This window comes from Amborella trichopoda, chromosome 12 (assembly GCF_054954075.1).
Source record: "Amborella trichopoda isolate Santa Cruz 75 chromosome 12, AtrichopodaSantaCruz75HAP2 v2.0, whole genome shotgun sequence".
Classification (NCBI taxonomy): Eukaryota; Viridiplantae; Streptophyta; class Magnoliopsida; order Amborellales; family Amborellaceae; genus Amborella; species Amborella trichopoda.
This window is the reverse complement of record NC_142347.1, coordinates 28,211,715-28,283,803: the sequence shown is the minus strand read 5'-3', so window position 1 is coordinate 28,283,803 and position 72,089 is coordinate 28,211,715. Positions and strand designations below refer to the sequence as shown.

The 72,089-nt window shown below is 35.8% G+C and overlaps 1 protein-coding gene and 1 long non-coding RNA gene across 14 annotated transcripts; both read left to right on the top strand.

The window, feature by feature from the left end:
- Positions 1 to 14,604: 14,604 nt before the first annotated feature.
- Positions 14,605 to 55,060, top strand: LOC110007661 (uncharacterized). Of its 12 annotated transcripts, XM_088854500.1 has the most exons (10): positions 14,605 to 14,911; positions 15,012 to 15,123; positions 20,405 to 20,474; positions 21,148 to 21,211; positions 23,166 to 23,198; positions 23,839 to 23,905; positions 32,962 to 33,136; positions 50,826 to 50,975; positions 53,985 to 54,138; positions 54,644 to 54,992. In XM_088854500.1, the coding sequence occupies exons 8-10, from the start codon at positions 50,852 to 50,854 to the stop codon at positions 54,855 to 54,857; spliced, it is 492 nt and encodes a 163-aa protein (XP_088710626.1). In that variant the 5' UTR covers positions 14,605 to 14,911; positions 15,012 to 15,123; positions 20,405 to 20,474; positions 21,148 to 21,211; positions 23,166 to 23,198; positions 23,839 to 23,905; positions 32,962 to 33,136; positions 50,826 to 50,851; the 3' UTR covers positions 54,858 to 54,992. The 12 variants fall into 12 exon arrangements, 8 of the variants coding, with proteins under 8 accessions (XP_088710626.1, XP_088710625.1, XP_088710621.1 ...); XR_016046468.1 differs by lacking the exons at positions 20,405 to 20,474; positions 32,962 to 33,136 and adding an exon at positions 17,719 to 17,880 and having other exon boundaries at positions 53,985 to 54,073; positions 54,644 to 54,776; XM_088854499.1 differs by lacking the exon at positions 20,405 to 20,474 and having other exon boundaries at positions 23,839 to 23,979; positions 54,644 to 55,060.
- Positions 55,061 to 64,216: 9,156 nt separating this feature from the next.
- LOC148779511 (uncharacterized) lies at positions 64,217 to 66,361 on the top strand. Of its 2 annotated transcripts, none has more exons than XR_016045140.1 (4): positions 64,217 to 64,305; positions 65,078 to 65,138; positions 65,674 to 65,746; positions 65,849 to 66,361. It is a non-coding gene; the product is annotated as an uncharacterized LOC148779511 (long non-coding RNA). The 2 variants fall into 2 exon arrangements; XR_016045141.1 differs by having other exon boundaries at positions 64,248 to 64,286.
- Positions 66,362 to 72,089: the final 5,728 nt, after the last annotated feature.

Below are 72,089 nucleotides of genomic sequence, written 5' to 3'. Positions count from 1 at the left end.
TCATTACTCAATGCTCAGTCACTCATTTAAGCCCCTTTTTATTCATTTATATTCATACACCTCATTCTATCATTTTGCTCTTCAAATCAACTTAAATTTAAATCCTATGAAGTGAATCGATGCACGGCACTAAACCTACTTACCTGGTGTTCACAATGTTTTCAAATCTCCCACTTGCGGGCCACCTTGAGCTCTAAGCAATGGCTTCTCCAAGGCAGCAGTTAACTCCCACCGGTTCTAGAGAGAGAAAGTGCAAGGGAAAAGTGAGGAGAACCGTAGTTAAAAGGGGAGGGGAGAGGGCTTAAGTACCCAGGGTAAGTGAAGGTCACTGTAGCTGACATATATGGCTCTGACAAGTATGGCACTGACAAGTGCGGTGCTGGCAGTGGTCATATCTTCCCTCTTCACTTACGGCATTAACTCTTCTCTGCCTTCACGCGCGACGATGCTCCAAACAGCACTACACTCGCGGTGATGCCTTCCGTACACGGTGTTGCTCTTCCTTCTCTTTCTTCACAGCCGGCGTTAGGCCCCTTCCACAGATGGCGATGCTCATCCCTACCTTCACGTGTGGCGTTGAGTCTACACGTATGGCGCTGACTCTTCATGCGCTGTGTTGACTCTTCACGCACGGTGCTGACTTTTCATGCACGGTGCTGATTCTTCATGCGCGGTGCTGACTTTTCAAACACATCGCTGATTCTTTCTCTCCTCTTCACTTCACAGACGACGCTAGGCCACAGCCCGTGCTAAGCTCTTATACACGCGCGGTGATGCTCCAAGCGGCGCTAGGCCTCTGTTTCACCCTCCATCGCCATGCACATCTCTGGACTGGGAGAAAATTGTGGTCTTTATAAGAACTAAATGAAACTTACTCAGCAAGGGCATCAACTACCATAATGGCTTTACTAAAATGGAGGTCACAATCATTCCCACTCATTAGATGTCAAATTGGATGGCTAGGTTAAGTCATGAAGTCTGAGAATTTTTTCTTTGGAACTTTGTGTCATCCAATGACACTCTTATAACCACCCCATTTTGAAATTTAAGAGACAATAATGATTATGACTTATATGTACACAAGTTAAATAGTCCCATTTTTTTGGTGTGGTTTGCATAAGGTTGCCACCTGAAACAATCCAATTATGACACACCTCGAACTTTTATCATAAATATAATTTTGATATAAAAATTATTAGGATTGCTTGAGAATCTATTTTTATCTCTAATTATAAAATTTTGAACCCTAAAATTGGTTCAGATCAAGTAGATCTATAAACACATGAAAATCTTGAATAGTCCAGATAATGTGTCGCAAGATATACTATTTTGTGGACTCGAAATCTTTGTTTTTCTTTTCATATTCATACATCTCGATATCGAGGTAATCAATTAGAGGGTTTTTCAACATCCAAACAATATTTTATGATGGATTTTCGAGGTGCACCTTTAATTCTACATTTTAAGGTTGCAACGTTATATAAACTTTTTCCTATAGATAATCCTTTTGTATATTTGTATGTGTATATGTATGTGGAGAGAGAGGAAGATGTCCAATGTGCTTTTTGTGTCTATAAGAGGGAGAGGTCCAATGTGTGAAAGAGAAAAAGCGTACACAAAGATGACTATTAATATCACCAAAGTAGTATAAAAAATCAGAAAAATCAGTGCTCCCTCATTTTTCACGGTAATGTTTTTTGTAAAAATATTGTATCAAAATTAATATAAAAAATAATATCAAAGTTAATATCAATAGACACTTAGAAAAGAAACAACATATCAATTTTCAATATTTTTGTAAAATATTGAAATATATAATGTAATACCCTTATTTTCTTAGAAACTAAACATAATAATATTTTTTAAAATATTTTCTAAGTTTTTAGGCTTAGATTACACAGTCGATTCTCTGAACTAGACCACCGATCAACTTATCATTTTTTAAAGCCTTCCCTTGAATAATACCCACCAAAAACTCTCACTTGCCAGAGCTGTTTCAGAGAGAGTTGTTTTAGAGAAGGATGGGTTTTTATGACTCAACCTACTTATACGTATATATGCGGCCCCACTAAAATTCATTTTAGATATTTTTTAAAATTTTTTTATAGATTCATCAACTAGGCCACGACGAACATAATTCATAAATATGAAAAGAAAAATACATTTTTAAAATTAAAAATATAAATTTGTAATATTTTTTTATGAACTTTAGATGATATTTTATCCCCGTCTTATTTATGGACAATGCACTTTAGATGATATTTATGGACAATGCACTTTTAGATGACATCCATAATTACGATGGACGTTTGTTTGTCAGGGGTCTCTTGCTGACTCGTCAAACAATTTTCCTAGACCATACACTTTCGAAAGAGTCGTTGAGAAAGACCGCGCAAGACTAGAGATCCGTTGCAAAGAGAGCAGTGCCCAGAAAATCTCAGGGCATGAGAGCTCCTCCTTCCTCAAAAACTCTATTCTTCATCTCTCTCAATCACAATCTAGGTCACCCAAAATTGACAGACCTTGGAATCCACCGAGCTATGTTTGAAGAAGATGGTGATTTCCAAAACGGTAGCCACTCTTTTAGCCTCACCCAAAAGTTCATCCTCAGTTCCTGCAAAAACTCATCAATTAAATATACTAAAAGACCGTGTTTAAGTCTATTGAGTCAAGGTTATAATGGTTGGGAGACAATAAGAAAGTGGGTTCGGATTATGGGTTTGAATTCAGATCTATAAATGATTTGGAGTGTTTTGGAGATGGTTGGATTGGGGACTTCAAGCACAATTCTCAGTTGGATGCTTTGATCAATTTTTGTGCTGATTCAAAGACGATTGGAACTGGTTGTTCTTCCGGATTAGCTAAAAAGAAGTTAATTTGGGCATGGAAGGAGAGAATACCAAGGTTTTAGTAAGAGAAAGGGGCTTGCTTCGAAATGATGGTTGCTCCGAATTAACTGAAAAAGAAGTTCATTTGGGTGACAAAGAAGAGATGATTGAATTTTTAGGGAAAGGAAGGGGCTTGCTTGATTTCTTCTGGATTGGCTGATAAAGAAGTTAACTTTGGGCGATAAAGGAGAAACTAGTGAGTCTTTACCGAGAGATGCAAGTAAAAATGGTGGTCGTTCTGAATTTTTGGAGAGAAAAAAAGCTGGGCAATGTGTTGACACGTACGACTATGAAGCCTTATATGTCTTAGCCAACATTGTAGAATCCAATATATCCAACGTCCATATGAACATTGGATATCCCTGAGATCAAAATGAGTGGTTCCCTGATCTCAGGGATATCCAACGTTAATATGGACGTTGGACCATATGACTGTTTCATATATTGGATTCTCACAATGTAGGTTAAGACACATAAGACCTCATAGCCATACGTGTCAACATCTCCCACTTGGCTATGATAGCCGAGTATAATAAGTCACATGCATACTGTCACTTTTGAGAATTAACCTTTAAAAAATATTTTATCATGAGGTTTTTCTCACGCTTTCGCGGATATGCCTCTCATAACAAATGCCCGTCATGAGGATTTTCATGCTAATACAGATTTATCACTCATGAAAACTGACTGACTTAAATATTTTTAAGTCCAATTAAGCTAGTGTTCGTAGACAATAGTTCAACATTTAAACCCTTTGTTAATGGATCAACGATCATATCTGATGAGGGCAAGCAACTAACAATTACTTCACCTTTCTTAACTACATCCTGAATGCAATGATATTGGACATCTATATGTCTTTCTTTGGAGCTATTTGCTCCACTTTGAATTAATTCACTTGCGGCTTGATTATCACAAAATATTTGGGTTGGTCCGTTGATTATTTGTAGCTTCAAGTTATTTATGAAGCGGTTTATCCAGACGGTAAAAGTACAAACAGTGCTACATACAATATATTCTATTTTGCTTCTTGTGTGTACCTAGCTACACACCCTTATTTCTTGTTAGACCAAGAAATAGTTGCCCCTCCAAATAGGAAAATATGTCCTGAGGTGGACCTACTATCATCCTTATCCCTAGCAAAATCTGCATATGAATATCCTATAACTTCAAGCTTATCTGCTTAAAAACACAATTTTAGATGCTTTGTTCCCTTACTGTACCTTAGATCTCATTTACTGCTTTCCAATGAGCTATGCTTGGATTACTTTGATATTTACTAACAAGTCCTATGACATAACTCAAGTCCAGTCTTGTACATCTTACTGCATATACCAAGCTACCAATAGCTTGTGCATAGGGAATGTTAGGTTTTTCTTGTCATTCTACTGGAAAATTCTTCCTAAACAACTTTACTTCCTTTTCAACAGGAGTAGACAAGGTTTTATAATTTCCCATTTGAAATCTTTTGAGAACAGAGTCAAGATATCTCTCTTGGCTCAAGCACAACATTTTTAATTTTCTATCTCTAGTTACTTTTATGCCTAGGACATGAGATGCTTCTCTCATATCTTTCATCTCAAAGAGAAAGCCATGACTTAGTCTTATCAATCATTTCTAAGTCATTTCCAGCTATTAGGATATCATTTACTAATGATGAAAGTATTATAAATTTACTCCCACTCTTCAAGACATATACACAATGGTCCAATCTATTTACTTCATATCCCATCTATAGGATGGCATCATGAAATGTTAAGTACCATTGCCTTGAAGATTGTTTTAAACCATATAAAGGCTTATTTAATTTGTATACTTTATTTTATAGGTCTTTAATTGTGAAGCCCTCAAGTTGTTTCATATAGATGGTTTCCTTTAGTTCGCCATTTAGGAATGCAGTCTTTACATCCATTTGATACAGTCGACCCCCACTTCTTTAAGTTAGATAGATCAAGTTTTCTACTTGTCTACAGTTCATAAGGGGTAGAATCTACTGCATTAGTTGGAACCCTATTAAGAATATACATGGATGTGCTTATTGCTTCTCCCCAAAAAGTATTAGGTAGATTAGTATGAATCATCATGGATCTAGTCATTTCTAAGAGGGTTATACTACGTCTTTTAGCTATTCCATTTTGTTGTGGCGTATAAGGCATAGTAGTGTGTCTTTTAATACCATATTCTTGACAATAAGTATTGAAACCTTTGGATGTGAATTCACCTCTCCTATCAATTCTAAGAACTTTGATGTTCCTACTCAATTGGTTTTCTACTTGCCTTTTATATATTTTAAATTTTTCTAAAGCTTCTGATTTATGGTGGATTAGATAAACATATCCAAATCTGAAAAAATAATCAATAAAGATGATAAAGTATGACATCCTTCTATGAGTTTTAACATTAAGGGGCCCACAAATATTTGAGTGGACCACATTCAATAACTCATTAGCTCTCTCTCCTTTATTGAATGATTTCACTGTCATTTTTTCAGACAAGCTATGCTGACAGGTTGGAAAGTCGACATTATTTAGCTTTAGAATAAGACATTTATTTATTAATATATTTATTTTGCCTTTTCCTATGTGGTCAAGCCTAAGATGCCAAGTATAGGCATTAACAACCATTACACAATCAACATAACCATAATAAGTTGAAATTTTATTATCAGCTTTCCCATTTACATGAAGAGGGAACAAGTTGTAGTCATCAACCAAGTGTCCCCAAGCATAAATTTGCCCATGCTTTCCGATTGATACTTTCAATGATCGGAAGCAGATTTCGAAACCCTTTCTAATGAGCAAGGGGACAGATTAAGTATTTTGTCTCATACAAGGGACAAAATATACATTAGTTAATACATGGTCGATTGTCCCTACATACAACCTCCAAGTTCTTACATCAATACATCAGAATAGGTGTTGTTTCCTATGTAAATGTGTTTCTCCTTAGATTTTTTCTATTTGAAGTCCTCGAAGAGGCCTTTTGAGCTTGTGATATGCCAATTAACACCTGAGTCTCTCCATCATCCTTTGATGTCATGATATGCCATCAGGCACTCAGAAATCACACAAATGACTTCACGTCTCTTGCTTTTATTTCTGTTATTATTTGGATTTTGCTAGTTTCTATTATGTTGGCAGTGGTTCTTGAAGTGACTTGGTTGACCACATAAGAAGCATTTTGGCAGTCCTAGTTTCGATATTTGTTGTAGGGTTTAGTTCCTCTATTTTTTAACATATTGTTCATCTTATTAAACCTCTCTTGAAATTTTAAGCTTGGGTTGGCTAGTTTTGTAAGATTCTTGAGCAAGCATAAGCTCACTTATTTTATCTTTGTTCATATGTTCTTGTTATAAGGCTAGTTGCATAGATAGGTCCCCTAATGTAAGAGATTTGACATTCAACCTAAAGGCAATTGTTACCATCCTCCATGAAGGTGGAATACTACTTAAGATTGTGGAAACTTGCATGCGCTCAGGGACTTCATTCCCAACAATGACTAAGTCCTTAGCCATAACAAGCATTTTGTTTACATGTTCCACTACATTATTACCTTCATTCATCTTGAATGAGTTATATTGCTCTAATAGAAATTGAAGGTTTGTTTCAAAGGTTGAATCATATTTAGTTTTTATTGCTTTCAGCATGCTCTTTGATGTTTTATGATGCTCGAAAACCTTAATAAGGTCATTTTGAATAAAAGTTAATATACAAGTTTTTGCTATGAGGTCATCTTCTAAAAAAATTTCTAAATTTTTCTTTTCTTCTTCAGTTGGTTTATCACCAAAGAGAGGAGTGTCGTGAGGTTGGTGATTGCAGAACTCGAATTTTTTATCCCTTCACCTTTTAGAGAGAAAGAGAGAAGAAGAATTGTATGCCTTTTCTTTATTATATACATCCTCTCTCTGGCTTCTCATTTTATAGAGAGAAGAAGGGATAACCGTTGTATTTCTCCAACAGGTCTCTGAGAAAAACGAGGGGTTTCCTGATCTCAGGGATATCCAACATTCATATTGAGGTTGGACCATATAACTGTTGGATATATTGGATTCTCACAATGTATGTTAAGACACGAAATACCTCATAGCCATACGTGTCAACATTTCCCACTTGGCTATGACGGTCGAGCAGAATAAGTCATATGCATACTCCCACTTTTGAGTATGACCTTTAAGGAAATATCTTGTCATGAGATTTTTCTCACGCTTTCGTGGATATGCCTCATAACAAATGCCCATCATAACGATTTTAACGTTAATGCGGATTTGTCACTCATGAAAACTAACTAACTTAAATATTTTTAAGTCTCATTAAGCTAGTGTGCTTAGACAGTAATACAACACTTAGACCCTTGTTAATGGATCAGCGATCATATCTGATGAGGGCAAGTAGCTAATAGTTACTTCACCTTTCTCAACTACATCCTAAATGCAGTGATATTGACATCTATATGTCTTCTTTTGGAGCTATTTGCTTCACTTTGATTTAATTTTAATGTGGTTTGATTATCACAAAATATTTGGATCTATCTGTCGACTATTTGCAGCTTCAAGTCATCTTTGAAGCGCTTTATCCAGATGGCAAAAGTACAAGATGTGTTACATGCAATGTATTCTTCTTCCTGTATGTATCTAGCGACAGGCCCTTGTTTCTTGCTAGACCAAGAAACAATTGCCCTCCAAATAGCAAAATATGTCCTGAGGTGGATTTACTATCATCGTTATCCGCAGCAAACTTTTCATGTGAATACCATATAACTTCAAGCTTATCTGCTTGAAAACATAACTTTAAATGCTTTGTTTCGTTAATGTACCTTAGAATTCTTTTTACTACTTTCCAATGAGCTATGCCTGAATTATTTTGATACGGCATAACTCAAGTCTGGTCTTGTACATCTTACTACATGTATCAAGCTATTAATAGCTTGTGCATAGGGAACGTTAGGCTTTTCTTGTCCTTCTACTGGACAATCCTCCATAGACTACTTTACTCCCTTTTCAACAGGAGTTGATAATGATTTACAATTTTCCATTTGAAATCTTTTGAGAATAGAGTCAAGATATCTCTCTTGGCTCAAGCACAACATTTTTTATTTTCTATCTCTAATTATTTTTATGCCTAAGACATAAGATGTTTCTCTCATATCTTTCATCATAAACCAAGAAGAAAGCTATGACTTAGTCCTATCAATCATTTTTAAGTCATTTCCAACTATTAGGATATCATTTACAAATAATGAGAGTATTGTGAATTGACTCCCACTCTTCAAGACATACACACAATGGTCTAATCTATTTACTTAATATCACATATGTAAGATAGCATCATAAAATGTTAAGTATCATTATCTTGAAGATTGTTTTAAACCGTATAAAGACTTATTTAATATGTAGACTTTATTTTCTAGGCCGTTAATTATGAAGCCCTCCAGTTGTTTCATGTAGATGGTTTCCTTTAGTTCACCATTTAAGAATGCAGTCTTTACATCCATTTGATAAATTTCTAGGACATAATATGAAACGATTATCAAAATTATCCTAATGAAAATAAACGTTGCAACTAGGGAATAAGTGTCGACATAGTCGACTCCTTTTCTTTGGATAAAACTCTTTGCTACTAACCTAGCTTTAAATTTATCAAGTGATCCATCATATTTTAACTTCCTTTTAAGTACCCATTAGAACCTATAGGTTTCCTATCTGATGGAAAATCACATAGATCCCAAACTTTATTTTTCTCAATAGAATCTAATTCTTCTCTCATGGCATTAAGCCATTTTTGAGATTATTGTGACTTCATAGCATCATTGAAGTCAAAAGGGTCATGGATTTCATCTAGGTAAATACGGTTATTTGTCTCCTCACTCATATAGACGTAGTAATCATCATGATATGATGGAGGAGCTCTAGACCTCTTTTGACAACTTAACATTGGGTGTGTGAGTACTTCAACATCATCATGTTGATAAAGGCTATCCATATCCACTGTAGATAGTGGTTCTAGGTCATCTATGATATTAAGTGGATTATCATTATCCATTATAGGTATGTTTTCTTCAATAAAATCTAGGAACACAACATCTCTACTTTTCATGAGTCCCTTATCTTTATGATCAAATCGATATCCCTTTAAACCTTTAGGGTATCCTATAAAATTACAAATTAGAGTTTTGTTTTCTAACTTATTTCTATATTGATATGGGATTAAGACATGGGCAGTTGACCCCCACTTCTTTAAATTAGATAGATCAGGTTTTTAACCTGTCCATTGTTCTTGAGGGGTAGAATCTATTGCCTTAGATGGAACCCTATTAAGAATATACATGGATATGCTTATTGTTTCTCCCCAAAAGGTCTTGGGTAGATTAGCATGAACCATCATGGATCTAGTCATTTCCAAGATGGTTCTATTACGCCTTTCAGCTAATCAATTTATTTTGGCGTATAAAGCATAATGGCATATCTTTTAATACCATATTCTTGACAATAAATATTGGAAGCTTCGAATGTGTATTTACCTCTCCTATCAGTTCTAAGAACTTTGATGTTCCTACTCAATTGGTTTTCTACTTCTTTTTTATATTTTTTAATTTTTTCTAAAGCTTCTGATTTATGGTGGATTAGATAAACATATCCAAATCTAGAAAAATCATCAATAAAGGTGATGAAGAATGATATCCATCTATGAGTTTTAACATTGAGGGGCCCACAAATTTATGAGTGGACCACATTCAATAACTCATTAGCTATCTACTCTTTATTGAATGATTTTCTAGTCATTTTTCCAGACAAGAAGTGCTGACAAGTTAGAAATTCGACATTATTTAGATTTGGAATAAGACATTTATTTATTAATCTATTTATTTTGCCTTTTCCTATGTAATCAAAGATAATATAAAATTTCCGCTTTATATTTGTTTATATTATTTGTCTGAACCCTTATAATAAAAGAGCAAATATCAAGTGTGTGATTCACTTTAGAAGACAAATTAATTTCTAAATCACACCAATGTAGTAATGCATTCAAATATCAGCAATACTAAAAATGACCAAAATATGTCTTCTAATTTTTTTTTTCGTTTTTAAATAAAAATATTAGCAATATATAAGGCAACAAAATAGCAATATATATATTTATATATATATATATATATATATATATATATATATATATATATATATATATATATATATATATATATATATTCAACACCCTTTCCCCTTTTTATTTTATTTTTTCAAAGAGAGCCCAAGGGTTTGTGGGTTTCATGTATTGAAGAGAGAGACAGCGTTTTGGGTAAACTCTAAAAGTGACATATGGCGGTTGCCCACCTGGTTTCTTGGTGATAGAAAGCGGTTGGCAATCAATCTCCACCGACCAAGAGCCAGATCAAGAGTCCGAATCCTTGGCAAGTGCAGATAACGAGATGGCTTGCCGGTTAGCCGGATTTCAAGAGAACATCTGTTACGTTCCTAATCTTTGTTTATTTTTTTTAATAAAGTCTTATGCTTAGTACGAGCAGCTGTTGTTTAGGTATTGTTCACTTGAATTTAGCAGTATGTTGCTTAATGTTAGGAGTTGTGGTCGACAGTTTCTAATGGGTCTCCATGATACATGTGGGTAGTTGTTGTAATGGGTCACATTCCTATTATATAGGGATTGCGGGTAGAATAATCAGGGAGGTGGTAGAGGGTTAGTAGGGGGCTATAAATATCTCATTGTAATGGAGAGAAAGGGGATAATTATCAATATCTTGTGCCCAGCACTTCATGAGGTTTAGTTTCCCTCGAAGAAATTGCTAATTGTCTCTCTCATAAATCTCTTATTATACTATATCTTGGGCAAACGTTCCTCCCAACATAGGTAAAAGTAAGAACAAAGGGGTGTCTCACGAGTTGAGATATCTAGCCCAGGATTTTGACGTAAACACTTTGAACGAACAACAACGTCAAACTCACTCAGCAAGTCGAGCCCATAACAATTCGCTATGTTTTCCTTCCCTTTTTGTACTCAATGACGAAATCAAAGCCCATGAGCTTCATCAACCACCTTTGCTACGCTAGTGTGGTGATTCTTTGTTCCCATAGGTATTTTAGGCTTTGGTGATCGGTCCTTACGATGAACTGTTGCTCAAATATTACTGCCACTTCTGTACTGCAAGAACCAAAGCCAACATTTCTACCATGTAAAGCCTGGCTATAGAACGCTATGGGTCGCTTCTCTTGCATCTACACCCCTCCGATCCCAGCTCCGGAAGCGTCACATTCAACGATAATTTTTTTTGAAAAATCAGGCAGGGCGAGCACTGGGGCTAGCGTCATTGTCGTTCTCAACTGCTCGAGCGATACCTCGGATTGCGTTCCCACTTAAAACTATCTTTTTTCAACATATTGGTTTATGGGGCAGCAATTTTACCGAAATTTTGAATGAATTTTCGGTAATATCCTGTTAATCCCAGAAATCCACAGAGAGCTTTTAACGTTGTGGGCTTGGGCCAGTTGGTCATGGCTACAATTTTTTCTGGATCCACAGCCACACCATCTTGACTGATGAGGTGCCCCAAATACTTCACTTCCTGTTGCCCAAAAGCACACGTTTCTTTTTCTACAAATAACTGGTTAGCCCGTAAAACAGATAGTGCAAGACCAATATCCTTCAAATGGTCTTCCTAATTCTTGCTATAAATGAAAATGTCGTCAAAAAACACCAACATGAATTTTCATAGGTAATTTTTGAAACATTGTTCATCAAAGATTGAAAAGTAGAATGGGCATTCATTAACTCGAAAGGCATTACCAGAAATTCGTAATGGCCATGGTGGGTGCGAAAAGCGGTCTTCTCAACATCTTTTGGTTGCATGCGAATTTGGTGGTACCCTGATTGAAGATCAAGCTTTGTGAAAAGAGAGGCCCCATGCAATTCATCCAAAAGTTCGTCAATATTGGGTATGGGAAATTTATCCTTCACTGTTTGTTGATTTAGAGCCCTATAGTCGACGCACATCCTCCACCAGTTGTCATGTTTTTTTACTAACAACACCAGTGAAGAATAGGGGTGAAAACTTTGCATTATCTGCGCCGGTCCCACATTGGCTCGAGCCAATTAAAAAAGAGGTGAAGGAAAATCCCAAAATGCAGGAATTAATGACACGAGTGGAACAAGGAGAGGCGTTGGGTACATGGAGCTACAAAGAAGGAGTTTTATTCTTTAAAAGTAGAATTTTCTTATTGGTCGGATCTCCTTTAATTCCTACCATTATGGAAGAGTTCCATTCCAACACACACGAGGGGTTCCACAAAACTTTCCATCGAATAAAGTCCGTGTTGTACTGGAGCGGAATGAGAAGGGAAATCCGTGATTATATTCGACAATGTGATACATGCCAGCGTCAGAAATGGGAAAACACGTCACCGACGGGGCTCCTCCAACCACTCCCAATTCCCCAATAGGTATGGACTGATTTGTCTATGGACTTCATTGATGGCCTTCCGAACTCACATGGTAAAACTACTATTTTCGTGGTTGTGGACCGCCTATCCAAAGCCACCCATTTCATTCCAATCTCCCATCCCTATACAGCAACATCGGTGGCTCAGATATTTTTTAATCATATTTTTAAATTATATGGAATGCCTAAGTCCATTGTTTGTGATAGAGATCTAGTGTTTACAAGTGTTTCTTGGAAAGAACTCTTTAACTTGCAGGGCACGGCTTTCAACTACTCATCAGCCTATCACCCCCAAACCGATGGTTAGATGGAAGTGGTGAATCGCACAATTGAAATATACCTCAAGTGATTTTCAAGTGACAAACCCAAGGAGTGGGCCCGTTGGATTGCGTGGGCTGAGTACTGCTACAATACTAGTCCACACACCGCCACAAAGAAGACTCCCTACGAGGTGGTCTATGGGCGTGCTCCACCCACGTTATTCTTGGTACAACTCGAGTGGAGTCAGTTGATCAGGAACTCTAAGATCGGGACCAAGTTCTCAAGCAACTACGTGAACAGTTGCAACTGTCATAGAACCGAATGAAGAAAGCCTACAATATTCATCGAACTAAGAAGAACTTCAATGTGGGGGATTTAGTGTATCTACGCCTTCAGCCATATCGCTAAGTTTCGGTCGCCCTTCAGAGAAATCTCAAGCTCTCACCACAATACTATGGACCGCTTGAAGTGATCCAAAAGATAGGACAGGTGGCCTACAAACTCTTGTTGCCCAATGGTTCAAAAAGGCATCCTGTGTTTTATGTGTCTTGCCTAAAAGCAAAGGTTGGAACAACAATGGTGGTTCAAAAAGATTTGCCAATTGTTCAGGAAGGAGGAAACGACATGGTACCTTAGCCGTAAGCCATTCTTGACCATCGCATTCGGAAGCATCAAGAGGAAGTCCTGGTGCACTGGAAGGGTCTCGCACCTTCTGAAGCCACGTGGAAGAATCTGAAGACGCTTAAGTTAAGGTTTCCTAAAAATACCCTTGAGGACAAGGGGGATTTTTAGAGGGAGGGAATGTTATGTTCCTAGGCTTCATTTATTTTTCAATAAAGTCTTGTGCTTAGCACGAGCAGCTGTTGTTTAGGTATTGTTCACTTGAATTTAAGAGTCTGTTGCTTAATGTTAGGAGTTGTGGTAGACAGTTTCTAATGGATCGCCATGATACATGTGGGTAGTTATTGTAATGGGTCACATTCCTATTATATAGGGATTGTGGGTAGAATAATCAAGGAGGTGGTAGAGGGTTAGTAGGGGGCTATAAATATCTCATTGTAATGGGGAGAAAGGGGATAATTATCAATATATTGTGCCCAGCACTTCAGGAGGTTTAGTTTCCCTCGAAGAAACTACTAATTGTCTCTCTCGTAAATCTCTTCCTATACTCTATCTTGGGTAAAACGTTCCTCCCAAAATAGGTAAAAGTAAGAACAAAGGGTTGTCTCACGAGTTGAGATATCTAGCCCAAGATTTTGACGTAAACACTTTGAATGGACAATATCATCAAACTCGCCTCAACAAGTCGAGCCCATAACAACATCAAGATCAAGAACTAATTTTCCGGTGAGAGGAGCGTGGGAAGGTTTCATGGATTTGTGAAGGATTTAGATAAAAAAGGGAGAGAGAGCAATGGTACTGTAACTTTTTTGGTATTACTTTTTCTGTACTATTGTTTCTCTCTACCTTATGGCTCCCATGAATGGAGAACCTGATTACTATTGAAATCGAAGAAATTTTTTTTTATAGAACTAGCATCCAAAATAAGCCCTTTGCGTAGCCTATCCAAGAGGAGAGAGCAACGCCTGGCAGAGGGAGATGGGGAGTAGATCTAGTGGCAAGTTGAGATTACTCAGAGAGAGAGAGAGGGGGCTGGGGGTGCGACATAAAGAGCACAGTAAGCAGCAAACCACTATCTTTGTGAAAGTTGCGAGTAAATCAAAGTGATCAACTAAAACTAGGCAGTCAATACCATATCACTGTAACATATATCCGCATCATAATTTATCAGATAAAGTAAATAATTGAACTGTAACCCGAGCAAAAACACCCTCACAATTCAAACATTAAATCAAACAAAAAAAAACTAACATAGATGTGATTTGGAATTGATACAAAAAGAGCATATGATACTTATTTTTTAATTAATACTGTGAACCAAGATAAAGTAAAAACCGGTGATTTATTGGAGCACGATTTATACACAAAATTAAGCATAAATCGTAACAATCAAACCATAAAAAAAAAATCAAAGTTAAAAAAAAAAAATGATCTCTTTGATACCAATATTAGTAACTAAGGTATCCAACGTTGATATGGACGTCAGACGATACCTGTGGCGTCCTAGCCATACGTGAAGAAATATCGAGTTTTTAGAAAGAGAAAAGGCGTTGCAGAAAATGGGTGAGGTAATTGAAACAGATGGAGTTGGTTTCATCAGTTTGCCCAAGTGGTGGAGGGTCCTTTATGTGGAATGGATATCTCATACTCGAGTGATGAAGAGAGGTTAGTTCGTAGTAATGGAGATTCTCAAGGTAATGTCTTGGCCTGAAACTTTATATTCATTCCTTTTTTGGGGTTTTATTTCTCTTGGAAGTTCCTTTGTATATAGTGTTGTTTTTCTACTTTGTGCAGAAGGAATGGGGTTGAGGTCGTTGTGACAGCACCACTGAGCGTCAACCTCAGCTATCGGCCTAGGTTTCCATTCTTACTTACGCAACCACTAACTATTTCTGAAAAACAATGGGTAGGGGCCTGTATTCTCTACTGATATATCAAAAACAAAAAAAAAATGAATCAAAATCTTTTGATTTGCTAGCAGGTCTTTATGTAAATAAGAATCCTTGTTAATTTGGAGTTTACACTTGTTTCTTTCATGAACAATGATACTTTTAAGTGCCACTATTTTTTCATGAATGGTTCAGGAAGTATATCCAAAAAACTTTTCACCAGTAGAAAAATAATCTGTAATTGGGTATGAGAAGGACTCACTGGTGCCTTTTACGGGGAGACTACAAGAGATTTTTTCCATTTTTTCATTTAGTAGAAGGTTGGAATACCCAACAAACGTGAACATATGCTTCCTCTCAGGCTGGAGAGTAAACAGCTTGAAATGATGCCTAACGTGAAATATTTTCATGACCTTGACAAAGACTTGATGAGCATGTCAATGAGCTATTGCGTTTTAATTATAATTTACTGAACTTCATTGATTATGGAGGTATAAAACATTAGCCTTTGAAAAATGGGCCTCTACACAATGTAACTGGAAATAACAATAGAAACATAAACTGAGATAGAGGTATTTATTGTTAATGGTTCATGATTCGGCTTCATCTTCATTGAAATGGTGCATTGGACTTCATCTTCACACTGCACAAGTAATTTTTTGTGCTTTGGTTTGTTCACACTGCACAATTACCGTTCCAATCATGAGAATGCAATTGTATGGAATTACAATGCAATCAACTTGGTACCTTGATAAGTTTGTCAACAAGGTATAATTTTCATCGAATGATATTGCTATGCACAAATTCAGACTTTGTTTTTTTGTGCTTTGTTTTGTTGACACTACACAATTAGTGTTATGAGCAGGACAACACAATTGTATGGAGTTATAATGCAATCAACCGGGTACCTCAATAAGTTTGTTAACAAAACATGATTTCCAAGGGTTTATGGGATGGTTTGTACTAGCCAATTTCTATAAAAGAAGCATTCGAAGTCCAAGAACAAAGAAAAAAAAAAAAACATGAAGCCAGCTTATGCCTTTGGAAAAGAAGATTTACCATATTGTCAACACTTAAATCTCATTCGTAATGAGAAATAGAATATTGCAGTGAAGCCCACTTTACTAACGACTTAGAGCAGGATTTGACCTAGGGCAACGTGTACTTTTACTTGCCCTTTTGTGCTGTCCTATAGATACCTAGCTTCCAAAGAGCGGAACTGAATTTTGTGTGTATCTTTAAGAGTGCATGATTTTAAGTATCTGCATAGGCATGATTTAAAGTTTTAAAAATCCAGATACATGTGAGCATATTTGAAAAGCTTAAGGATGTTTTCTACTGAATCTTCTTGAAACCATTGAGAATTTTTTTAGCATAGGTGCTTGGCCTAAGTTCTTTTAACTCTTAAAACCTTAAAAAGGGACTAAAAGTGGTTTTTGTCTTTTGAACATCATTTTCAAAGCTTAAGTTTATGCCTCTCTATTATTGACATCTTTGAAGATGGTTTTCATGCCAAAATCTTTACTGACTGAATTTAACTCTTACTGGGTTGTGAACTAAAATTTGTAGTATCCGTCAATATGCTTCAAACCTCATATGATCGTCTTATTTAAACTTAAAAGATGCCGAATACTAGAGCTTGCTGGATTCCAAATACTTTATTGAGGATTTTCTTTCACATCATTTATAGGGACTAAAGACTTGATTGTCCTGGTAACAATGGTTTTGCATGAGTATTTTAGTATTTTAGGAGGTGGTCGGGTCAAACTTGAGGTGTTGGGTTCACTTGATGCTCTTTTAGTGCCACTATTAAATTTGGTTTTATGAGTGGCCTCCTGCATATTAATTACTTTGCCGAGGTGTGTTTTTGTGTTTGTGCTTCATTCTACTTATCCAGATCCTGAGGGTTCTCGGGTTCATTATCAAGTTTTTGCGCACATCTCCTTTTTAATATTCTTCTTCCATGTTGCTTTTAGGTGATAATCATATGTAGTCAAATCGAAACATATTTCTGAGACCCTATCTGTTTCTAGACTTGAAGTGCTCATGGTAAGTCTATTTGAGTTGCTTCAGACTACTATGCTGGGACAAGGCTTTCATTCAATCCTAGGTGCTAAGGTTATCCGGGTGACTAAAGAACTACTTTGGCAGAACCATTTTAAGTTCTGCCTAATTCAATGAATTAATATCAAAGTGTTTACAAATGTCAACATGATCTTGGGCATTGAAGCTCAATTTTCTGAAAACACGTTATGATTCCATGCAACATCTAGTGATCCTATGCAACTTTGCATAGGATACATACACATACACATGTATATTAGGAGCCTGTGCCATTTGTTTTATTCTTCTCCCTCTGTTTTTCGTACTCCCAAGGTACATTTTTCGGATCCTAATCTAAGTTTCTTCATCCACACAAAATAAAAATGATGAGTTATCCTATCCTATTTGGTTCTTTAGAGTTTGTTGAATAGTTGCTTATTTCTTTTGCTTTCAAAGAACATGTTATGTTGGTATGTTTCCCATTTTTTTGATGTTTAAACTATTTGGATAAAAATAAGAATGTGTTTGATTTCTTGTGATTCTTTTATTGATACTGGTGCCTTCTTTAGGCGAACCATCTTAAAGATGAAATGATGGTGGATCATCTTCATGGTGTTGCTAATGTCACTCCTGTGCTAGACTAGCTTCGAACCTTGAATATGTCTAGATATGCAGAGGCTTTCGTTAAGCAACAGATTGATTGGGATACTCTACAATGACTAAAGGAAGTGGTGTGCCTTGACAAACTGAATAGATGCCATCCCAAATGTTTATGTGCATATAAGAACATCTACATTCATATTGGCTGATTAAATATCAGTCCGTTTTAGATACAACGTATTGTTCTTATGAAGTTGTTTTGTATTCCTCTATATAATCAATTATCATATTTGATGATTGTAGTTGTTGTGAATCATGATTCATCCACATGAATGTTACATGATCTAATTAATTTGGGTATTCATGCTCTTGGAGTTTGGGTCCTAGAAGAAAGATTTTGCTTGCTTTTAATGATTTGTAGAAGCAAAATATGCAACCAAGTGAGGTACATACAGACTATTCATCTATTGCTATCAATGAGAATGGAAGGCATGTTATTCCTGGGAATAAATTGCTAACAGAGTTTTCCCAAGATTCCTCCTAGCAGCACTGCTGCTGGGTTCCAAGGTTCTCAGGCATCTGGATCACGGCCAAGGACGAAACATATTTGGGCAGTAAAAGCTCTAGGATAAGAAATCCAGTCCTTGCTACCCATGTCAGAGACACTCCTCCAATGTCTTTCATACCTGGAATGCCTTTTGGTGTCTTATTTTGCCTCTTAATGTTCATGTAAACCATTGCACTGATTTATACTTAATGCTTACTGCATTTTTTTGCTTTGAAATTGATGAATGTAATTTGAAAGCCTGTCGAATTTGAGGCACTAGCTGGTTCTCATATGAACAAAATAATTAAGAAATGCATTTAATGTGCAATGAATGGGCAATAAATTTATTCACTGGGAACATTATTTTCTTAGAAGTTATATTGAATGGAAACTGAGGATTAAGTGATTATGAGAAGTCATTAGGCAATCATTTCCAAACTAGTTCTCTTTGTTATCCCCAAAATTTACAGAACTTGATATCTGTCATACCGACCTTCGGCAGGTCATGTTTCTCTCGTTCTCCACTTAATTCTTGTCTAAGGATTAGCTTACCTATAATGTCCATGAACTTTAGGTGATGCTGTGATTTAGCTGTTTGATCTAGGTGCCAAAGCTTTTCTAATTATTTCTATCAATCAAGAGGTGACTGGTAGGATTTTTTTCCTTAACTAGATTAAGTATTTACAACGTTTGAAAATTTCGGTCGCCTAGCCTAGGCAAGGTCACCCATGCGGTCTAGGCAAGCTGCTGAATCGAAGGGGCCTTGGCAGGAGACCTAGACTGCATGTGCATAGGTGGGCTCAAGGCAGGTGACTAAGTAGACAAAGGCACCCACCACCCCCTTTTAGAAAAATAGTGGAAGACGTAAGCTCCCTTTTAAAAAATAAAGCACATGCTAAGGCCTGAAAAAAAATCATACGAGCCCCCTACAAGAAAGTAAACAGAAAACCTAAGGTCTAAAAGAAGGCCTGAAAATGAGTAAAAGAAGGCCTGAAAATGAGTAGAGAAAGTAAGAAGCAGACCACATGGCCCTTGAAGAAGAAGAAGAAAAAGAGGAAGGGGAGGAAGGCGGTTTGAAGAAGAAGAAGAAGAAGATAAGAAGAAGAAGAAGAAGAAGAAGGCAGCATAGTTACCGGGACCCCCTACTTTGGTAGGCAATCCCTTCTAGGATCTCGATTCTGTCGCTCTCAGAAAGGATCTCTCAGGGATCTTGATGTTAAAATTTCGGGATCTCTATCTCTCTGCTAGGGATCTCAATTCCCCTGTTGTTAGGGATGGAGGTCCCAACTTTAAAGACCAAGGCAACAACCAAACTGATGTTTTTTTTTGTTTATACCTAGATTGTAGTACGACCATATTTTTAATATAGTTGCATTGCTTTCTTGCTATAAATAATGAGATCCCTACTTTAAAGAGTGTACGTAATCCTAAATTATCATGAACTTTAACGTTGATAGCAAGATCCCCAAAAGTCGAGATCAAGATCCCCAAAAGGTTGGAATTCGACACAAACATTTGGGTATCTGGATCCCTAACATATGCATTGTACGGATAGCGTTTCCAACCATAAGGATCTTCTAACATTCCACGATCCCACGCTCCCGATCCCGATCCCGATCCCGATCCCGATCCCGATCCCAATCCCAGTACCATTCCCGTTACTGATCCCAACATCTATGGGCAGTAAGGTTCAAGAGTGAGAAACTGTCTCGAGAAGAAAAACCTTAACTACCCTTAATGTTGAAGAAACCCTCTCTCTCTCTCTCCCTCCTTTTTCCAAGATGAAGAAGAAGTAGGGTTCAAGAGAGTGAAACAATCGAGGAAAATAAAATAAAATTAACTGGCACTAAGATTGAAGAAACTCTCTCTTCTTTCTCCCTTGCTCAAACAAGACTGTTGTTGCAAAAACAATAGGGACCTAGAGAGAGAAATAGTAAAAAAACAATATATGTTCTCTTCTTTTATCTCTCTTGCTTTACACATTGAGATGATGATATAATATACCATAAAGTATTTGAATGAAAATTGGCCCTTTTCGTTAGTGAAAGTTCTAATAGCACTCTTCCATATTCACACTTTTCTAATAGTATCCCCTCCCCTTCTAATAGGGCCGCCTAGGAGCACGCCTCCGACTTTTTGAGCTTTGAGTTTCGGGATTTTATTCATGCTGCTTGTTTGGTAAATTCTCTTTCTCTCTCTCTCTCCTCTTTTTCATGCCACAGTGTAATACTTCTACAATTTTATGAAGCTTAATGCAAATACTTTCCAACTTAGATAGCACATGCTGAGCAATTTCAGTCTTTTTCGCATGAGCTTTGCACCTACCTCTCCTGCATTGTATAGCCATATGACCTCATAGGCCACTTTGTAATAACTTGTTTGGGCATGAGGCTCTCCATTACCTATACAATCTGGTTTTCTGGATTAGTAGAGGCTTATTCCATTGGCATATATTAGCAATCATGCTCTCAGGCTCTCGGTCTAGTTGGTGACCCTTCACAAATTGTCACTGGTAATAAAGAAATAAAGAACATCCATATTGCATATATTTGTCTTACTAAAATATTAGGTGATAAGTAAAACTTAATTCCAGTATCACCTTTTTTTTTTGATTCATGACGTTTTAGGACCCTAATAGCGAGAGGGTGAGGGAAGGAGGGAGGTAGCGAAAGAGTTAGTTCTTCGCTCTTGTTCTTTTGGCTTTGTTGTGTGGCCTTTGATGAGTTACATTGTTATCTTCATCTTTATTTATATATATATATATATATATATATAAACTCTTTTTTTTTTGTGAAGGTTGTATAACCACTTCTGTTTCCCCATGTGATTTATTTCTAATTTATGCTTGCAGGATATGTTTCGTTATCTAAGAGGGGATTGCTCCCACTGGTTTCTCTCTCACTTTCACTTAGATTGTAAGTCCATTTTGTCCATGAGCATGAAGATTAACCTCTATAAGTCCAATTTAGATGGTAATGTAGTTGTAAATACATGTAATACTCATTTTTGGTTGTCTTTATTAATTTTACATGAGTTGGTTATGGAGACTTTATTTACATTTTCTACTCCAATTGGCAAAAAGGGTTCCAATTGGATATCTCAGGCACTCCCCCACCATAAGGGAGGGTTTAATAGACAAATTTAAGAAAATCATAATAGCAATGAAAAGTGTTGCAGCCTATGTTACCTAGACACCAATGCAAGCATCTAAAATTTCACACAAGTATCAAGACAGGGCCTAAGACATCTCTACAAGTATTTCCAGACATACACACATACACCCACACATAGTACTAGCAAATGTGATGTGCGTTGTACAATGCTCTTATGGAGAAATTAGACAAAAATGATTTGTAAGTATTTAATAAAAATAATATTTTTAGATTTATTTCTTTTTTCATTCAATAATATTTTCAGTGCTGTTTAATTTTCTATTATACCTTTTCTAATTCAATTTGTTGGAGTATTCGTGTTTTGGTAAGCTATATATTATAATATGAATTCCTATTTTAGATTAGCATAGAAATTCCGTTTCAGAGTTTTCTAATTAAATTTTCTTTTTTAGTTTGTACCTTTTTATTCTCCATATAGATATTTTGCCTTTTTTTTTTTTTTTGGCAATTTTATCAATGAATTTACATACCTAATCAAATAGAGTTTTAAGCAAAGATATTTTAAGAATGTGAGTTTAGACAAAGAGAGATATTTTAGGAAATTCACTGGGAAAAAAAGTCAGAGCAGTTAGAAATTTAAAAGTCTTACTTGTATTTATTCTCTCTTATATATAGCTCATTAAAGTTTAAAAATTATAAAAATCTGATATTTCTGAGAAATGCAGACTAAAAATGTATATAAAATTACTCAATGTAAGTGAAAGTATGAATATTTCTTAACTCATCCTTAAGATATAATTTGGCGAATTACCTACCAAAGAAATTAATTAAAAGCCATTGTTTGCCTTTTCTATTTATTGTTTGACTTGTCTGTTGCCATCTTTTTGTCAAAAAAGATGCTTGTTCGATGATCTTGCTAATTTTTCTATTTATAAGTCGATTTTCTTTATTTATTAGTTAATTTTGATTTTTGTGGTTGCTGCATAATCTGCCACCTAGAAACCTACCTTAAGCATATAAAAAATAGCAGAAAAAGAACAGGAAAGTCACTGTTCAACATTCTATCTATGTTTTTACCCTTACTTTGAGCATATAGATGGTACTACTCAAGCTTAATTTGAGCATGCATAAGATTTCCTACATCTAAAATCTTTGATAGCGGAGTTGTTTTGCCACTTTTTTTCGTTTGTGATGATTGCTCCCAGCAGAAATGGTTTAATCACGTTTCATAAAAAATAAAGTTATAATTTCTTTTAAAGTCCATTTCATGCAATGCTTATAACCCACACCCCAGTTTGCGAAACCAAGCTCTTTTTGAAAAATTGATAGTATACTTTCTAATATACATGGCACAACTCTATATAGTACTAGTTGACTCATTAAGTGATCATCTCTTGTCAATTTTTTTTCTGCTATTACTTTGGTTAATTTTGCAATCCATGTCATGCTAGTAAGTAATCATGGCAGTCGAAAGTGAAGGGCATATCCTTGCGAAGCCCGTTCGATAACAGTCTAGGTGCCCGATAAGGCTTTTTTGTGAATTTTTTTTCATGATAGTTTATGTTCCCTTGAAGCCTAGATTGCTCAAGCTGCCCAAGGCTTCGATGCCCTCCACTCATTGAATTATAATACTCACTAACACAAGTCAATTCTCATTTCTTGTTTTAAACAACAGTATAACTTATGCTTTATAGTTTGTGCTTACTAAATAGTTTTTTTTTTTTTTTTTACTAACTTTAGGTTTTGGTTCCTTCAGATTATCAAGGACATACGAGGGGATTCTGTCTTGGTAAAATTTATTGCTCTGAGATCACAGCACGTCTAATAAATCAGAAAATATGGATATAGCAATGTATATCCATAAATGTTCTCCATACATATTAAGTTGATTGTAGATGGTATAGTCAACATTTCCTCAAATAAATATGAAGATATGGATCACGTAGGACAAGATACAAGTTCTACCTCTGAATTGTAAAATAAATATTGCTGGTGTAAATGTCCAGGCCCATAATGATTCTCTTTGAACCATCCAATGGCATGGTAGGCTAAATCAAATGGAGTTCTTTAATGTTAGGTGCCAAGTTTCTGTATCAAACTCAATGAGAACTGGGATATTCCCTTTGCCGTGAGAGATTAATGTCCAAATTATATGCAAAATGTAACTCCACTTGGCAAATGAAATTTCCAAGTCACATACAGTTCTTGTGATATACATGTCACTGTTACAGAATCTAAGACTTAGCAATATCCATATTGGTGCAGTCTGATGGGCATGACTTTTTGGATAGTGAATATTTGTTTGCTGTATTTGGCACTAGTTTCTTGTTATTTAGTATCTCAGTATAATGAAAGCTGAGTAACTTTCCATGTGGTTTACTGCAATTGATTCCACGAGTCTAATGCTTGTTTATGCAATAAAACTGCAGGTTTTTTTTACATACAGGTGATTTTCAGTTTTGTGCAGACTGCAGAAATGGAAACCAATTCCATAAGGTCTTGTAGCATCCACACCCTCATAGACCATATTTGGTATTCAGTATCATGTTCATCTCTTGGTCATCTCCATGGTATCTATTCCTCAATAGTTGATTTCACTCATTGTTCCATATTTTTATTTTGGGTACGGTTTCTATAAGGTTGCAACCTTAAACAATCCAATTAAGGTCACCTCCTAATTTTGTCATAACATGTAATTTTGGTGTAAGAAATTCTTAAGATTATCTAAAAATCTATTTTCATATCTAATTATAAAATTCTAGACTAAAAAAATGGTTAAAATCGAGTAGATCTATAAACATATGAAAATTTTGAAAATGGACAGTCTAGATAATGTGTGCAAGATGCACTATTTCTGGGACTCAAAAATCTTTTTTTTTTATTTTTTTATATTCATATATCTCAATGTCAAGATGATCAATTAGAGGGTTTTACAACATTAAACAACCTTTTCCAATGGATTTTTGAGGTGCATCTTTAATTCTACATTTTAAGGTTGCAACCTTATATAAACTTTTTCCTTTTATTTTTGTAACTTGTATTCTTGTTTTAGAATATTTATCAATATTTAACAGTGAACTGTAAACTTATATATGTGGTATGGGGCTTTAGTCTTCCTACTGCATTTCTTGTGTCATGCATAGGAAAACGTGGTTTAGGCTTAAATGAGTGCATATTTCCATATCTTGCAAGAAACCATAAATCTCGTTTGCTCAAGTTCATGTGCATGTGAGTTGTTATTACTGTATATGAAATGATCCAAATTACCATGTTGGAAATTTTTTACTAGCCATCATAAAGAGGTTGGATTTAAACACATCCTCAAGGCAAATGCGGATGCCAATGTTTTGGATAATGGTGTGGTAGGATGCGCGAAGTTGAGAGCCTTTGGTGGAGGATGGTTACTGTTTTATGAGATGCGACCTTTTCATCTCTATGATCTTCTAGTCTTTGTAATTGTTTTGCATTTTTTGTCATGAAATTTGCTTTCCATAAAAGAAACTCATCCATCTACATAAGGGAGAATAAATAAGAGTATCACTTTTTGAAATTAACAACTATTATTTTTCCTCTAAATTTCTTAAAGTGTCATCATCTTTTCTATCTAAACGCTCATCCTTGAAATATCTTTGCTCAACAATATCTTTGATTTTTTATGTAAATTCAATGGCAAAGTTGCCAAAATTTCATATCCATCTCTCCAAGAAGTTTCATCCAAATCTTGAGCTTGAAAGATAGGGGTTGTATACTATGAGACCATTTATTTTTGGTACAAGGTCATAATCGCAACTATGAGGCCTGCTTTGCTTTATGGGACAAAATGTTAGGCAGTAAAAAAACAACATAACATAGGATGAGGGTAGCATAGATGAGAACGTTGAGAAGGATGAGTGACAAGACAAGAAAGGATAGAATTATTATTATTATTTTTTTTAGTAAGGTTAACTTTTGTATTGCTAAGAAAGGATAGAATTCCAAATGAACATATTTGAGGGAACTTATAGCTGGCTCCAATTGGCAACAAGATATGGGAAAGTACGCGAGCTGGCTATGTGCAATGCATACCCAATACAACATTAGTTAGGAGGTATGATTTGGTTCAAGTGCAAGGCTCTAAAAATGGTAAGGGAAGACCTAAAAGGACATGGATGGAAGTAGTGAGAAACGATATGGGGATTTGTGGTCTTACTAATGGTATGACATTGATAGAGCAGAATGGCTGAACATGATTTGTATAGATTTATAACTGAGATAAGGCTTTGATGATGATATTGATGATGGCACAATCACGGTTAACCGTTAAATGCGAAGTCTGATAGTTTTGGGCATGTTACAAAATGTACTTTTTTTTTTAAACTTTGAGCGCATTTATTAGAACACCTCCAACCACTTGTTTTCTCATCGAACCACTTGTTTTCTCATCCAAACCGCCTAGAAAGATTGTGACCTCCTTGTGCTAAAGGTAAATGGGCTTACTGTGTACTTTCCCTTAAAAAATAATATCTTGGAAAGCGAACAAAAAAGAAGATTAAATAAAAATTTGGAAAGGTCTTTTATGTGCTAATTATGTTTATCACAAGTAGGAATTATAATTAGTATATTCTAAGGAAATTATCATAAATATACCTTAATTTTCGTCTATTTAGAAAAAAACCCTCAACATTCATAAACCTCGCCCACAACCTTTTTCTTCAATTTTGGGCATTTTTTGACCAAAACAACCTTCACGGTAGTTGTATTACCGTGAAGCACAATTACGGTACTTTTAAGTACCGTAAAAACTAACCCATGTTATACGACATTTTAAGTACAGTAAAGCTAACCCATGTTATACTGCACTCGAAATGTTGTAAACCCACCCATGTTTTAAAGAATTTTAAGTATCGTAAAAACTAACCCATGTTATACGGCACTTGAAATGCTATAAACGCTTTTCTCTTTTTGTTTATATTTACATCTTTCATTTCTAATTCTTTTTGTGTTTATCTCTTTTTTCTCTCCCTAATTCTTTTTAATATTTATCTCTTCTTTCTCTCTCTACTTTTTTTTTCTCTCTTCTTTCTTTCTCTCTCTAAATATTTTCTCTCTCTTTCTCTCTCTAAATCTTTTCTCTCTCCAACTCTCATTCTCTCTCTAAATCTTTTCTCTCTCTAACTCTCTTTCTCTCTCCGAAGATATTTGTATAACAACCTGTGACCTTACCCTCCCCTATAAAAACTCCCTTCAATCCCATCTCCAATGAAAATTAGACGGAGTCAGATTTGTATTGCGTTGGAATCACGTTTGTTGAGTTGATGAAGTAAGTAGAGAGAGAAAGAGAGTTAGAGAGAGAAAGAAGAGAAAAAAAATTAGAGAGAGAAAGAAGAGATAAATATTAAAAAGAATTAGAGAGAAAAATAAGAGATAAACATAAAAAGAATTAGAGAGAAAGAAGAGATAAACATAGAAGAGATAAACATAAAAAGAATTAGAGAGATGAAATAGATAAACATAAACAGAAGGAGAAAAAGGTTTACGGGATTTCAAGGGCCGTATAACATGGGTTTGTTTTTACGGTACTTAAAATATTGTATAACCTAGGTGGGTTTACTGCATTTCGAGTGCAATATAACCAATGTTCGCAAAATCGAATCGGAACGGTTAACCAGTTTTGGAGCTGGGAGCAGTTTGAATCAGAACCGGGCTAACCGGGGTGGTTAACCGTTTTAACGGGTCAAGTAGTTTTTTTTTTTTAAAAAAAGGTAAAAAATGTCCAAAAAAAAGAATTTAAAAAAATAGAAAAAATTGATTAAGTGTATACTATTATATTACATACATTTATCTTACAAAAAAAATTGAAACAACTTTTTATATAAATTAATATTTGAATACTCTTAAGATATGCAAGACAATTTAGAATTTGACATTACTTCAATTAATGAAGTTACAAAGTCCAACTAACAATGCTAGGAGTAATGAGAGCGACCAGGGGGAATATGATATTGTTGTGTTTCAGTATCAGGATTTACGGGGTGAAAAATCTGAGTAAGGCTTGGTGGAGTTTGTAATGCCGCAGTTGTGCCCCGTCGTCAGTTAGGAATATTTCTTGTAGTACCCCCTTGGCCAAAGTCTCCTAGACTCGTCTAGCTTTCATGCTCTCCCCCACCTTGTTCTGTGTTACCCCCGTCCTGTTCTATGTTACCCGCACCTAGTTCTGTGTTACCCCCACCCTTTCTGTGTTATGGCCCTCAATATCTTCAATGTTGTCATCATCATGAATAACCAGGTTACAGTGACAGCTACGGCTTCGTCTCTCCCTTGTTGAGTAACTTCTATGCCTCGATGCCTGGACTTCCTCCCGAGCCAATCTCATTAACTCTTCCTGTTCATCAGGCAGCGCATCATGTTGTGCCCCTTCACATTCTTGGATGACTGGTTCTTGCCAATTGTTTTCCATTGTCCCATCTGTTTCATCATCCTGTGCCTCATCTTCATCCTGTGTATAATTGTCATCCAAGTCCATTGCCATGTCTCTTTCATTAGATGTTGCAACATTCACATTATCATCCATATCGGCAACTGCCCCACTAAGAAAATCTTGGTCTAGTAGTGGGGTCCTTAGTGACACCCACTAATCGGCGAGGTCCCTTCGAAAGATGTAATCAAGGTTGATCAGCGTGTATTCTGTGGGGGTCGTCCTTATATGTTTCTCTCTCAATTTCAAATTATAATGAACGTACACCAAGTTGTGCAACGTCTGTGTCTTTGACCTATTCCATTTCGGGGCGTGTATCCACTGAAATGTACTCCAGTTTCTCTCACAGCCCGAGGCAGCACAGGTTTGACTCAAAATTCTAACGACAATGTTTTGCAATTGCTTTGTTCGAATTCCGTGTATCGTCTACCATTGTGCTGACACAAACATAGAAACACTTAACAATAGAAAATAAATTGATTTAAATAAAACCACAAATAGTAGTGTATTAAACTTATTGCGAGTTTTAACTTAAAACTAACCTGGGTGCAATTTTGAAGCTGCTTTTTTGGCATTGTTGTATGCAAATTCCCCATTTTTTTCCGTGTACATGATATGCTAGAAATAACAAGATGCATATACAAGAAATTAATAGTACATATAAATGCAATTCATTATTGTAAATTGAAATTTTATTACATACACATTTTTATTAAGGTTTACCTGTTGCATACAGTCCATCTGAGTTTCAAGATCAAGTTCAAGCCTGTAGATGCAGTTTCTTACCCCCTCCATGATATCTGCATCATTTAAAGTGGCATTGGAGTACAAATTTTGTGGATTAAGAAAGAACCCTGCACATGGTTTGTTATATTATTAATTACGGTAACTTTTCTCGGAGTTGAGAAAGAGTCACGAATTGCGACAGTGAATCATAAATTACCTGCTGCATGGATATCCTGGTGCAGTTGGTCTCTCCACCTACGATCAATCCAATATCTCTTCATTCCATATGTTATTCTCAAATATAGCTTCCCCTGCACGTCTCATTGCATCGAACAGAAACCCCATTGCAGGTTTATCATCAGAGTCACTTAACCTCAACGCCCATTCTAAAGGTTTAGTTACAGAAACTACATGGTTACATCGAGCCCAAAACCTCTTATTGAGAAGGGTGGTTTCAACCTGCCTTCCAAGTTGACTCATTGCTGCCTTATCAGTCTGCCATTCATTAGAGCGTATCATTGACCTCAATCCTGCCTTGTTTACCAATATCGATTGTATCGTAAGGAACGCTGTAGCGAATCTAGTAGTGGACTCCCTGACAATCTCTCGCATGCAATGCTCCCTCATCAAAGCATGGAGATACGTGTGATTGTATATAAAGCTTGTAATCAACGTGCTCTTCAAAATACAATATTTAACCCTCTTAAGCTTCCCTATTTCCTTGAGCATCAAATTAATACAATGGGCAGCACAAGGAGTCCAATAAAGATTGGGTCTTCTCTCCATTAGCAACAAGCTTGCTTTTCTGTAATTCGCAGCATTATCAGTCACTACTTGGACCACATTTTCAGGCCCAACCTCATATACAATTTTTTCTAGGTGTGCGCATATCAGTTTCCCAGTATGTCTCTTTATCGATAAATCAATGCTAGAGTGGTAAACAATGCCCCTAGGGCAACCTATTAAAAAATTGACAAAATACCTATGGGACTTGTCCTTCCAACCGTCAGGCATGATGGTCACTCATGTATTTGGCCAACAGACCTTGAACTGTGCAATATGCTTATCAACATCATGAATAACAACTTTTAAACGTGGCCCTACAAGCTTTTTCGCAGTTGGACTTCTAACACGTGGCCCGGCCTCAGCTATAGAAGCTACCATCTGTGGGTAGAAGTCTGAGCTTGCAGAATTAAATGGAATTGCATTAGCATACCAGAACATGCTAATCATCTTTCTCGCTTTTTCTATTAATACACCTGCTGACGAAAATTTTAATTTTTTTTTATGATATTGTGACTTGTGGGGATCAAGTCTAGAGGCTTCGCGAGTCATTGATGGCACATCTATGGGTTCATGTCGTTGAGTAGTAGATGGCCGACTATAAGAGGATGGGCGACTAGAGAAACTACATCTCAATCTACTAGATGTGGATCTAAACAATGAAGGCCCACATCCTCCCCTACCCGGTACTATATGTTCTTGACGTTGACGAATGCACCATCCCTTCTCCCATACATCTCTTGAATTTCCATTTATCTATAATTAAGCTCTTGAATACTGGCAATCCTAGCTCATTCCATTTGCGCCTCAAATTCTGCCTCTTGGTCATCCTCCTCATCTATTAGACTTTCGTACCGCCTCCCTATCTCCTCTGCATCCCTGTCTCTCTGCACTTTTTTTCTTTTTCCTTCTGTAATGATTTTATCATTTGTTGTTTTACTTCTGGTGGCACTTCTTTACAACCGGTAACATTACCCTTTACCCAAGCAAGATGTTCTTTTAGGGCATAAATACCACCACACATTTTCTTGTTACAAAAATTACATCAAGTTCTTCCTTTGTCATTCACTTTTGTACCATACTGTCATGTCACATCTCCCCTTCGCATCTTATTATTTTCTTGTAAATTTTCTTGAACATAAAAGTTCATTAAAAAAATATTTATTTGGGAAATCACTCCACCAAGGGGACCTTGTAAGCATGGATATTTAAGCCCTACTTTCTCATGAAAATGAACAACTTACAATACCATCCAATAGAAAAAAAAAAAATATAATTAAGATGACCATGAATCACCATATCATTCAATTAATATTTCTCGATAAAAAACATGCTTGTTTGCCTCTAGCCATGAAAGTTGAAAAAGCCATGCATGTGGGGAATGCATTAAGAAATGTGGTGCTTTTAAACCGAGATTGAAGTGATTTTCCTAGTTATTGGAGAAACACGGGGTAATACTAGGAAATATGTTTTCTAGAGGGCTAAGGTCAAGTAAATCCTTCAATGGGGAATATGAACAAAAATAAGTGCCCAAACCTTTCCCAAAGCACATGGTACACCATGAAATTGAATAAGAGCAGCAACATATTAAACAAGAAGTAATCCATATAAAGATACCTCAATTCTTGATGAGCAGTTTGGAGTTCATGTGATAGTGACCCTTGCCATGAATATATATTCAAGGTAAAAAGTATTTCTCAAAAAGGTTCTAAATGGATGCATCAGAAGGGAAAAATACATCCGCTTCCCAAAAGTGGAATTTAATACACTCATTGCTATAAGTTTAAACTATAAAGCATGCATTGCTCCAATGAGTTCTACAAGCTAGTACAATAGATCAATTATGTATGTTGATCAAAATTGAAGATCTGATAAGATATGTTGCCAAAACTGAAGCCTCTATACAAATGGGCTTTAAACACAATTAAAGTTGAACAACTAAATATATCCATTTTTCATAACATCGCTGCATACATAGAGATATAAAATCCTAATTGCTGCATACATAAAGATATAAAATCTTAAGACTTTATGACACAATTGCATAATGAAGTATAGCCAACAGGTAGTCCGATACTTAAAGAATACTTGGAATACTGTGTGTTTTTGAATCAAAATGACTCCACAAAATCAAATCATTCATAAAAAATGTCTCCCTAAAATTTAAAGAACACTTGGAATACAATTTTTTTTTTATTGAATATATGTATTTATATATTCTCATATTCATCACAAAATACATATTTATAAATATATATATATATTATATAACATTAAAAACAAAAAAACCCTTAAATTCCTAAAATCAAGCTCCAAATTTCTTTTTTGTTGTTAAAAAGTCGTTCTTTTATTTATTGCAATAAATAATACTAGTTAACTATTGTTTGAAAAATCCTAAAAAAGCTGCAAAATTAAGAACATTTTTTTAAAAAATTGGGTTCGGGCTTACCTTGTCTGCTTCAATCTCAAAATCGAGCCCCAAATATCTCCATTTCAATGAAATCAGGAGTCTTGAAATGTATGTATCTCTATGATCATTATAATCCCCAACTTTTTATCGAAAAAAATTGAAAAACCAGGCCTAAATCAAATGAATGGCGGATTTTTTATAAAAAATTGAAGAACACCAAAAAACTCACCAAAAATTCACCAAAATCGATCTAATCTTGGAGTTTTTTATTCAATATTGATGGATTTATAGAAGATTTGAAGGTATAGTACAATAATTGAGCCTAAAAAACAAAAAAAGGCAGGGAAAAGCATAAAAAGCTGCAAAAAATGGCAGATCACGGGTTCTGCCCAAATAACGGGCACTGTTACAAATAACAGCTGTTATTTTGTTATGTAGCCCGATATAAACGCCAAACCGGTTCAAGGCCAAACCGACCAATTTTTTAGCCGATTTTTTCGGGACGATGCATTTTTTTTCTAGTACACTAAAATCGAACCTAACTGGAATTGCCATCCTACTTGTAGCGAGCTAACCGGCCGGTTCCAGTTTCGACCGGCCGGTTTTTCGAACACTGAGTATAACATGGGTTAATTTTTATGGTGCTTAAAATGCTGTATAACATGGGTAAGGTTTTACGGTACTTAAAGTACCGTAATTGTGCTTGATGGTAATACGACTGCCATGAAGGTTATTTTCGTAAAAAAACGCCCAATATTGAACAAAAAGGGTGTGGGCGAAGTTTATGAAAGTTGAGGGTTTTTTTCTAAATAGACAAAAATTAAGGTATATTTGTGATAATATCCCTAAATTATATAATAAAAAGAAGGAATTAGAAAATTCAGGTAAAAATTTTAAAAGCCTTAAAAATTTATATTGAATGAATTTAGAGAAATTTACGTATAGACCGTATTGGGGGGTCAATTACAAAATGAAAACATGTTTGTTCCAAATTATGGGCGGCACCCCTCCTCTCCCCGACATTTTTTTTCTTAAGTTACACCTTTTCCGGTAAACTGAACGGGTGGTTTTTTTTAATTTGAATGAAAAACAGTTGTCTGGTATTCGAAACATCTGACAACCATCTCTATCTTCTCCAGTTCAGCAATATTCTTTCTCCTTATCTCTAATTGCTGGCAGGAGCCTGAAGTTGAAGCAGTTGTGCAAGGTCGAAAGAAGAGAAAAAATGACGTAAAAAGATAAGCTGTTCAAGGGAGAGAAAAGATGATGCAGAAAGATTAGCTGTTCAAGGGCCAATGCATAAAGAAAACTCTTCCTGTTAATCGCCATGGCAAAGCCCCATCCACTCTCAAAGGTAGTCCCTGCTTAATCATCTTTTCCCTCCAATTTACTTTTTCCTTTTCAGGTTGCGGTTTATTAATGGTTTTCCCATTGTTGCAAGAAAAAGATTTAATAGCCTTCCAATATCACGAAAGATATAGAGACGAACAGAGTATTCTCTTTATCTCTTAATTTTTCTTTTTTCAACATATTGGCTTCCATTTTTTAGGATATTTTCATTTTCCCCGGTGACATATTTGGTTCAATTTGCTCGTCCAATCGCCAAATTTCGGAGTTTAGAGATAGAGAGAAAGAATACTGTTGAATTGGAGAAGATAGAGAAGATAGAGATGGCTGTTCGGTATTTCAAACACAGGACAACTGTTTTTCGTTCAAACTAAAAAACCCACGTGTACGGTGTTCCATTTATCGAATGGGGGGGTAACTTGGGAAAAAAAAACCGCCGGGGAAGGGGGGGGTCTGCCCCCTGTAATTGGGAGAAACATGTTCCCATTTTGTAATTGACCCCTCCAATATGGTTCGTACGTAAATTTCTTATGAATTTGAAATAAAAAATGAATATTTTAGTTCTCAATTAAATATTTTAAAAATTATTTTACTCTGCAGCTCGTGCAATACATGTTCCATTTGTAATGGTTTAAAATTTTAAATTGTGAATTTTCTGGGCTCGTCATAATACCCTTGTATTTTCTAGTAACAGTTATGAATGTAGTAACTTGGGACCTTTTATAATTGGAAACAAAATACGAATGTAAAAGTCCCTTTATTTTGTGTCAATTTTGTTGATCTTCTGTCGTAGTAATCAAGGTACTTGTGATGTTCGTACTTGTTGAAATCCAAAAGAAATCTGAAATTCTAGATTATATGATATTTAGTTGTTGCTTTTTCTTTCATTATGTGTACTTGAAATTGCTATAAAACATGATCTGGACCTTGTGATACCTGCAGTACATAGTTGTTGGGATCATGAGCGAGAATGGTAGCGGGATCGGGATCGGGAGCGTGGATTGTGGAATGCTAGAAGATCCTTAGGGTTGGGAATGCTATCCATACAATGCATATGTTAGGAATCGAGATCCCAAATGTTTATATCGAATTCTAACCTTTTGAGGATCTTGATCCCGACTTTTGGGGATCTTGCTATCAACATTAAAGTGTATGATAATTTAGGATTATGTACACTCTTTAAAGTAGGGATCTCATTATTTATAGCAAGCTAGCAATGCAACTATATTCAAAATATAGTTGTACTACTAGCTGGCTATAAACAAAAAAAAATCATTAGTTTGGTTGTTGTCTTGGTTTTTAAGGTTGGGACCCAGATCCATAACAATAGCGGAATCAAGATCCCAACAGTGGGATTGAGATCCCAAAATTTAAAAATCGAGATCCTTGAGAGATCCTTTTTGGGAGCTACAGAATCGAGATCCTAGAAGGGATCTCCTACCAAAGTAGGAGGTCCCGGTAACTATGATGCAGTATGATCTTCCAAAGCAAGAGGCAGTTATCCAATTTGTTATTGGGGCCATTCAGGCAGAAGCTTTCAATCTGAAGACTCTCTATTTGATTTGCTCCTACACCATTGGTAAACATAATTTTGCTTTTTGCTTCATGTTAAATGTGCCACTGAAATGATTTAGAAAATTGTAAAATTTGACATTAATATGTTTAATCATTCAGGCTCGCAATTGCTTATGTTGATTCTTATTTACCACAATGCTGATAGTTATCTTTTGCCAATTGTAAACACAAAGTGTGAGGTAGGTTGTGGACTTCTCGAGACTCAAAGATTACCCGCACTAACAATTTTCTCTATTGAATTTGTTACTTATATTGGGATTTCATAGTTTCTAACAATTCACATTTGTTATGAACCCTTGTGCTTAGTTCACTACTTCATTGACATGCATTTCTATGTGTCTCTCTTTTGTGTGTGTGCCCGTCAATGAGTAAATAACTTGACTTGGAAGAGCTCCTATGCTTTGGTGTTGATGGGACACCTTAGTGTTGTTATACAAGGCAAAGCAAGCCACCTGCCTGTTAGCATGGTGAGCTGATGTTATTACATCAGTGAACAATCCACCTCGTACTACTAACATGAGGGAATCAAAGTCATCTGGTTGCTGACCTATCGATAAGTCCTTTAACAAAACGATGCTCTTTATTATTATATATGTTTACACAATGCATATTGGAAATATTTGGTTATTGATGATATTGATTAGTTGTTCTACCAAAGTTTGATAATCTCAATCTTATATATTCAAAAAAATTCGATACACGTGAGGATGCCTACTTATATTTTTGTGATATTATTGTTATGTTTTGCATATTGTTACTTCATAAGTTAGAGATCTATAAGTTACTTCATAAGTCAGAGATCCAGAAACATGTAAGCTAGAGTTCCAGAAACATGGTAAAGAGCATAGATACTAGAATCTCTCCTCGGACCCCACGATTCCGGTTCCAAAACCCGTTTCCGCATTTCCGTTAAGGAAACTCCATGGAAACCATTTTTTTGAACCTAGGAAGCTTGATTCCTTTATTTTGGAATGTCGATTCCGTACCTAGGTGGGAATCTTTTTTTGTAACATAGGAAACTCGATTCTTTAATTTCGATATCTCGATTCTTGACATATGTGAAAGCCTATTTTCAGAACCAAGGAAACTAGATTCCTTAATTTCGGAATCTTGGTTCAACACTTCTTTTAAAAATATTTTTCGGAACCAAGGAAGCTCGATTATTAGTTTCAGAATCTCGATTCCTTAATTTCGGAATCTCGATCCAACAGATCTAGAGAAACTTGAACCCCCTAATTGTGGATAGGCGCTCCCAAATTGATTGAATCTGGCTTCCAATGAGGTTTAAATATTGATTCCATGTTAAATGATACACGATTCTACAAGTAAAGGAACTCATTTCGTCAGGGTTTTGAATCATCTACACTGTATAAAACATTGGTTTCTTGTAAATAATAACCACAAAAGTAATGTTTATTTTCTAGTGGATATCATGCTTTAAGGTCCCAAACGATAGCATTAGGCGGCATGTGTATTAGAAGGGGGTATTATTATTTATGAGGCATGTATTTTAGAAGGAATTTAATGAGATTGTGTTGCTTTTTTAATTATCTTTATTATGTTTCTTATATTTGCATTAATGTAAACTGTTATAGTTTCTTTACCTTGTTAATAGTTATGTGAATTGCTTAAGTGAGCTTGCACCATGTCTCCCCTTGCAACATTGCTTAGTATTGTACTACGGATTGCAAAATGGTTATTACTAATTTTATTTTTACTTTTTTTTGTTTGATTTAAATGCCTATAGAATAATGTTCCTTATATTTGCGGTGATGTAAATTGCCTTGGTTTCTTAATCTTGCTCATATGTTATGTAAAATGCCCAGAGAATATGTTTCTTATATTGGCGGTGATGTAAACTGCCTTGGTGTCTTAATCTTGCTCATATGTTATGTTAAAAGACTGCTTAAATGATCGTACACCATAGATAGCCTCGCAACATTGCTTAATATTGAAATACTGAATGTAAAGTGGTTATTAATAGTGCTAATTTTATTTATTCGCCTCTAATTTAAATTCCTATAAACTATTGAAATCATTTAATAACATATAAAGCAACACACATAGATTGATAATTGAAAGCTTAGAAATTATATATTGTGCAATTAAAAAAAAGTAACAATATGTCATAATAGAGAGAGAGAGAGAGAGAGAGAGAGAGGCAGGGGAGGGGAAGGAGGGGGGCTACAACTTGTTCCTTCCTCCACTCTTTCGAGTTGCTGCGAGGAGCTTTTGTGTAATGACAGAAGATGTTGGAGGAACTCGAATTGTAGCAGACGATGGAGACACTCTTGGGGTGGAAGATGATGGATGCACTCTTGGGGCGGTGCTTGGTGAAGGCTGGTTGAGGACGTGCTCGATGGTACCTTTAGTTGCCAATACATCGGGGTGGCTTGGAGTACTAGGTGGCTCTCTTGAAGTACCGGATGGAGTGACAGATCCCAAAGGCAATGTAGACACAACTCTGTCATCATCAACATTGAGATGTGCATCCAACGATTCGAGAGCCTCTATGTCATCCTTGAGGTGATCGTCTTCCGGATGAGAGTTCCAATTCTTATATTTCTCTTTGTAGTCCGCCCGCAATCTACTCAATAGTCTGTCATTGTAATGTATATACACCAATGATTCACAACTTTCCACATTCAACCGATTTCGTTTAACATTATGTATGTAGCTATACGTGTTCCAACATCTCTCTGCACAAGAGGAATTAACAGTTTGTGACAACACCTTCATCGCAATTGCATGCAATTCTGGAGTACCACCACCATACATGACCCTCCATGACACTGCTTCCATAGAACCCCTATCAACAATAGATGGAGAGAGGGCGAAAACCCCTCTATTCCCAAGAAAATCACAAATTTGTTGCAACACCTTCCTTCGTTCCATATCATCTATAGTCAGTACATCAAGGGCTATGTGGTAACATGCAGAAACTTCTGGGTCCTGGTGGGGCTTCATCCTCCTTTCACCCCAGGTGCTAGTGTAGCCAACCACTCTCGTGAATTATTCTTAGGACTGAGAAGGAATGCCAAACAATGCAATGATCCATGACTAAAGCCTTAATCCTTTGGAATAACACATGCTCATCATATAGGGCCACCGCAATTCCCCCAACACAGTATCCATGCGCTCGTATGCATCTCCCACGACAGCTCTATCGCTATCAGTAAACTCTATTGTCTTCCATATTGGCCTTGTAAAAGACAATATCTTGTACAAGACAATATCAATTTATTCATCTTCCAAAATTCGTCGTCCATGATAGTATCGTGGACGATACCATGTTGATTATCTAATGTGCCTCGTTTTAAACCTTCCCACTCACTACCCAACACTAAAGACGTCAAGGCAACTCTCACTTCTATCAATCTCCTCAAAATGATATAGTGATACCCAAACCTCATCTTCTTAGCCTTAAGAAGTTCTAAGTTAGAATAGGTCCGAAAAATGTACAAGCATCATGTATGATTACAGTGTTTGTGAACGAAAGTAAAAGATGGAGTTTTTTTATTTTTGTCAACAGTATCCTTCATTAGCAGACTCAAAGTATGAGCCAAGCAACCCGACCAAAAAATGTGGGAATGACGGCGTTGAATTATAGCACCTGCACCTTTTCAATTGGCCGCATTGTCAGTACGGCTTGAACCACATTATACGGTCCAATCGACTCTATGGCTTTCAAAAGGATATCAGTAATCACTTGACTAGTCTTTTCAACTGATGAACTATCAATGCTATTAATTAATATGGCCTTGCCAGCTTATACGTCCTTGACATTAATCAAAGACTCGTTCTTAATATTACTCCAACCATCAAACATAATGGATACACCATAACTTCCCCAATCACTCCTAACTGCACTCAAAGCTTGATTGATCCTACTTCTCTCTTTGTCAAGCAATGTTGTTCGGATCCTTTCGTACTTAGGCGCCACATAGCCTTTTGGGCTGTTATTAACAACGTAAATCACTTCATGGAAACTTGGTTCCTACGTAACATTGAAAGGGATGCCGTGGGCATAAAAGAAACGAGCCACCGCAACGTCCACATCATCTCTTGCCTGAACATTACATAAATGTGGGATCTTGGTCTTGGTATTACCCTTTTTTTTTTTATCAAGACTTTCGGTTTGCACTAATGATGGAAACAACGATTTATGCACCGAACATCCAACATCATTTTTATTTTGGCCTTTTCTCCTATATAATCTTTGGGCTTCATCCTCCTCAAACTTTAATGCCTCTCACTCTTCCTTAGATAATTTTGGGCAACTTGATATCCCTTTAGACCCTTTAACCAATGATGGTTACAATCAGGGTTTAAAACTCGACGAGTCGCTGGTTCGACTCAGGAATCGGCACCCCTGTGCCGGTTCCAGCAAAGCACGCAGAACCACCCGTGTCTAGAGAGAACCGGGCGATTCTGAATAGTGAATCGCCTGAGTCATTGTACAAACACGAGTGAACAGTAAAAAACTTTGTGAATCATCAAAATTTGGCTTTTTTTTATCATTTTTTTGCATTTTCAGTCTTTGAATCGAATATTTCAACTTTTATCTTTAACTTTTCAGCCTTATTGTTTGATATATTGGAGCTTTAATTTCGATCACAAATCATCGGATTTGTGAAGAACTAAGGTTTCCGCTATTTCTTAAATTTCAACCAAAATAGGGCATCATTTTTTATAAAATCATAAGGTTATTAATCTAAAGAGTGTTATTAAGAAGAAATTATTCCTACTTTTCGATTATTTTGGTCGATTACAAGTCAGATTTTGGTTTGAAGCCACGGTTGCAAAAAAACAGGTAAGAACTTCGGTTTTCTGCCTTTTAATCGATTGTATTCAAGTTTTAGCAAATAATTTGTTCATAGTATAGGGGTTTGATTCCTTATAATATTATTTATCATAAAATGTATCCAATTAGATCTATTTTGTTTGATTTGAGGTGGATTTTTGAGTTCGAATCATTGTTGTCAGGTTGGGTTTGCGTTTGTTTTTTTTTTCTTTTTTTTTTCGGTCATTCATTGGATTACAGAAAAAATAGGTCACAATTTTTTATGAAATCAAAGGGAAATTAGTCGTGATTGTGTTATTCATCAGAAATTGTACACCTTGTTGATTTTGGTTGATTATAAGTGAAGTTTGGATTTGAAAAGTCGGTTTCTGAAAAACATGCATTTTCTGCCATTTAATTGATTTTGATCAGTTTTTGTAACAGTTTGTGTTTGTATCATGGGGTTTTAGTTCTTTATGATGTTATTCGGAAATATTTGTATCCTATTTTCCATTTTTTGGTCAATTTGTAGTGGATAGAGTCATGGTTTTGTGAAGAACAGTTAGGGTTCTTTTTTTGTTTATTTTTTTTTTATGTGAAACTACAAATATGAGACGAATTGAAGCACTATTATGAAGTATTTCAGAGGGGTTTTGAAGGTAATATTGTTCTTCAATTGATTTTGGGTGTAATTTGTTGGATTAAGCGATTTTTATTGCTCGATTTCTTAAGAAATGGAGTTGTGGCTGCGTTTCTCAGAAAAATGAAATTTTGATGATCGATTTTTCAAAACAATCGTGATTTTCTGAAAACTTGTGAAAATCGTGACTCGGTTTTGATTATCATGAGGAATTACATTGTATTTTTTATTTTTATTGTTAAATTTTTAATGCAAAAAATTGTATGTTAATACATAAAATGTATGCATACTATTGATAAATATTTTATCATTATATTTTCTTGAGTGACTATATCATTTTAAATATTATGTGGCATGTATGTATATTCTTGGTATTAAATGTATGAATATCATTGTAAAAAAATTGTGGCATATATGATAATCATATTATCATGCATTTTTCAATTTTATTGTTAAATTTTTAATGGAAAAAAATATATGTTGATACATAAAATGTATGTAAATTCTTGATAATTGAGTATTAGGCATGTTTGGAGCTTGCATTTTTAATTATATTATCTTGCATTTTGGTAATTGTGCTCATTTTAATCTTGGGATTGTGCCCACATATTATGATATACTTGCTAGAAACTAATTTTAAAAGAGGTTTTGTAAGTGGGCTAGGCGGTGCTATTATGATAACCAGAAATTAAATTAACTTATATTTTTCAATGTTATTATTAAAATTTTAATACAAAAAATGGATGCTGCTATATAAAATGCAGGTATATTCTTGATACATATTTTATAATTATATTATCTTGAATGACTATATCATTGTAAATATTATTTGTGGCATTGTGAATGACTATATCATTGTAAATATTTTTTGTGCCAAATGTACGTGTAGTGGCATTATGGATGACTCTATTATTGTAATTTTTTTTCTTAATTCTAAGTGTGACTTATACAGACTCTTTTTATCTATAATGTTGCATAAATATTTGTGACGAGTCCATATGTATTGGCATTGTGAATTGCTATACCATTGTAAATATTTTTTTTATTGATACTATATCATTGTAAATTTTTTGTTCTATATGTAGTGGCTGATAGAGACTATTTTTATCTATAATGTTGCATAAATAAATTAATTTTGCCAGTAGGAACTAAAATATTTTTGCTAGTAGAAGTATTTTGCATTAATAACAAAGATAACTTTATGAAATACCCCTACACATTATCACTACACATGGTGAGTATTTTTCATGTTGAATTGTCGGGTTAATTTTTAACCATTTACATATTAAAACAGTTAAACCATGGCAAGATCCAGGGAAGACCCTGGATGGCAACATGGGGTGAGACTTGATCCCAACAAAAAAGACAGAATTATTTGTAATTACTGCCAAAAAGTGATTAGTAGTGGGGTGCATAGGTTCAAGCAACACTTGGCAGGGGTTAAGGGAGATGTTTCGGCGTGCAATAGTGTCCTTAGTAATGTAAGAAAGCAGATGGCAGCCATTCTCAAGGCTACCAAAGGTAAAAAAATTTCAAAACAAAGGATAGATGAGGAGATAGTTGGTTTATATACGCCTTCGATCGGGAATGATCCAGAAGAGCAATATAATAATGACTTGGAGATGGCCACAATAATGAGTTTACAAGAAACGTACCAGAGGGAAAGCGGGTTTAGAATGCCTGGTGGTTATGGCATGGGCATGCATAGTGGGCCTAGCTGGAGCATGCATGGAGGGCCCAGCTGGAGCATACATGACGGGCTCAGCTGGAGCATGCATGGAGGGCCCAGCTAGAGCATGTATGGCGAGCCCAACTCGAATATGTATGAGGGGTTGGTGGCAATATGTATCCAAAGGAACCGGACGTTGAAGAAATTGTTCCTGGCTTATCTAGGAGTGTCAGTATTGTAAGTTCTGATCGTATAGACCGATTTCTTTCAAAGCCTAAGTCACAACAGATGACCCTCAAAGGCATGGTGAAAAGTACGAGGAATATGTTGAGCAGATATGTTGGTAAATGGTTCTACGATAAAAGGGTATCTTTTGATGTAACCTATAGCCCATATTTCTCATCTATGGTCAACGCAATCTAGAGAGCCGGGTCCGAGGTAAAGGCCCTGACTGCATATGAGTTCAATGGGCCGATCTTGGATGAAGAGGTGGAGGAAATTAGAAAGTGGATTGAAGAATATAGACAGAGTTAGCCAAGAACAGACATTACTCTCATGAGTGATGGTTGGTTGAATAAAGTTAGCAAAAAGGAGTTTCTTAACTTCTTGGCCTATTCCCTAAAAGGAACAACCTTTTTGTCTAGTAAAGACGTATCAGGGATAAAGAAAGATACAAACTTCTTAGTAGGACTATATGATCAGATAGTGGAGAAAGTAGGAGATAAGCATGTAGTCTAGTTTATTACGGACAATGCGCGTGCATGTGTTTCTGCAAACAACAAGTTGATGGATAAGAAGAAGCATCTAGTATGGACCTGTGGACCCCGTGTGCTGTACACAACATCGATCTTATGTTAGAGGAGATCGGTTTAGATCAAAATTGTGAAGGAGACTTTACAGAACTCGAGGTTGGTGTCAAGATTTATATATAACCACTTTAAAATCTTATTTTTGTTCAAAGAACAGTCTAAGAAAAAAGAGATAATTAGGCCTGCTATAACCCGCTTTACGACAGATTACTTGGCTATGGACTCCATTCGAGAATCCGAAGGTACATTAAAGAGATTGTTTATCAGTGAACAGTGGTTAAATGACAGTCCCTTGAAGTCCAGTATCGGGCTAAAAGTGGACGACATAGTCACAAATAGGAGGTTCTGGTCTCGATGTTCCAATGTCGTAGAGGCCACTACTCCTTTGGTCACGGTGTTAAGAATGGTGGATGCTAACAAGAAAACTACCATGGGCATCCTTTACGAAGGTATCAAGAGGGCCAAATCAGCTATTGGGGAGAAGTGTAGTTTTACTTGTAAAGTGATCAAGATTGTAGAAAGAAGGTGGAACACTAAATTTAGCCGTCCAATTCATTATGCAGGTACATATATATTTATATCCTTAGAATGTTTAATTCTAAATTATTTTTTTATGAAATTTTAAATGACCTTTCTCTATCTATATATTTTCTAAGTTACTACTTCAACCCAAATTTTTCTATTTGACACCTGAACATCCCCACAAGATTATGGAAGGGGCCAGATACATTATTGCTAGGCTAGAGAGAAGCCATCGAAACTAGGTAGCTACGATACAAGAGGTAATATTTAATATTTGGGTAAGAACTTCATTGAGTTGTTATATTTGTGCGGAATAATGCACGAAAACGAAATATTTTGTTTTAGCTTGTTATGTATCGGGATGTTATTGGATCTTTCAGAACTAGACTTGTTAGGAATTCTCGAACTAAGATGGATCCAGGTTAACCTCTAACTAATATTTTGTTCATTCATATCTTTAATTTTATGAATTGTTCTTGTCCTTACAATGTTTTTTGTATTTTAATCCAGCTGAATGGTGGGAGATATATGGTAGTGATGTACCTCACCTAAAGAAGATAGTAATCAAGGTGCTCTCCTAGACATGTTCTGTTACTGGGTGTGAGCGAAACTGGAGTACGTTTCAATAGTTGCATACTACTAGGAAGAATCGACTCACTTTGGAGAGGCTTCATAAACTAGTCTACGTTCATTACAACTTAAACCTTTGAGAGTGGCAAATAAGAAGGAAGCTTGAAGACTACGGGACGATAGACTTGGAGACAATATTTATCATAGACACAGCAGAACAATGGGTAGCAGAGGAAGAGGAGCAAGTGTTGCACAAGAGAGCGTTCCTTAAGGATATCAGTGATGAGCAACATGAAAGAGGAAGCAGCCTGCCAACATATTGATAATTCATCGAAGATATCGGTGATATTGCACCTAATGAGGGAGACTGGGAAGGGGGTCTAAGGGAAAATGAGAGAGATGATGATTCTGAGGCCACCCTATCCCAACCAAATTATTCACATATCGAGTACCAACAGTAAGAGGGTAGAGCCGAGTACGACAATGTAGGTGAGCATGAAGGATGGACAAGCTTCGGGGATTTTGAATTAGGAGCATAACAAAACACTAACACTCAAAGATTTGGGTATAATCAGATGCCCATTAATTTGGATGATTCATTTTTAGATCAAGTCAATGAATTGTCACGCGAACTCTATCAATGGCACCAGTGTGACCAAGATAAGGAACGACGTCGTCTGTCATTTTATTTTTGAGGTTGTATGTTACGAATTGTATGCTTTATTGTAGTCCATGTATGATGATATACTTAATCCATGATAATTCTATGCTTATCCTTTTGTGTGATGTAAATTAAATGGTAAACAATAGTTCATACAGGGAAAGAACATATCAATATTCACATATTCAAGCAAAAAAATGAAAATTCTTAATGGAGTACCCCCATTTCTTATTAGATTCCTAAAAAACAACATTTATAATGAGTTTGAATAATTTTTTCAGATTTGTTTTAAGGCTTAATACTACCGATTCGGTTGATTCCCGATCCGGATCGTCGATTCATCGATCCGGATGGGTTTTTGAGGTGCCCGATCTGGGGCACCGATCCGTTTTTTAAACCACTGGTTACAATAGATGCGCCCGTACACGTACATAGGATCTCGAAAAGGGGTTTCTCTGCAATTGAAATTACATGTCGACTTCTTCGTACCACCTCTCCCCTTGCCATAATTACCTATGATTGGCACATACTTCCACAATGGAGTAGAAGTAGGCTCTTCGACTTCTTCTTCTTCTTCCAACACTACAATCACATAATCAGACCCAAAAAATCAGCATACCCAATTTTCTCCTCTATACCAACACCCAAATACAAATAACCTCTGAAAACTAGTTTAGTGGTAGAATTAGTTTAAGTGTGATGCTTTCTAGAAATCGACAAAATAAAAAAAAAAAGTAATTTGCATTCTTTATCCTTGCACAACCCCATTTGCAATCCAATCCCAATAAGAGTCCATTTTAATCTCTAAAACTCATTTAACAAAAAGAAGTAGCTCCCCCTCTTGGATCTCTCTTTCTCTCTCTCATCTACCGACTTCCCACTTCCTCGACCCCAATTGGGATCTCTCTCTCTCTCCCCCCAATTTGGATCTCTCTGTCCCTCTCTCTCCCCCACATATCTCCTCTCTCGAATCAAAATTGGATCTCCTTTTTTCATATATAAATGGGGAGTTCAAACTTCAAATCATTCACAAAGAGAAGAAAATGTAAAGAATTAGATCAATGAGTGATAAAACAAAAAAAAGTAATCTATATTAACTGATGACATTATCATAAAGAACTACTGATGACATTACTTACAATTTAAGCCACAACAAAGTAAGTCATGCTGATGACATTACCTGAAACTCAAGCCACAGTAAAGTAAGTCATGCACCTGCAAACCATAAGAGAGAGTCTAAGTCATGCATGTGCAACTGCAAACCATAAGAGATAAGAGAGTGTCTGTTATCGAGAGAAAGGAGGTGAAAAGATGTCTACCAGGCCCAAAAAGCCTTTACACCATACAAAAAAGTTCATAAAAATGATCCAATGTCTATCGGGCCCAAGAAGCCGATGCACATGTAAAGATCTCCACCATAGCTCAAAGAAAGCCCAAAAGAGGAGGCCAAGTGGAATGACATGAACTGAGAGTAGAGCAAGAAAAATCCCACAATTCATGAATGGCGCTAAAAAATACCCAATCATTGGTCAAAGGTTCAAGACAGCCAAAATCATGCCTAAGGCTATACAATATCGAAATTTCAACCTAAGGCACTAAAACAAGACATGAAGTCATGAACCAAGCACCCGCGTTGCCCACCCAAGAAACAAGGCCCAAAAGAAGAATAACACAAGTTGAACCCATCCAAAAACGCCCTTCAATATTGAAAGCCTAAGACAAATATAGGCTACATGGCAAAAATAGAAAAGGGCTAGTAGGTACGACCTACGGATTCTCTTCCATAAACCTATGGACGGCTTCGCTTGTTTCCCTTGCCCACTAAGGAGCGGTTGGGGATAAACGAGCATTGGACTTGTGTGATCAACAATAAAGCGCAAAGAAATATCGACTTGGGCCCAACGAGCAGCTTAGAATGAAGATGTGAGTTGCTCTAACTGGGATGTGAGGCTTAAAACCTCATGCTTTAATAACAATATCTCTTTGTTGGCCCGTTGGATGTTAGCAACTTCTTGCACTAGCCTAGCACTTAAGTTGCTATTTTCGAAAAATAAGACTCTCATCGGGGGTTGGGTCAAACCCTACAACTTTAGCATGGATGTAGGCTTCTTTGGCAGCAGATTGCTCTGCCGCCTTTCGTGTAAAGCATTGGCCACCACTAAAGGTGCAGCCCCGTACAACTATCGAAACCCTAAAGATATGACACTGAGGGGTCCCAAAACTTTCTACGTTATAAACTGGGAGAGGGGGGTCCTCCTCATTTTGGGTTTCTTCTTATAAGAGACTTTTGAATTATGCATCATCCAAATTGGGTGGAATTGGGCAGGGTTCGCATGATGAGCGTGACCTGTGGCGAGGACGTTACGGTCCGATGGACAAGGCCAGGTTTCGAAGAATTTCCATATGTACTTACAAAAAAGAAGGGCCAAAAACAATAGGCTTCTATATAATGAGTAACTAAAGAATGATAAATACTCTGTGATATATGCTTGTGCATGGAAATACCTTTGGGGATACTTGCAATTGCAATTAAACGCATATACAACAAGGTCCAATACACCATACATGAATCCCAATAAAATGCTATCAATCCAAACACATATAATACTAACAAGCCAACAAGACATAAAATACTAACAAACCAACATATTAAAGATAGAATTATAAATCAAGGTCTCACTCTCTGAGTTACTAAGAAACAATAACAAGCAGAGCACATTAATAAAACAATCCTAGTCCTCAAGTGAAAATTGAGGACTACATAGCTAAGAGTGTTTGTAAAACCCGCTAGTGTTGGTAAAAAGAGGAGCGGAGCTCCTCAATTGAATCCTCTAGAACCTCAGCACCACGCACAACAGTCTGCACTTCTACCTCGTTCTTATCAAGCCTCACACTAAATGCATTTAAACGCCGACTGAGGCGCTCATTGTCCTCGTCAAGATGACGATTGAGGCGTTCAAACGTTTCCTAGAGGCCCATGAGATCGGCCAAGTAACGATCAAACCTCAAAATATAGACCTCAGTTTTTTGAATGAGGTCCTCAGCCTTTTTCACTCATGAAGGATGTCCATCATTTGTGGGAATTTCCATATTCTAGTGTTGCACAAAAGTCAGAAAACATCACAAGGCAAAGAATAACATTAAATCGAAAAACAAGGGACCTGTTGCCTATGGTTCTTCATCATAAGGGTGGTTCATCATAAGGGGATGACACTTGCAAACGAGCATTTTCCGAATGGTTCCTCTTAAGAGAATTCATGCACACATACCTCGAGAATGTTATCTTGATTGTCATGGTACAACTGCAAGCTACAAATAAGATTAATTTTAACCTATAATAATTGTTCAACGTTTTGATTCCATCCCCAACAAATATTGTTCAGTCGTAAAAAAACTAAACCATACCATAGAGCCTTACCACATTGCCATTAAGGATTTCTCGCACTCTAAAAAACTATATACACATGAACCTTACCAAAGAGCCATTAAGGATTTCCTTCACTCAAAAAATGTTAAAACACAGTATATTGTTTACCCCTACCACAGTTATTTTTCTCTTAATAAAAACCATTCCACAGAGCCATTAAGGATTTTTCTCACTCTATAAAACAAAATACACATGACATTGTTTACCCCTATCATTCAAACCCATAGTTACTGGAATCTCTCCACTGACCTCGCGTTTTCGGTTCTGAAACCCGATTCCGCGTTTCCATTAAGGAATCTCCACGGAAACCGTTTTTCAAAACCAAAGAAACTCGATTCCTTAGTTTCGGAATCTCAATTCGACACATCTTTAGAAACTTTTTTTTGGAACCGAAAAACTCGATTCCTTAATTTCAGAATCTCGATTCAATACATCTTTAGAAACCATTTATCGGAACCAAGGAAACTCGATTCCTTAATTTCGAAATCTCGATCCAACACATCTTTGAATACTTGAACCCATTAATTGCGGGTGGACGTTCCCAAATATATCGAATCTGGATTCTAGCGAGGATTAAATCTTAATTCCATGTCAATGGGAGTAGAAATCTTCTTTCGAATGCTTCTAGTGGTTGCAAGGTTTCATTATTTTACTTGTGCCACCCTGGATGGCCTTTACTTTAAATTTAAAATATAATTAGTAAATACACCGCATACAATTAAAAGTAAAGTCATGGAGTAGACATTATCCTATTTTGTCTTTATAATAATGAAGTCAAAATCACAATTTAGGAATACTTGTTTTTTGTATATAATGACCATAAGTTCAATAGTTAACATAATCACTTTAAAATTTGGCAAACCTTCTAATAAGAAACATCCATTATAGGTTCTGAAGTTGAAGAGGCTCAAGATGTGCTTGTGGCTTCCTTCTCCATAAAAATGAAATCTTGATTCCTAGTAGGGGTCGTCAAACGCATTCCATAGTCCATATTATTGTAAATCTGAATCTCAAACTGGCATGGATCTCTGATTTATATACTTTAAAAACTTGATTCCGATACGTTAGGATTACGATTCAAAACAACATCTCTATGTTCCACATATGTTAGAAACTCGATTCCATAGATGTCGGAAACTCGATTCCGCATATTAAAGAATCTTGACTCTTAGAGTTTCGATTCCTGGGGGATGGGAATCCCGATTCGAAGGAGGACAAAATTTCGATTCCATAGGTGGATGAAACTTGGATCTATTTCGGTCGAAACACGATTATGAAAAACTAGGAATCTCGTTCCTAGCCATTCCTATAGTATGGACAACGATTCCTAAGACAGGAATCTTCTAGCCAATTGCGAATCCAAGATTTCGGTTCCTAACACGTTTCGGGTTCCCAGGCGTTTCCAACAACTATGTTCAAAACCAATCCACATAGCCAATTTGGATGATGCATCATCAAAAATCTCTTACAAGAAGAAACCCAAAATGAGGAGGACCCCTCTCTCTCAGTCTATAGTGTAGAAATTTTTGGGACCCCTCAGTGCTTTATCTTTAGGGCTTCGATAGTTGTACAGGGGCACACCTTTAGTGGTGGCCAATGTTTTACACGAAAGACGGCAGAGCAATCTGCTGCCAGAGAAGCCTACATCCATGCTAAAGTTGTAGGGTTTGACCCAACCCCCGAGGAGAGTCTTATGTCTGAAAATAGCAACTTAAGTGTTAGGCTAGTGTAGGAAGTTGCTAACATCCAATGGGCCAATGAAGAGATATCACTATTAAAGCATGAGGTTTTAAGCCTCACCTCCCAGTTAGAATAGCTCACGTCTTCATTTTGAGCTGCTCGTTGGGCCCAAGTCGATATTTCTTCGCGCTTTATTGTTGATCACACGAGTCCAATGCTCGTTTATCCACAACTGCTCTTTAATGGGCTAGGGGAAACAAGCGCAGCCATCCATAGGTTTATGGAAGAGGATCAGTAGGTCGTACCTACTAGCCCCTTTCTATTTTTGCCATGTAGCCCATATTTTTCTTAAGCTTTCAATGTTGAAGGGCGTTTTTGGATGGGTTAAGCTTGTGTTATTCTTCTTTTGGGCCTTTTTTTTGGGTGGGCAGTGCGGGTGCTTGGTTTATGACTTCATGTCTTGTTTTAGTGTCATAGGTTGAAATTTGGATAGTATATGGCCTTAGGCATGATTTTTGGCTATCTTGAACCTTTGACCAGTGATTGGGTATTTTGGGTTTTTTTAGCGTCATTCATGAACTGTGGGGTTTTTCTTGCTCTACTCTCAGTTCATGTCATTCCCCTTGGCCTCCTCTTTTGGGCTTTCTTTGAGCTATGGTGTAGCTTCTTGGGCTCGATAGACAATGGATCCTATTTATGGATTTTTTTGTATGGTGTATGGGAGTTTTTGACCCGATAGACATCTTTTCACCCCCTTTCTCTTTATATCAGACTCTCTCTTATCTCTTATGGTTTGCAATTGCACGTGCATGACTTAGACTCTCTTTTATGGTTTGCACATGCATGACTTATTTTACTATGGTTTGAATTGCATATAATGCCATCAACATGATTTACTTTACTGTGGCTTAAATTGCAAGTAATGTCATCAGTATTTTTTTATGATGATGTTATCAATTAATATAGATTACATTTTTTTTTGTTTCATCACTCATGGAACTAATTCTTTACATTTTTCATGAATGATTTGAAGTTTGAACTCCCTGTTTATGTATGAATAGAGGAGATCCAAATTTGATCCGAGAGAAGGGATATGTGGGGGAGAGCGAGGGAGAGAGAGATCCAAATTGGGGTCGGGGAAGTGGGAAGTGGGTAGATGAGAGAGTGAGAGAGAGAGATCGATCCAAGAGGAGCTACTTCTTTTTGTTATATGATTTCTAATTGGATTTTGATTGAGATTGGATTGCGAATGGGGTTGTGCAAAGATAAAAGAATGCAAATTACTTGTTTTTTTTTTTTTTTGGTCGATTTCTATAACGCATCATACTTAAACTAATTCTACCTCTAAACTTGTTTTCAGACGTTATTTTGTATTTCGGCATTGGTATGGAGGAGGAAATTGGGTATGCTGATTTTTTTGGGTCTGATAATGCGACTGTGGTGTTGGAAGATGATGAAGAAGTCGAAGAGCCTACTTCCACTCCATTGTGGAAGTATGTGGCAGTCATAGGTAATTATCAAGGTTTCAAAAGACGCTAGGTGGCCCCTAGACGGCCTGCCTGGCGCCCAACGCCTAGGCGAGCGCCCAAAACCTCCGACACCATGTGGTGCAAAATCTTAGTCTTTTTTATGTATTTGCTATCCAAATGCACATATATGCATATATTTGCGTCAAATTTTGTAAATTATTCCATTTGAAAATATCTCAAGTTCGCAACATATGTTTTTATATGCAAACATATCACATGTCTTAGCCTCTCAGGTACTCAGGTTGAGAATAAACTTACTCAAAATTTCAAACCATACAAAACATTTAAAAGTCTAATAGGCTATTGTAAGATCTCCTACTTGTATATTCTCCATATTCCATATCTATAAAATAAATCGTAATAACATCCAAGTTTCCAACTCTTCAACAAACTGACTTCCAAAACTATAAAAAACCAGTAAACCACACAACGAAATAGTCCAAAAAGGCAAAAAAATTACAAACGACATAACTAAATAAAAATCGTCCAAATGTCTAAAGCTCAAATCAAGATGGTGCAAAAACGTTACTACAAAAGAAGAGAAAAGACAATCAAGACATCAATAAGAGTTAGAGTCATCATCTTCATTGTTTTCATGTGCATCAGAATTGAGGCCGTCATCATCATAATCATCTCCCTCTTCAACATATTCCTCTTCTTCCAGAGATACTTCTGAATTTTTCTCCTCTTCCTCTATCTCCCTCCGTGAAGTACCAACAAAAGAAGTTGCTCGAGTGGCCCTCCAAGGATCAGAAGCTTGCCCCGAAGCCTCCTTGACCATTTCCAAACCCTCCCCAGGGAAGACCTCCTCAGTGCCAGGGTCACTAACTAGCTAAATCTGAAGCATTCTCCATGTCTTTCGAAGAGATAGGGTCCTTCTTTGGTTGGTTTTTCTTCTCCTTGAGCCTTTAATTCTCTCTAACAAAAACTAAGTCATTGAGCTTCTTTTGCTCAAGCCTATTTCTTCTCTTTGTATGCACCTATAAGGAAAAATTAAAACCATCCATAATTTCTCAAGGCACTCATTAAAACCATCGATAATTACCCCTTTTGACTCAATATCTGCATCTACATAAAAGAATTTGAGGTTCAAGTAGTACCCTACTGCATGCAATGGTCTTTGAAGCTGCCTATCCCATTTGTCATCTATACTTCGCGGCATCATTGCCCAAATTCTCTGCAATCTCATTCTTAACCCTTTCCATTGCATCATATATAAAGCCCATGGAGGGCTTATCAGCATCAACTAAGTGCAAGACCTTCACCAAGGGAAGAAATACTAATATTGCATGCTTCACCCCACGCCAAAGTTATTTCGAAACACTATCTCGTGCTTTCTTTCTCTTAGCATCTTTAGACCTCTTACACCTACTCCACTCCTCTGAAGCAAACATAGACCTTAATGCGATTCTCCTCTTATACATGCTTTGTAGACTAAGGTAGGCAGTGGCAAATCTACTAACCCCAGTCCTCACTAGCTCTTTTTTTTTTTAAACTTGCGCATCATGCTAATGGTAAGTATGTAACTGTATATATGAAGATTGTAATCTCTTTAGCCTTAAAAATAATTCTTTTAATAATAGGCAATTCACCAATTACCTCAAGCATAAAATCTACACAATGTGCAGCGCAAGGAGTCCAAAATATGTGAGGCATCTTCTGTCGAAGCAAATGACCTACAGCTAGATTGGGAGTAGCATTATCTGTGGCCACTTGTATTACAAGTTCCTCCCCAACCTCCTCAATACCCTTATCGATTGAGCGCAAAAAAACTGTACCCGTGGGACAATTTACTAACAAATTCATGCTACTCCTCCAATCACTCTACATATCTATTATTAAAGAAACCACAAATTTAGTCCATCCCTCCTTACGAGTCTTGAGATATTCGTTAGTGTGCTTGATTTTTTCTTTAGTAGTGGTTCTCCAATCTCATAAGGAGTTGGAACTTTCAAACCTGGCCCAAATTGCCCAATTGCTTCTAACATTGTATGGAAGCTATTCAAGCAAGCAGTGTTAAAAGAAATGCCCACATGGTAAAACTATCGAGCAATATACCGAATCACCCTGGCTCTATCTTTCTTCTTAAACCTATTTTCAATTGTCACTTGTTTTTTCCCCTTTCGTCCCTTACTTTTCTCAATTACAGTCTCAGGGCTAGGTGTAAAGAAACTATCTATAGGCCCTCTCGTACGAGCCTTCTTAGACCCAAAAGCCCTCTTGGTCTTAGAGCTCTGAGTACCAACCATGGCTAGCTCTTCTTCCCCATCTTCTTCATCTTTTTCAGTGTCAATATTATCATAAAAAAATATAGACCTCTAACTTTAATTCTGCTATATCTTTTTTTTTTGCAATTTTTTTACCCTTTTCAACTTCAATGTATTCCAAAATTTCTTTCTTTACAAGATCTGAGACTTTCTTACATGAGGCAACACCACCTCTAATATCGACAAGATGTTTCTTAAATCTATTTATACTGGCATTAGAAACATGTCTACAGAAATTGCACATAATTTTATTTTTGTCATTCTTATCAGGGTTAGCACAATATTTCTATCCCGGATCTCCACCCCAAGTAGACCCCGTAGAAGACATCTCAAATTGGAAAAATAAAACTTAAATAAAGATTATAAATTGATATTTTCTTTTCAATCTCTGATCTTCGATGTTGGTTACCTCAATCGAGCTACGAATCAACTCAAAAGTCTTATAATACCACCAATAGCACCCCAAAAATAATTTCAATGAGAAAAAAAAACTTTTTCAATTCACAAAAAGTACCTTCGATTATCAGAAATTACTTTAGATTCTCAAAAATAAATTTAAGATTGAGAGTTCTTGTTTTTTTCACTTTGGGGTTCAAATCGTGCATGGATAATGTCCAGGTGACTTTCTATTGGAAACCATTAATGCTTAGATTTCAGTTATTGCATGAGTATCAAGTTTAGTGTCAGTGTATGACTTCAATTTTATTCTTACGCTCAATGCAGGTATGAAGTCCTGCACAGTGAGCATTGCAGTTTTACAGAGTTTGAGGGAGTTTGTGAGCTTGGTTTCTCCTGTAAACATCATCCCAAGTGTAAATAATAGTGACCCTCAAGCTGCTGATGTCATGGTTTCTCTCCTTTTGAGATCTAATCAATTGTAACTCCCATAAACCAGTTTAAACCCTGTGATGTTGCAATTAATAGTTGTTTTGTAATCTCCCATGATTAATGATTTTTTTAATTTTTTCTACTCTAGCTTGTCATAACTCTCTCTCTCGCTCTCTCTCTCTAAGTTGAAGTCGTCAGCCATAATAGTGGAGTAATCACAATGTTGGGTTTTTGGGTACTCTGTATGTTATCTGCATGTGTTTCTAATCAGGATTTTACCCATGGTTCCATGTAACTAGTTGAATATTTTAGTTTGCCTCTGGTTTTATTTTTTGTTCTATTCTTTTCTCTGGGTATTAATATCAGCCAATGATTTTCTTTTCACATTTGACATGCATTATATCATCTACAGGTTATGGTTAATTATCAGCCAGATTAAGCATGAGCACTATCTGAACATCTTCAATTTTCATTTATTTCCCAAGAAAAGCTTTATTTTTTCTGTTTTTGAATCTCATGTTGTTCAAATTCATACTCTTCAAAATCTTTAACAGGTGGGTAACATTTTTCATTTACGAGAAAATGTACGTGTCCCCTTGGGAAAAAGGAACTGATCTCCACCACCAGAAACTGAAGGTACAGATGGTGACGATTCACTGCAAATCCTTTTGGAAAAAAGTATCTAATACCCAACTGGATTTGAACGTACCAGTGTTGTACAGTCAACAATGTTTACATGAACAGGAATATGAGCGCCATGTGTTTTAAATGTGCTTAAAGTGTACACTACTTTGAAAGTGACTCTGAATGTTCCAAAAGCTAATATGGGACATGATGAGCTCCACGTGTTTTAAATATGTGCTTAAAGTGTACTTTGAAAGTGATGAATGTTCCAAAAGCTAATATGGGATATGTCCATGCAAACATCAATTCTGATAAGGCTTTATTCAAAAAATATTATGCATGTTGTTTCTTTCTCGTTTTTTTTTTTTTTGGAATGGTAGTGTTGGTTGATTGTGGGGGTCACATTTGGGAGGTCCCGAGATCAAATTAATCTATGAGCTCTCTATATATTTTATTCACCTGGAATGTGACCATTTGCGGGGGAGGCGGGAGAATAGAGAGGGAGGAGTCTTCCCTAATCCTTGTAGTTATTGTATCATATGGAGTTACTTCTAATCTAATCAATACTCACTGCTAGATAAGAGCGCAAAAGCGTTTTTATTAGCACCAACAGTCACAAAACAAATTTAAAACTAAAAAGAGAGCAGATATAGAGCGAGAATCATTCACACATACAAATTGGTTATAAGCAAAAAGAATAAGACAAATAAGCAACAATTAAAATTATAATGAAACAAATTACAGCCAAAGTTTCCCCTCCAAATTCAACTCAAAATGGATTACAAAAAACCCACCAACTCAAAATTGTATGGTTCCTCACCAAGCAATGTTGAAAACATATTACATGAGTGTTAACCATGGCAACCACCAACCGTGTCCAAAACTAGGAGTCTAACCATGGGGACTGCTCACCAAACAATGTTGAAAGCTATGGTGAGTTATGTGAGGAAAGATGTCTTCTTTCTCTTTGCACTTGGGCATGATTGAACAAGACTCCTCTTCTTATCACTCCCTTTTGCTTTCTTCCCATCATCATAGTCCCAAGAGAATAAAGTGGGTTTGTAGGATAGATAATAGCCATGACAAAAGCCCTCCTCACTTGGTAACAAGGCATTCAACCTCCCACTCTCAATCCCATACTTTATCCCCATCGTTATAAACCATTAATATATACTTCCCAACCACAACTTCTGGATATGGATAGCGATTATCACTTTCACTTTTAAACCCCAACTCCCCTAATTTTGCATCCACCACCTTCTCCCATTTCTTCTCTTTTCTTAGAACCCACAACCTCAGCTCCAAACTACGGCTGACGGCTGCAAGTGAAACACAACCATCCCATTCCAACACCGCAACAGGATCAGCAGATTCTCTTAGGAACTCTGGTGGTGTTGGTATGATCTCTTCCTCCTTTTTCACCATGTCGAAACCAATAAGGTCTAGGGTGTTGAAGTGGCTGTAGATGTAACATGTATATCCAATGGATATGTGTTCTCGCTAGCCGGAGATTAGAGCTTTGTTTGGCTCTATTCTATCGAAGAATACCCATTTTCCAATCGATGAATCAAAGACCATGTAACATCGTCCAATAATGATCTCTGACAGCACAGCCAAAACCTCGAATTTGCAACTTTGGGGGTCGAAAGAGAATCCAAAATGTAATACACGGAACCTATGAATATGTGGAAGGCGGGTGGATTGGCCGGTTGCAGGGTTGACAATCTAGAAGGCACCCCTGTTTGTTAATATGCAAAGTATGCCATTGTTGCAAGTTATTTTTCTTGATATCGATGAAGAGCTATGGGGTAGTTCACAAAGTTGCATGATGTTTTCATGGTGTTTGAGGGAGATGGTAAAAATAGGAGCCTTTTTGTGGGAGGATGGGTGGAAGAGCGTAAGAGATTTGGGAGAGAGAATGAGGAGTGAGAGAGTGGAGGCATAGAAAGCTAGGAGAGGAGAGAAGGTTATACCAAGATTTTGAAACCCTCTTGAAACTAAGGATAAAAGGTGCAGGTAACCTCAAGAATTTCTTCCACTAGCTCATCTGGCAAATTGCCAGCTAGAGAACCCATCTTTGGAGAGAAAAAATATACCGATGGAATAGAGAAAGACAGACAAATTACCCTGTTAGAGAGAGAGAAATAAATTACCCTGTTAGAGGGAGACGTTCGAGGCACAAGGGGGGAGAGAGACGTTGGAGGCACAAGGGGGAAAGAGAGAGATAAATTCATAGATCGGAGAGAACGGGGAGTAAGAGAGAGAGAAAGAGGGGAACTGTAGAGAGAGAGAGGGTGGGGAGGGGGAGAGCAACAAATGGCTAGTGGGGGAGAGGAAGTGAGGTCGGTAGATGGGAAAGAGAGAGAGAACTGGGTAAGAAACAAGAAGAAATGGGAGAGAAGAGAGAATAAAGAGGGATTTAGGAATTGCTGAGGAAGAGGATGAGAGATCGGTAGAGAGAGAGAGACAGGAAGAGGCCCCCTTTAAAACCTAATTTTAGAGAGAGAAAGAGAACCCACTTGAAATGCTCTGCCCTAGTTGCACAGACCACCTCTTTTTCCCAAAGGCGCCTCTTAAAGATGGTGATAGAGGAAAGAGTAAAGTTAGAGAGAAGGCTCTCCCTTGCAGAGGAGCAGGCAGTTGCAGGAGCGTAAGTTCAGCTCTCGTGAGAGAGCGAGAGAAAGAAATGGAAAGGGTTTGAGAGAGATAGAGAGAGGGGGGTTCATAGGGTTAGCAAAACCAACGGTCATATATGTGGTCCCAACGGCTTTTTGGGGTCTATCCAACGTCATTATCCATCTGATCAAACGGTTATCTGTGGGTGACCCATCCGGATAGCGACACGCAAAATCATTCCCAGTTTCTAACAAGGATGCACTCGTTCATGCCAAAAGATATCACTACTCCCTTAGGCAAAATTTAACCGAACTCCCTTGGGCAAAATTTCGAGAATCGGCAAGTTACGGCCCAAAAAATTTTAAAAAATCAATAAAAATATTTTAAAATAGTGTTTTTTGAGTTTTTATTTGTTATTCTTTTATTTTTTATTTTTAAATTGGGCGTATATATTATGCTGTTTCATTATTTGTAAAAAAATATGAATATTTATACGATATTTTATTGTTTGGATGTCCGTATAATTATAAATGGGAAAGCTTTCTATGTTCCCCCTGCAAGATAGAAGTTTTAGCCTCCTTTATCCAATCGTCCATTTTTTAATGGAGGGCTAAGATTGCCCCATTCACAATGTCACCTCTTTACACTATTTTATTTTTAATTATTTTTTTATAAACTATTTTGACACCCAATTTTGGACGTCCATCTCTCTATTAAACTCGTAGTAATGAAAAATATAAAAAAATATTTTCAATAAAATAAAATGACCAAAATACCTATGAAAGATTCAAAGGGTATTTTGGTCATTATATTTTATCGAAAAATTACTGCTAATATTTTTTATAGGTGCCCCCCAATGAAAAGATGACACGTACCAAATTTTATATTCAAAAAATTTGTATTAAAAAACCTAAAAATAAAATACTTTAAGACGTTGGATCTAAGATCAAACAGTGAGTGGTTCTCTTGATAAAAAATAGACGGCTGGATGGTAGGGGGAGGATAGAACTTTTATGTTGTAGGGAAAACATAGAAAGCTTTCCCATTATAAATTATAATATAGTATTATAGTATTGCATCGAAAATATTGAGACTATGTTATTTTATTTCTCATATTAATTCTCTTTACTCGTCCAAAAAATTATCACAATGTAACTAACTAACTATAATATTATACATTTGAAATTGGAATTATTGGTTTACAATTTATAATCATTTTACTATACAAATAACAATAAATTTGAAAATTGTAGTAATATCATCTAATTTGAAAAATGTAATTTACCGCTATAACAAAAATAATACATTATATAATTTGTAATATAAATAAATTAATAAACTAAATATAAGATTTGGTTATCAATATAATTACTATAATTATCTATAGTACATTATTAAGCGTTAAGGGGTAGACACATGTGACAAAAATAAAAAGGGACTCTAATGCTATAGAGATGGTAGGAAACGACCCCATCTTTAGGAAAAAAAAAAAAGGGGAAATGACCTAATACTATAGAGATTGTAGGACACATCCCTATTTTTAAAAAGGAGAATGGGGGAGAAAAGAGAATGAGGGGGAGAGAGATGCCTATGTTGTGGGGAGAGAGATAGAGATATATGTTGGGGAGCTAGAGAGAGATTGTAGGATAAATATCCTATTTTAGGGAAGAGAGAGAGGGGGGGAAGAGATACCTGAGAGAATATTCAAGGGAGAAAGCGAAAGAGAGAGAATATTCAAGGGAGAAAGCGAAAGATCAGCGGGAGAGATTTTTAGAAATTGTTTTTATGGACATAGAAAGAAATTTTATGGATACACAAGGCAAGGAGATTTCAAATAATTTGATATCTATTTATTATTCTATTCTTGTCCTCCAAATCTATTATCTTTATCTAAATTAAGATGTTGAAAAATTATCTTTCCTTTTTAGGGAAATTTTTTAGATGAGATATTGAGAAATTGAATCTTGAAAAAGAGAAATCTATGGAAAATCTATTATCTTTATCTAAATTAAGATGTTGAAAAAATATCTTTCCTTCTTTAGGAAATTTTTTAGATGAGATATTGAGAAATTGAATCTTGAAAAAGAGAAATCTATGGAAAGAGAGGTCATGGAGAGAGGAGGATAGAGAGAGAGATAAAGAGAGAGAGAGGAAGGGTGTGAGAGAGAAAGGTGAGGGAGAGAGAAGAAGTTTGTTTATTTTGAAACATAATAAAATATTGAATTTTTTTTTAAAAAAATATATCTTCTAAAACCCAGAGAGATGATATGGAAGAGATAGAGAGAGGTGCGTGGTAGAGAGAGGGGAAGTTTGGAACCCTAAATTCAGCTTAGAAAAAAAATAAAGACAAGATTTATAAGAGGTTTATGGATAGACTATAATTTAGTATTATTTATATTAACTATTTTCTTTCTCTTGAATTTGAGTTGGGGATGAGTACCTATTTTAGGAAGTTTGAACCAAAAAATAGAAAAAAAAAAAAAAAGAAGAACAAAGGGGCATGCATCCATTTAGAGAGGTTATCATGCTTGCATGAGGAGTCCTCTTGGATATGGAAACAACCTTAGATATATATGCGTCTCTCTCTTCAATTTGAATTGGGGATAGGTACCCATTTTAATAAGTTTGAACCAAATAAAGGGAAAACAAAAAAAAGTGGGGCCTACTTTCTTGAATTTGAGTTGGGGATAGGTGCCCATTTTAAGACATTAAGAGCTGTTATCATATTTGGATGGAGAATCCTCTTAAATATGGATTTTGGTAAGGGGTGACTCATGATTAATCAAAATTTTGATTAATAGATATCTTTCATAATTGAATATTTCGTTAATATGTTAGAAGAGATTAACAAGTAATTACATACGTGCCCCCAAACTCACATGTGCATATGAGTTCCCGGACTAATATCCATTTTAAAGATAGATTTTAGATTTAACTTTTGAAGAGATGATGAACATAAATAAAATTTTGAAGTGTAAAAATATCTTTTAAACATCCTTTTTTTTGCGCCATTTATTTAGGTGCATTTTTTTTAACACAATCTTTTTTGCACCATTTATTTAGGGGCATTTTTTTTTAACGCAATCTTTTTTGCACCATTTATTTAGGTGCATTTGTTTTTAGGAAAATTATCATAAATATACTTATATTTTAATAAAATCGGAAAAAAATAAACCCAAAATTTGCAAAACCTCGGTTACACCCTTTTTATCAAAATTTGGATTTTTTTGGATGAAATTACCTTTTACGGTTGTCAATTTACTATAAAGAATATTACGGTAATTTAAATACCGTAACGTATAGAAAGGACTTTACGGTATTTTTATATATTGTAATATAAGAAATACATTTTACGGTAATTTAACTATTGTATTGTATTAACTAGAAATTACAGTACACGAAGTACCGTAATGTCTTTCGGAAATTATATGGTTATCATATTACCGTAAATATTTTCCGCTTTTTTTTTTTTTTAGGGATTTTTCATAAAACCCTATTTTGACGATTTGTTTAGCACTTTTTCATCCATTTTTTTCTCTTTTATCCATTTTCTATCTCTCTCATCATCTATTATTTATCAATATTTGAACGAGGTTTGTGAAAGCATCAAATATACACACCAACATTGATTTATAAATATGTCATCAATATATTATGTTGTTTTTAGCATAAAAAAAAATATATCATGTTGTTTTTCTATAGCACTTGATGTAATTTGATTAAAATATTGTGTAAATAAGTTTTATATTTATTTATACTGTCGTATAAATAAGTTTTAGATTTATTTAATGGTTGGCCATCAAAATAATTGTTTTTTTATAATACTTGATGTAGTTGGGTTGGCCATTGTAACTTTTTTTATATTATGGCATTTGTTTTGCAATCGTTTCTCCCTCATGCAACCTCCTCATTATTTGTATGTATTATGGACTTCTTTTAAGTATTTTATATATGTTTCCATCTGAAATTTCTATGCAGTGATTCAGCTTGTATGCAATAATAATGGGTGAGAATAGAGTGAAAATCATGTTACACTTTGGTGGTTTTTTGAAGAGAAAACCTAATTATGGAAATATTTTCTATGACGGTGGGGACGTAATAGTTATATTGTTTTAGGGGATCCCAACATTTGAACAAGTCAAGGATCACTTGCCAAAAGTATCAAATTATGCCCCAAGTAGCATGACTATTAGGTATATTGACCCAGGGTTATCAAGTAACAGTAATATGATACGTATTGATGATGATGATGACATTGCCAATATGATGGAAGGGTCTTCTCCCATCGCTATGTATGTATCAAACAAACCTATTGAGTCTGACTGCACTGAATATCGACCACCAATAATGCCTGATATTGGTCCGTCTGACTGCGGTGAATATCGACCAACAACAATGCCCGATAATGGTCCATCAAGTTGGTCATGTAAGAAGTTTGCAATGAAAATCATTAATTTTCTTATTTGTCAATTATTTGTTATGAGTTAGGATAATTTTCACTTATCTTGATTTTTTTTTTCTACAGCACATCTCCACCAGAGCAAGTAGGTGACAGTGAATATGCTGCTGGCATAGGCGTACAAGGTGAGAATGAATCACAAATCGAGCGACATTTCGACATCGATCCGATAGAAAGCCCCCTGAGGATTAACCGTTATGAAGTACTTCGAGAGGGTCAGGATTTTGATAGTGTACAGGCATGCCGTAATCACCTTATTGATTATGCCATATTACAAACCTTCAATATGAAGTTTATAAAAACAAGGAGAGACGTGTATGGGCGAGGTGTGTTGCAGATGGGTGTTCATGGTAAGTGCACTGTTGGAAGGTTAATATAACAAACTCCTTCAGGGTGAAGAAGTTTGTAAACGTACGTTCATGTGTCGGTAGAATAGGTAGGGTTCATTAGCCACTTGCTCGAAGCCACTGGGTGGTAAGAAAGATCAAATACCGGTTGAGTGATATGCCCGATCTTACACTTGGAGATGTGGTTAATGATATACAACGTGATCATGGTGTCATGTTATCATACCAACAAGTATGGCGGGGTAAAGAGGTTGCACAATAGATAAATGAGGATCTCGCTAAATATCTTAATAAGATCCGAGTCACTAACCCTTGAACCTTAACAATTATTCAAACAGATGATCATGTTAGGTTTGAGGATATATTTATAAGTAATAGTCCATGTTTATATGTATCTCTGTTTGGTTGTAGGCCGCTAATAGAACTAGATGAGACATTTTTGAAGAGAAGATACAAAGGGATATTATTGGCTACAGTTGGGGTAGATACGAATGAAAATATATTTCCTATAGCATATGTAGTGGTTGAGAGTGAAAATACACAAAGTTGGACTTGGTTCCTAAAGCTTTTGAATGAGCAGTTTTTTGAGAGGTCTGATTTGCCAACATTGACTATTGTCTCAGATCGTCAGAAAGGGTTACAAGTCACAATTGAAACAATATTTTCAACCAGTAAACAAGGCTATTGTATGAATCACCTTGACGATAACTTAAAAAAGGCCTATAGAAATTCGTTAGTCACAAAGCTTTATTGGAAAGTTGCACGTGCATTGACTAAACCAGACTTCGATGAGTACATGACAAAGATTGAGAGTGTAAATTCTGTGGGCTATGACTGGATCATGTTACAACATTCAAAATATTGGGCAAACACATATTTTCAGGGGTATAGATACAATCATCTTACATTCAACATATCTGAATCCTTTAACCGGTGGATATTACAGGCTCGGGAGAAGCCCCTTATTAAACTCCTTGAATACCTAAGGGTTAAGCTCATGGGAGAATTTTCAAAGAAGATGGCCATGTCCTTAGAATGGAGCGACGTGCTTACAACGAAGGCCCTAAAGGTAATAGACCTGAGGAAGGATAAGTCCAAATTCCTTCATACAGTCACATGGGCACATGATGGTATGTATGAGATCAATGCAGATAGGATTTATGTTGTTAATCTGGCGACTCATACATGCAGTTGTCAGGTGTAGCAGGTTAGTGGGTTGCCGTGCAGTTATGCAATCACCGCTATAGATCATAGGCATGAAGATGTTACGGAGTTTTGCGGTATTTATTTCATAGTTCAAATATACCGTAGAGCATATTACCTTTCCTTTAACCCAATACCTGATGCACTAGAGTTGCCAGAGATTGAATATACAACAGTAATGCCACCAGCTGCAAGGCGAATCGTAGGTCGGCCAAAGAAGTGATGCAGGCAAACAAAGTACAAAGAGATTAGGCCTCTTAAGTGTAACTGATGAGGTTGTGGGCCATAACTGGAAGACATGTAAATCAAATATATAAAATGATGTAAAGATGTCATTAGTGCCATTTCTTCTTTTTTTGATATGTTATTTTGTTTTTGAATAAGTAAAGAGGCCAGTTGTGACGACCCAAAATTTTTAAATTAGAAAATAATAATAATAATAATAATAATAATAACAATAACAATAATAAATAATGATGGTAATAATAGCAAATAGCAAATAAATATATATATAAAATAAATATAGTAAAATTTGAAAATAAAATATAAAGTATGGATCATTGTGTTAAAATTATACCATGGGACCATGCCTTTTATTCCACATGATTTTGCATCAAAAAGTTTAAGAGAAACAATAAAATAATACACAAATGAGGTGTCCATCATTAGTGTGAAGTGGCACAAAGGAATGAGAGGTGGCATAAAAGAATGAAAAGTGACACAAAAAAGAAGGAAAGGTGGCACAAAAAGACATGAGCTGGCTTAGAAATTAAAATAAAATAAAATAAAAAAGGACACATGGTTGGCTTAGAAATTAAAGTAAAATAAAAAGGGACACAAGGTTGAATATGTGTCACAAGGAGAAGTGTTCTCCCTCATTATATAAAGGCTTCCTGCCCCTAATGAGCTAATCATCAAGCTCATCAAGTTTGATGTTTCTCTCTCCATGTAAGTCCTCTCTCTCTATGTAAGTCTTCCCTCTCTCTTCTCAATTATTTTTAGTTCCGTCCCCATGTTTCAATGGTGATCTTATGATATTCCCATAATAACATTACTATTATTACCTCAATATGATTATGTTTTATCTCTTATTCATTTTCATTCTCTTTCCAATGATATTAGAATCATTACCTCATAATTATCATTATTTGTTAGTTTCTTTCATTCTCTCTCTCTTCTCCTCTCATATTCTTAAACGAATTTCAAACTCTCTCTTTCTTTCCCTTGCATAATATTAATAATATCGTTATTCTCTTTAATAATTATTCATATCACCATCTATCAGTACTTCATAATATTCTATTTGTTGGTTTCTCATTCTCTCTCTATCTTCTCCTCTAATATAAAAACGATTTTTTATACTCACCTGTCTCTTCCCTTCCCATATTAATACTATAATATCTTTATTCCACTAAATTATAATAATTTTATTAAAAATAGTATATAAAATTGTGATGATAAAGAAACCATATGTTTTAATTTATGATGTAGAGTATAGATAAAATGAAAGATAATATCAAAATCTTATACAAAAATAAATAAATAATAATAATAATTTAAACCATACCTTGTCCTTATATTTTTGATATATTCATAACTATAATATTCCCTCAAAAATGACATTATTCCATAAAATTAGTATTAATAGTATTTTGATTCTATTACTTTTATGAACATATTTTATATATATACTCCTTCTTTCTATATAAACTCATTGATATATTTTTCCATTCTTGTAGCCGAAAGCCAGTAATCCCAATTTTGCTCTTGCAATAGTAACACATCTTGTGACATATAAAGGTAAGTGACAACATCCACCTGAAAAATAATCTGTTTTTAAAATAGTGATATTTCAGTTCATCTTTATTTTATAAATTTTATGCGTAAGTGACCTCATTGTCTTAAAAAATAATCTTTTTAGTAAAATTGTGAGATTTCCTTCTACTGTTTTTGAATATTTAGACATTATATAAAATTCATGTGCAAATGACTGTCTCATTATTTGAAAAATCGATCCTTCTGCACTTGATTGTAGTATTGCCTATGAAATGATTATTTGCGAATTGAAAATTCCATAATTGTGATATTTCCGTATTTAATTTTGGATTCCTATAAGAGTTTTTCGATTGATACTAGACTGTTATCATGTTAGATTTCTAGAATTTCCTTCAGAATTGCTATCTTTCAAAAATTATTACAAAATGTGTTACTAGTTACTTACAGAAATTTCAATGAAAGTGATTGTTTAGATTGCTTCAAGTGAATTCCTGTTGATAATTTCAATGATACTTTGCATATATGTTATTGCTGCTTTCTGATGTTAAAAGAGTTTCAGAGATAATTTATGTATAGGTGGACCCATCCAAGACGCTGGTGGGGTATTTGGATTCATCCGGGACACCGGTGAGGTATGATTAGACCCACAAGCTTTATTTGGACTTATTCGGTTATGCCGGTAGGGATTATTTGGACTCATCCAGTATGGTAGTAAGGTATGATTGGACCTGCAGGGATTATTTGGACTCATTCAGGATGCTGGTGGGATATATAAGTGACCTACTTGGGATGCCAGTAGGGTATTTTGTGAAATCTTTGAATGATGCATGGATGTTAAAATGTTTATATGCATTTCAATCATTTGGATTATGTTTAACTGTGTATTTGTGAAAGTAAATTTGTTATCCATAAATGCTTTTACTTGCATTGTTTTTAATACAATTCCCATTTGAAATTATTTATATTTTCCAACCATGATTATTTTTTAGGACCATGATGATCACTTACTGAAAGTCAAGCTCATCAAACTATTATGAATCCTTTTCAGAGTAATGACAACCTTATCATGCAGCAGAAATAGCTTGGGAGAGATGATAATCAAGATCAAATATTTTTGTAACTTTTGTTCTATCAAAATTGTAAAATCTTCATTTTGACATAAGTTGAAAATGTACTTTGTACAGTTGGGAAACTTCTGTATAGATCTTCCTGTTAATATTTGTTATGAGTAAACTTTGTACAAACTCTTAGAAATGGAAAATTATCTAGCCTTCATGTTAATACCAGTTGTGAGCCGAATTTGTAGAGATTAAAATTACATTATTTGATGCAATACAAATATACAAGTAGGAATTTTAAATTTGGTCTATATATAGATAGTATAAAAATGGCCTGTCTCACCTCAAGAAAGGTAGTGAATTTGGGGTGTGACAATTTTGGTATCAGAGCAATAGGTTTAGGATTTCTAGGAAACCTGAAAGAGAATACTCTAAGTGTACTTATTGTTTGTACAGACAACTACGATGTGAAGACCTCGTGTGGCTGGGGCTAGCATGGAAGGAATTCATAGAGCTATAGAAAATATGGTCGCCGTTAAGTAGTATCAAATGGAGAATAACACTTCACCGAGACAGGCAGTTGCAGCAAATGGTGGGTGTAGTATCGAACAATTTAAGAAATTAAACCCACCTTCCTTAAGGGTGCTGCGGATCCACTAGAAGCCAAGGGTTGGATTATTCAAGTGGAAAAAATATTTGAAGTGATAGAATGTCCACATGATAAGAAAGTCACCTTAGCAGTCTTTATGTTGGAAGGTGAAGCTGAACATTGGTGGCAGATGACAAAAAGAGTAATGGTCCTAGAAAATAAACCATTGACTTGGGAAGCATTTCGAGAAATGTTAAATGAAAAGTACTTCCCAGATTTTATTCAAGACAAAAAAGAAATGGAATTTTTGGAATTAGTTCAAGGAAATAGGACGGTAGTACAATATGAAGCCAAGTTTATTGAATTGGCCCGGTTTGCCCCACATATGGCCAATAATGAGGCAAGAAAAGTGAAAAAATTTGAAAGGGGCCTCAGACCAGCTATTAAAAGTAACTTATCAGTCTTAAAATTAAGAACTTATGTCGAAATAGTAGATCGAGCTCAAATTGTTGAAAATGATTGCGAAGATTATCAAAAGAGGAAAAACCAGAGAGGTCTGGCTAGACCCAATAATCGACAATAATTTGAAAGGGAAAACAAAAGACCAAGGTCGGAACCATTTCAAGTCCCACCAGAGCCTTGTAAGAGATGTGGAAAGAAACATGGGTTGACACCCTATTACTGGGGAACCAGAGCTTGTTTTCAATGTGGGAAGCTAAGACATGAAGATGAAAGATTGTCCAGCCTAAAAAATGCAACAACATGCGAAGCTTGGAGAAGCAACCCAAAAAGCCCAAACAAAGGGAAGAGTATTCGCAATTACCCAGAATGACGTTCAGGCCTCAAACTCAGTGAACCAAGGTACTCTTATTATCTTTCAAAAGTTAGCTCATATTTTGATTGATCCTAGATCTACTCATTTATTTGTATCATCACAGTTTGCTTGCCACTTAAAGGTAGAACCAGAACAATTGGAATACATTTTAGAGGTAGCCACAGCTACGGGGGATTCAATCGATACCAATTCAATATACAAATCTTGTGCAATAATGATAGAAGAAAATGAACTGTTGGTGGATTTAATACTCTTAAAACTGCAAGAGTTTGATGTAATTTTAGGCATTGATTGGCTCTGCTTACCATGCAAGTGTTGATTGTTACAAGAAAATGGTTACATTTTGTATACCAAATTAACAAGTATTTTACCTAGAGTGTATCAAAGAAGCCTCCCCACCATATTTAGTCTCCTCCATTCAGGCTAATCGCCTCCTTCGAAAAGGGTGTCAACTTGCTTATGTTATGGAATATAAAAAAGAAAAGATAAACTTGAATGCTATTCCGGTCGTTTGGGAATTTCCTAACGTATTCCCTGAGGAATTGCCAAGATTATCTCTTGACAGGGAAATCGAATTCTCCGTTGAGTTACTTCCTTGAAGAACCCCAATTTCCAAAGCCCTTTACCTAATGGAACCTGCAGAACTTAAGGAACTTAAACAACAATTGGAAGAATTATTAGATAAAGGTTTTATTAGACCGAGTGTGTCACCTTGAGGTGCTCCAATATTGTTTATTAAAAAGAAAGATGGATCCATGAGGTTGTGCATCAATTATAGACAGCTAAACCAGGTGACAGTGAAAAATAAGTATCCATTACCTAAAATTGATGATTTATTTGATCAGTTACAAGGATCACAAGTATTTTAAAAAATTGATCTCAGATTTGGATACCATCAGCTTAAGATTAGAAATAATGATGTTCCCTAGACAACTTTTAGGACAAGATACGAATATTGTGAATTCTTAGTTATGCCTTTTGGATTAACTAATGCACCGGTTGTATTTATGGATTTGATGAATCGAGGCTTTAAGTCCTTTTTGGATAAGTTTATTGTGCTATTCATCAATGATATTCTAATCTATTCCAAGGATCTGGAGGAACATGAGCAACATGTAAGAATAATATTGCAATTATTTAGAGAAAATAAGTTGTATGCCAAACTAACTAAATGTGAATTTTGGCTAGAGCAAGTAACATTTTTAGGACGTGTAATATCAAAAGAAGGTTTATCAGTTGATATTTCAAAGGTTGAAATCGTTATTATTTGGAAACAACCAAGTAATGTGATTGAAGTTCGAAGTTTTTTAGGATTGACATGATATTTCTGAAGATTTGTAAAAGGATTCTCTTGAATTGCAACTCTATTAAATCGATTGACACAAAAAAATGTCAAATTTGAATGGAGAAAAGAATGTGAGGAGAGTTTTCAAGAACTAAAAGCTCGATTGACTTAAACACCTATCCTAACTATTCCTGAGGGGAGTAGAGGATTGGTGATTTATAGTGACGCTTCACATAAAGGCTTGGGTTGTGTATTAATGCAATATGGGAAGGTAGTGGCATATGCATCCAGACAGTTAAAAGAATATGAGAAGAAGAATCCAATTCATGACTTGGAGTTGGCTGCAATAGTATTTGCATTAAAAATTTGGAGGCATTATCTATATGGTGAGAAATTTGAAATATATACAGATCATAAGAGTCTGAAATATCTCTTTCCCCAGAAAGATTTAAATATGCGACAAGTAAGATGAATGGATTTCTTAAAAGATTATGATTGTACGATCCATTATCATTTAAAAAAGGCTAATGTTGTGGTAGATGCTCTAAGTAGGAAGTTTACAGGAGTGTTAGCTCATCTAATGATTCGAGAGACGAAATTGTTGGAAGAGATAGTGGTTTGCCATCCGACTCTGCCCCTTAATGGTAGGGTAGGTATGGTTGTCAACATAAGGGCTGAACCCCAACTAGTTCAACAAACGGATAACACAAAAAGGGGACCCTCAATTTACAAAAATAATAGAAGAAGTAAAGCTGGGAAAGAGAGATGAATTCTCTATTAGCAGTGATGATTTATTAAGATTCAGAGGTCGGATCTGCATCCTAGATGATTAGAATGTGAAGAAAGCTATATTGGAAGAAGCACATCACTTCCGTTATGCCATTCATCCCTGGAGTACCAAGATGTACCAAGACTTGAAGAAAACCTTTTAGTGGAATAATATGAAAAAAGAAGTAGCACTATTTGTTTTCAAGTACCTAACATGTCAGCAAATAAAAGTTAAGCATCAGAAGCCCGCTGGATTACTGCAACCCATACCGATACCAGAATGGAAATGGGAGCACATTTCTATGGACTTTATTTTTAGTTTGCCAAGGACAAATTCAAGACACGATGGCATTTGAGTTATTGTGGACCGGCTAACCAAAGATGCCCACTTTCTACCGGTTCGTATGACCTATACTTTAGATCGACTAGCTCAGTTGTACATCAAGGAAATAGAGCGATTGCATGGAGTTTCGGTCAGTATTGTATCAGACAGGGACACTCGGTTTACTTCTAGATTTTAGGCTAGGTTGCAGTCAGCCATGGGGACAAGGCTCACCTTTAGTACTTCTTTTCACTCCTAAACTGATGGGCAATCAAAGAGGACTATTCGGACCTTGGAAGATATGCTAAGGGCCTACGTCACGGACTTCATAGGAACTTGGGATAACCGTTTACCCTTGATTGAGTTTGCCTATAATAACAGCTTCCAAGCCAGTATTCAGATGACACCATATGAAGCCTTATATGAAAGAAGGCTTTTGAGACAAGAAATTGTACAGATAAACTCAAATAAAATAGCATTAATTCGGGAAAGGCTCATGACAGCTTAGAGTCGACAAAAGAGTTATGCTGATAACAGACGGAGAGACCTTGAGTTTGAGATAGGTGATCAGGTCCTCCTAAGAGTATCGCCAACCAAGGGTATCATGAGATTCGACAAGAAAGGAAAACTAAGCCCACGCTACATCGGACCCTTTGAAATATTGAAAAGAATTGGAAGCGTGGCATATAGACTGGCCTTACCACCCGAATTAGAAACATTCATAATGTCTTCCATGTATCCTTATTACGAAAATATCAGCCCAACCCATCCCATATCCTGAAATATGAACCTTTACCAATCAAAGATGACCTGACCTTTATTGAACGATCAATTCTGACATTAGATATGAAGGTGTAGGTGTTACGCAACAAGGAAATTCCTTTGGTCCGTATATTGTAGCGATACCATTAAGGGAGGAATCAACTTGGGAATGAGAAGACGAAATTAAGGAAAAATACCCTGATTTGTTTCAGCAATCAGGTACGAAAATTTAGAGGACTAAATTTCTTTAAGGGGGGAGAATGTGATGACCCAAAATTTTTAAATTAGAAAATAATAATAATAATAATAATAATAATAATAATAATAATAATAATAATAATAATAATAATAATAATAATAATAATAATAATAATAATAATAATAATAATAATAATAATAATAAATAATGATGGAAATAATAGCAAATATCAAATAAATATGTATGTATAATAAATATAGTGAAATTTGAAAATAAAATATAAAGTACGGACCATGGTGTTAAAAGTATACCATGGGACTATGCCTTTTATTCCACATGATTTTGCATCAAAAAGTTTAAGAGAAACAACAAAATAATACACAAATGAGGTGTCTATCATTAGTGTGAATGGCACAAAGGAATGATAGGGGCATAAAAGAACGAAATGTAGCACAAAAAAGAAGAAAAGGTGGCACAAAAAGACATGAGCTAGCTTAGAAATTAAAATAAAATAAAACAAAAAGGGACACACGGTTGAACATGTGTCACAAGGAGAAGTGTTCTCCCTTATTATATAAAGGCCTCCTCCCCCTCATAAGTTAATCATCAAGCTCATCAAGTTTGATGTTTCTCTCTCCATGTAAGTCCTTTATCTCTCCACATAAGTCTTCCTTCTCTCTTCTCAATCATTTTTCTTTCCCTCCTTATGTTTTAATGATGATCTTATGATATTCCCATAATAACATTACTATTATTACCTCAATATGATTATGTTTTGACTCTCTCTCTCTTATTCATTTTCATTCTCTTTCCAATAATATTAGAATTATTACCTCATAATTCTCATTATTTATTAGTTTCTTTCATTCTCTCTCTTCTCCTGTCATATTCTTAAATGAGTTTCAAACTCTGTCGATCTTCCCCTTTCATAATATTAATAATATCATTATTTTCTTTAGTAATTATTCATATCACCATCTATCATTACTTCATAATATTCTATTTATTGGTTTCTCATTCTCTCTCTATCTTCTCCTCTCATATAAAAATGAAGTTTTATACTCACCTCTCTCTTCCCATCCCATATTAATACTATAATATTTTTATTCCACTAAATTATAATAAATTTATTAAAAATAATATATAAAATTGTGATG

What these genes read in the sequence shown, in the direction of transcription:
- LOC110007661 (XM_088854495.1), top strand. Translation starts at nt 21,151, where the DNA reads ATGTTTCGTTATCTAAGAGGGGATTGCTCCCACTGGTTTCTCTCTCAC. An exon ending in CTCTCACTTTCACTTAGATT is followed by an intron (nt 21,212 to 23,165) that starts GTAAGTCCATTT and finishes TGGTTCCTTCAG; the next exon opens with ATTATCAAGGACATACGAGG. An exon ending in TACGAGGGGATTCTGTCTTG is followed by an intron (nt 23,199 to 23,838) that starts GTAAAATTTATT and finishes ATAAAACTGCAG; the next exon opens with GTTTTTTTTACATACAGGTG.